The sequence below is a fragment of the Equus caballus genome, chromosome 14, assembly GCF_041296265.1.
Source record: "Equus caballus isolate H_3958 breed thoroughbred chromosome 14, TB-T2T, whole genome shotgun sequence".
NCBI lineage: Eukaryota > Metazoa > Chordata > Mammalia > Perissodactyla > Equidae > Equus > Equus caballus.
This window is the reverse complement of record NC_091697.1, coordinates 16,309,947-16,382,035: the sequence shown is the minus strand read 5'-3', so window position 1 is coordinate 16,382,035 and position 72,089 is coordinate 16,309,947.

The following is a 72,089-nucleotide window of genomic DNA, read 5'->3' as shown; positions in this document are numbered from 1 at the left end:
CATGAGGAGGTCTAGTCTGAGTAGATCAAGGCAACAAGAATAGGAAAGGCATAGAGAGAATTAAAGTAGCAAAAAGAACTAACACATCTGAGAGAATCAAATCTCCTTTAAAGAGCTGAATAGCATTTGAACTCATGTATCAGAGACAAAAGAGCTATGACTGTTTCAGAATATTATCTTCAGGTTCATGCATTGACTAATGACTAAGCTAAACGACTACTTTCAGCATTGAGTATATATGGAGCTGGGGGTAGTGCTCCCATCAACTATGACTGTTATTTCAGATTCTTTATCTCAATCCGTCCAAAGGAAATTAAGCATAGAAAATAATTCATTAACCAGAGTAATCAACTTGAATACTAAAATTCCCAAGTTGGTTTCTTATGGTCTGTCTCACATGGATATCAATGAATAATTTAAGGATGCACGTATTGTCATATATACATCTAAGCAAATGTATTAACTACTTAATTTTAAAGTCCAAGGGTACAAGTATCGTTCTCAAAAGTATAGGACTCTAGTCTGTTATCTAGCAGCTAATAAAATTCAACAAAATATGTGTCATCAGAAAACATGCAAAAATACACCAACAAGCATTTTTCTTCCTTCTCCCTTCTGATGTTTAGAAAATTTGCAAATTGATTTAAGCCAAAAGTGCTAAAGGAATGAAATTATTCCTTCAGGCTTAGAGGATTCTGGGCCAAGTTTCATTTCTGGCTGCATACTTTTAACCAAGTTCAAGATCCCTGAAAAGAAATACAAAAAAGAGAAAATGTCCCTTTAACCTCAGCGGAGCAACATTACTAGAGGCTGCTATGGGAAGAGAAGGGTTTCTCTGCCCTGAGATCTGTGTGCTCCTGGCGTTTGGTTTCCACTGGGAGGATGTCTGCTCCCTCAATGAGTCCGAAGTCGCTACCATGGTGAGGTAATGGCTCTGCCAGTTTCACTGGGTCATGCTCTCTCAGCACATTCTTTCTCCTTCTCCTGCATGAGCAGGTGCTGTAAACAAGTCATCCTGAGAGAGCTGCCACAGAGAATTAACACTCCTAAAATCGAACTTCCTGAGAACACTAGCTAGGCTTTTGGTAGTTTAGACATAACTAGAAGCTTAAAGCAGCACAGACAGCCAGAAAGAAACAGGTTATTTGACAAGGGGGGAGGGTGGGACTGGGGATAAGAGAGGAGAACAACAAAGAAAATGAATATTAATGTAATCAAAACCAGTTTTTTAAAAACGAAGCTCAATTTTTAAATTGCTTAGATCTTCAGATGTATGTTAAACAATTTTCTACTTGGGGTAAAATAAAAAAAAACTTTCATAAATTATTATAGCAAACTGTGAAATACTACAAATTAAAATTAAACAAATTATGAACAGATAAACAGCATGTACTGCTGATCCTAAAGGCACAAGAGCTCTGATAAGATGCGAATCATGAATACGGATATAAACCTATGCTAACCAGATAAAATTACCAGGAAACCGATGTTAAAATACACACACACACAAATATAATGTTCTTTATTGAAGGAAAAAAAATGCCTTTGACCATTTCTTGGGGAGAGGATGCTGTTGTGTATGAAGAGGGCGTGATGGAAACACCTATGATTTACAAACACATATAGATTTCTACCAAAATACATAGACACCTATTTACTGGTTAAACAGGTATTTTGTGCCACATTCAGGTGAAAGGCTGTAATCTTCCTGTTGGGCATTATACAGAGCTTTTATTTATTTAATCTATTTCCATTGCCAAAAGAATTCTAATTGCCCACAGTGAAATGACAGGATGACACAGCTATGCTTTATTCTGGGCTGGTACCTGCAGCTCAAGCATGGGACATTTTGCATAATGTGGCTCCCGTAAAAGGCTTTGTTCTCCATCGCATCACTGTGGCTGCAAAGCTCCGGTTCAGTTTGGAGTCATTTCTTCTCTCACACTGATCATTTCTAAATAAATTAAACCTTTAACATTTTAGTTCCTTACCAACATTCATCAATCCCTGTGCCTCGCATTCAAACTTACAGACCACGCAACAATATTCTTTTTGTTTTGCGCTATCAACTTCATTCACACCATAATCCCCTAACCCTCGAAGATAAATTTTAAAAAATTTGTCTTTTGAGTATCCACTCCCTCTTATAATATTATGTATATGGGGTATCATATATGTGTACATGTATAGGTGTGTATGTGGTGTGCACAAGTGCACACGTGCGCATGAGTGTGTATGTGCATGTGTTTATACAAAAACCCTTCACACTGAGTCAGTTTTAAAGGGTCTATGTCCTGGAAGCACTATGCTAAGGGCTTACAGCAGATGGCACACAGCAATTGTTACAAACCGCCTTGTTGCTAATGAAAGCTTTTATTTTCTGACAAAACCCCGCAGCCCTGATGCCAGACAGTATAACGTCAATTTCCAGTTTTCAAGGATGGTTTTCTCTGATCCATCCACTACTACCTCCCCCCCGCCCCCGCCCCCACACACACCCAAACACAGACTTCCCCACTCCTGGCTCCTCTCACACACTCCTTCCTTAAATTTCCATCCTTAGACAAAAGAAGAGGTTGGGGAAGGAAGGCACCTGGCACTTGCAGCCCCAAAAACCCTTTTAAAAAGAAAAGGACTAGACGGACCGTAGATGCATCTTTCCACCCTCATCATTTAAGAGGAAAGATATGTGGACGCTCCAGCTCATCCGGGCTCATTTTTTTCGTGTACTGCTCTCCAACACGACCAGACACACTGATATTTCATTTTCCTAAAATTATAAATGTCTATCAATCTTCCCCTTCCAGCTATTTCTGGAAGAATTACAGGGGAAATGATTTCAAACTGACAAGGCTTCCCTAACACTCATTTGTCAGTGTGCAGGTCTCCGCAGGTGGGCTGGACAAAAAAAATCCTCTCCCTCGGATTCCTTTTTTTCCATTATCTTTGCCTAATTCACTCCTCGTCTTTGTACAGCTCTCTATACAGACATCCAAACCCGGCCTAAGTTTCTGGGCTTTTCACAGTGGTACCTAACAAGGTCACACACTCTTCTACCAACCCAAAGCCCAGGGAGCAGCGCCCTGTCCCCTGCTTTGTAGTGACACATGGAGAGGCCGGGCCTGAGGATCCGCCAGGTGGGTGACAGGACCGCACGGACAGCCTGTGCCTGCTTCCCCAGCAGAGACGAGACAACTCCCACCTTCATATGCCTTTCCAGGCTGAGGCTCTGTCTACGAGGTGAACAGGCAGAGAAAGGAGAGGCCTCTACAGAGAACCAGAGGTGGGAACGGCTCTCTTGCCTGCGCGCAGAAAATGGATGTGCCCGTGGTCGCCGCTGCCACCGCTCACGACCTGAAGACTAACGCCCTCCAGAGAGGGGGGACATGGGGAGACGGGGCCGGGGAAAAAGGAGAAAAGGAAGGAGGAAGAGGGAAAAGCTGGAGGGAGGAAAAGAGACGAGGAATAGGAGGATGCTGCCGCCACGGCCACCGAGAGCCCGCGCAGCCGGAGCTCCAGCCGGTCTGAGCACCGCCCCAGCGCCGGCTCCGGCCCCGCAGGCCCCGCCCCAGGTCCCGCTCCGCAGGCCCCGCCCGTCCCGCAGGCCCCGCCCCAGCCCCGCAGGCCCCGCCCCAGGCCCCGCCCTGCCCCGCAGGCCCCGCCCCAGGCCCCGCCCCGCGCTGGCCCTCCTGCAGTGTCCGGGAGGGGGAGCGCGCCTGCCCTGTCTCCGCCGCGGCCAGCCCGCCGCCTGGCGGGGACGACAAGGGTGGCAGCCTCAGGCAGCCTGCCAAACTAGGGCCACTTGGCGGGCTGGGGGTGCGGGGCCCTCTCCAGAGGAGTCCCCCCTCCACCACCACTACCACAGATTGGAGACCAGCGCCCTCCGGACAGAGACACCCAGCAGACCTTCTTCGCTGACGTCCTTGGGGAGGTCGGGGGTCAGCTGTATTCTTTCCGGAGGAGTCCCCCGTAGACGCCCTTTCTTTCCTTCCTCTGTCACTGTTGGGCGGGGTGCCCGTTATCCCTCATCGGGGAAGGCTTCCTGGCCTTGCCCCTGTGAAGCTAACAGTTGCGTCCAGAAACGACAAAGGAAAAACGGCCAAAGGTTGAGAGAATTCTAGACCCAGCTTTAGAATCTGTCGCTAATCAGATTCATTCTTTCAAGAAATGTTTATTGAAATCTTCTATGTGTGAAGCACTGATCTAGGCACTGTGGGAACACCAGTGAATAAAACAGACTCCCCTGCCCTTGCCCCCTCAAATCCCTGCCTTCATGGACGTTACGCTCTAGAAGCCAGATGTGGGATCCAAAGACAGCTCATTTAATCCAAATCTCAGAGTATGAATGTGTCAAATGAGGGTTAAAAATGTCAGCCCCATCCTTCTGGCATGTTTAATATGAGGATATATTTACATAATAAATAAGAAGAGTCTGTGAAGACTAGGGAGAATGATGCAAGTAGAATTAGAGAGCAGAGAAAATGCCGACCTTGAAATGTCACCATTGAAAAAAAGCACCTCTGAAATGCTTTTGAAAGTTAAAGGCCAACTAAGAATGCGGATGATTCTTTGCCTCAGAATCTTCAGAATCAGAGAACGGCATTTCATTGTAAGTAAGAGAGGAAAAGATGCAACTTAGAATGACTTCCATCTTCTCTATCTAAGTGCTGGCAAGGTGTTTTTATGGTCAGCCAAGGTGGTGAGGTGTGGCTTGTATAGTTCAACAGTGCTGATGAAACAGCTGTTATAATTTGGTCTTGGCACTTCAATTAGCCATAAAATCATAGAACCTTAGACTATTGGAGTTGATTTCTTAGGCATTTGGTCCACTTCCCTCAATTTTCAGATGGAAAAGGAGACCCAGTCGTGGGAGGTTGCGAAGATCAGAAACCGTAATAGAGCAAGATCTGAAATCTTGGCCTCCAGAGTCACAGCCCATATATTGCTTCCCTTTGCCCAGCTTCATCCCATGTCCTGGTGACACTGGCCGAGAGGTTGGAAGTATCAGGGCACACTCAAGGAGCAAGGAGTTTGGAGGAGTTAGGGCTCCTCCTCAGGATATGGCTTGCTTGAGAAGAAGGTCTTAAGAGACTGTGAAATGATATATAGCATATGGATAGAAGGAAGGAGTGAGAATCCCACCAGGGTGTGAGTAGTTGATGTTCATGACCTGGCACGCAGCTGCAGATGCTCGCTGAGAGTTTCTCTTCAATGCTGTACGGTCCAATTACTGAGCGTCTCTCAGTTTGTGTCAGGTCTGTGCTATCTGACGCAAGAATCACATTCCAACAAGGAAGGTGTTCCTTCTGCCTTCTTTCGCTTCAGGCAGAATTACCCTGGGTCTGCATCAACTCTGAGCTTAAAGTAAACAGATGCAACTTCTGACATTGAACACAATCCTGTCCATCCTCACTGTCTGCAAAACTAAATATTGTTTTGATGATTCCAGCTTTAGTCAGTCTTGAAATCAGATATTGCAAGCAGTATAGTCTTATTCTTCTTTTTTCAAAATTATTTTGAATCATCTAGTCCTTTGCATTTACATATAAATTTTGGTGACAAGTTCTTGAAACTCGTCAATTTGTGCAAAAATAATGCTTTTTTTTAAATTGGAATTGTGTTGAATTTATTGTTCAGTTTTGGCAGAATTACCGTCTTAATATTCAGTCTCCCAATCTGTGAACATGATATAGGTCTCTGTTTAGGTCTTCTTCAGTTTTTTAAAAAAATTATTAAAAGGTTTTATTTCTCAAAGCAGTTTTACTTTTACAGAAAAATTGAACAGAAAGTACAGAGAGTTCCCAATATACTCCTTTCCCCTGCCTACAGTTGCCTCTATTATCAACACTTGCACGGATGTGGTGCATCTGTTAAAGCTGATGAACCAGTAGTTTTGCACCAGAATACTGCTGCACAGTTAATGGGACAGAACACAAATACAGCAACAACCAAGGTAAACCTCAAAGACATTTTGCTAAGTTAAAGAAGCCAGACAAAAAGACTACTTATTGCATAATTTCATTCTCAGGAAATTTTAGAAAACGCAAAACAACAAAAACAGAAAGTAGATCATTCACCTTATGCCTAAGGTGAAGAACAGAAGCGACAATTGACTACAATGAAGGCTGTCTCTGTGATGTTTCTAGTGTTCTAGTGGACTGTTATGGGTGCACAACTGTGTAAACTACTAAACCCATCGGACTGTGCACTCACAATGAGTGAATTTCATAGTATGAAAAGCGTATCTCAGTAAATCTATTAGGAAATAATGCGTATATTGCTGTTGTTAAGTGGAGTGTCTTATAAATGTCCATTATGTCATTTTGCTTAATATTGTGTTTATGTAAATATCCTTGTAGATTTTCTCTTTATTTGATCTGTAAGTGGAGACAAGGGTGTTGAAATTTCCCGCTTTGATTATTGATTTGTCTAGTTCTTCTTTCAGTTTTCCTGGTAACATTGTTTTCCAAAGTCCACTTTGTCTGACGTTAATATAATCACTCCAGACTTCTTTTGGTTAGGATTTGCATAGTGTATCTTTCCTTGCTTTACTTGTAAAATTGAGGTATAATTCAGATATCACGAAATTCACCCTTCCAAAAAGTACAGTTCAGTGGGCTTTAGTATGTTCACAAAGTTATGTAACCGTCAACACTAACTAATTTCAGAACATTTTCATCATCGTACAAAGAGACCCCACACCCACAGCAATTTGTTCCCCCTCCCATCCTGCCCTCAGCCTCTGAGAAATGCCACTTTACTTTCTGCCCCTATGGGTTTGTCTATTTTGGACACGTAATATCAATAGAATCTCACACTATGTAGGCTTTCGTGCTTCACTTCTTTCGCTTAGCATAATATTTTACGGCTCATCTATGTTGTAGCATGTAATAGTACTTCATTCCTTTTGATGACTCAATATTCCTTGTGTGGATATACCACATTTTGTCCACTGATAAACACAGTTGATGCACATTTGGGTTTTTTCCACTTCTTTGCTATTGTGAATTGTGTTATGTACAATTGTTTACAAGTTTTTGTATGGATATATGTTTTCAGTTCTCTTGTTTTTATGACTAGCAGCGGAACTGGATTATATTTTAACTATATTTTTAACAATTTGAGTAGCTGCTAAACTTTTTCCCAAAGGAGCTGCGCCATTTTACATTCTCACCAGCAATATATGAAGGTTTCAATTTCACCACCTCTTCACCAAAACTTGGTATTGCTTGTCTTTTTTGATTATAGCCATTCTAGCGGGTGTGAAGTGGTATCTCACTGTGGTTTTGAGTTACACATCCCTAATGACTAATGAGATTCAGCATCTTTTTATGTGCTTATTTGTATGTCTTGTTTGGAAAATTGTTCAAATCCTTTACCCATTTTGAATATTGAGTTAAATGTCTTTTTATTATTGAGCTGAAAATGTTCTTTACATTTTACATTTTGGATATTAATCTTTTATCATATATATGATTTGCAAATATTTTCTCCAATTCTGTGAGTTGTCCTTTCACTTTCTTGATACTGTTCATTGAAACACAAAAATTTTTAATTTTGATGAAGTCTGATATATCCATTTTTTTCTTTGGTTGCTTGTACTTTTGGTGTCATATCAAAGAAATCATTATCCATTCCAGGACCATAGGGATTTATACTTTTTTTTTTCCTAAGAGTGTTATACTTTTAGTGCCTGCATTTAAGTCTCTGATTCATTTTGAGATAATTTTTTATATGGTGTGAGCTACAGGTCCCACTTCATTGTTTTGCATGTTGATAACCACTTGTCCCAGTACCATTTCCTGAAAACCATTCTTCCCAACATTTAATTGTCTTGGCATATTCTTTGAAAATCAACTGACCAAAAATGTGCGAGTTTCTTTCTAGAATCTCATTTCTCTTCCATTGATCTATGTATCCATCCTTATGCCACACTGCACTGTCCTGATTAGTTTACTTTGTAGTAACTTTCAAAATTGGGAACTCCTAGTGTCAGTGGTGGAGAGTGCATTGAGCCTACAGATCAGTTTGACAGTACTGCTGTTGTAACAATGTTAAGTCTTCTAATCCATGAGCACAGAAGGTGGTTAAATTTATTTAGGTTTTTAATAATTTCTTTCAATGTTATTTTTAGTGTACAAGTCACACTTCTTTTATTAAATTTATTTCTAAATATTTTATTCTTTCTCATGTTATTATCAATAGAACTGCTTTCTTAATTAGATTTTTGGATTGTGTGTTGACAGTTATAGATGTATGATCTTATTTTCTGAAATCTTGTTGAACTCATTTATTAGCTCTAATAGTTTTCTTTTTTTTTTTTTTTTGGGGATGTTCTACATTCAAAACCATGTCATTTGCGAATAGATAGACTTCTTCCTTTTTAATCTGGATGTCATTATATTTTTTTCTTGCCAGTTTCCCTGGCTAGAATCTTCAGTACAATGCTGAACAGAAGCAGTGAGAATCTGCATCCTTTTCTGTTGTTGTTTTTTTTTTTGAAGAAGAAGATTAGCAGTGAGCTAACATCTGCCACCAACCTTCCTCTTTTTGCTGAGCAAGAGTGGCCCTGAGCTAACATATGTGCCCATCGGCCTCTACTTTTTATGTGGGATGCCTGCCACAGCATGGCTTGCTTAGTGGTGTGTAGTTCTGCACCCGGGATCCGAAACAGCGAATTGGAGCGCGAAAACTTAACTGCTACACCACTGGGCCGTCCTCCCTCTACATCCTTTCCTTCTCCCTGATTTTAGAGGTATATATTTCAGTCTTTCACTAGTAAGTATGATGCTACCTGTGGATTTTTCATGGATGTCCTTTACCAGGTTGAAGAAGTTCCCTTCTATTCTTAGTCTGTTGCGTGTTTTTATTATGAAAGGATGTTGGATTTTGTCAAATGCTTTTTCTGTATCAGCTGAGATGATCATGTCATTTTTGTCCTTTTTTGTATTAAAATGGTTTATTCTATTGATTGAGTGTGTTGAAACAATCTTGCATTCCTGATCACACTTGGTCATGGTATGTAATCCTTTTTATATGTTGGATTTGAATTGTTAGTGTTTGTTGAGCATTTTATTTATATATTTATATTTTAAACTTTTTGTGTATTTGAATATAAAATGCCTCTCTTATAGACAGCATATATTTGAAAAAAGTTTTTTAAATCCATTTTGCCAATATTTTGCAATTTTTTCCATCCATTTACATTTAATATCATTACTGACAAGGTAGGATTGACATCTGCCATGATGCTACCTGTTTTCTCCGTGTCTTATGTCTTTTTTATTCCCCTATTGTTTTATTACTGACTTCTTTTTGATAGATACTTTATATTGTATCATTTTTCATTCTCATTCCTTTCATTATGTTTTTCCTTTATTTTCTGATAGATGCCCTTGGGATTATAATCAACATCTCAGCTTATAGGCTTAGTTCAGATCAATACCAACTTAATTTCAACAATATGTAAAAGCTGTGTTTCTGCACAGCACCGTTTCCTTCCCTCTTGTTTGTCCTACTAGCACCATGGAATTACATCTTTTCACATTGTGTGCCCATCAACATGAACTTATTTTTATCGCTTTTGAAGTTCTTTTAAAACAGAAAGGAGAACTAAAGAGTTACAAACAAAAAATACATTTGTACTGTCTTTTATACTTACCTACGTGGTCACCTATTCAAGTATTCTTGTAGTCCAGGTCAGCAGGTGACAAATTTTCTCAGATTTTTATTGTCTTTAAATTTCTTATTTTGCCTTTCTTTTTAAATGGCATTTTCACTGGTAATGCAATTTTAAGTTGATAATTATCTTTCTTTCAGTACTTTAAGTGACATATTTCCATTGTCCTCTGACTTGAATATTTTTTGATGAGAAAACTATAGTCATTTTTCCCCTCAATGTGTAATTTTTTATGGCTGCTTTTATCATTTTCCTTTATCACTTTAATTATGATGTTCCTTAGTATGTCGTTTGTGTGTTGTATGATGTTTATCCTCCTTTGTGCTTTATGAGATTCTTTAGTCTTTGAGTTTATAATTTTCAAAAATTCCTGTCCAATATTTCTTTAACATCTTATTAGTATTTACGTGGTATGTAAAATACTAAAATATATGGATATTTAAGTGCTCTTATTTCATATGTCAGGGAGATTCTGTTAATTTTTTTCAGCCTTTTCCCTCTGTGTTTATGATTGGAAAGAATCTATTCTTGTGACTTTAGATTCACTAATTTTTTTCTCTGCATCATGTAATCTGCAGTTAATCTCAGACAGTTAAATTTCCATTTCAGATACATCTGGAAGTTCCATTGTTTCTGATTCTTCCATTTTTTTCTTCACTGTGTTCATGTTTTACTTTAAATACTTGAACATTAACATTTTTGCCTTTTTAAGATCCTTTCATTCCTAGTTCCATCATCTCTCTTATTTCTGCTTCTTTTACTTTTGAGTGATGTTTCTCTCGGTTGTAAATCATCTTTTCTTGCTTCTTAGCTATCTACTAATTTTTTATTGGATGCTGGACATTTATTTCTAATATAAGCAATTAAGTTGAAATCCTCTCTAAGTACAGTTTTAGTTGCAGCCCACCAATTTTATGTTGTATTTTTGTTATCTTTAAGTTCAAAATATTTTTTTAATTTCTCATTTTTATAATTGTGTCATTTAAGTTTGAAGTATTATGCTGTTTAATATCCTAGCTTTCTTATTTTTATTGATTTTTAATTTATTTCCTTCTGTGGTCAGACAGCATACTCTGAATGAAATTTTTCAGCCTAGCTGTCCCCTAGACAAGGTCATAAGTCGTTTTTCTATGTTAATTTCAAGAAGCTTTTTGATTAGATTTTACATTTAGATGTACTGTGTACCTGAAATTAATGTTTACCGGTATGATACAAAAGTCAAGGTTCTTTTTTTACCCATGAATTTCCTATTCGCCCAGCACTATTTACTGAAAATACTCTCCCTTTTCCAATGATCTGTGTCATTTTCATCCTAATTCAAGTATCTAATATGTATGATTCTGTTTCTGTTATTTCTATGTTGTTCTGTTCATCTACTTGTCTATTCTTGTGACAATAGCAAACTATCTTAATTACTATAGCTTTATTGTAAGTTTTGCTGATTAGTAGAGTACATTCTCAAAATGGTTCTTCTCTAATATTGTATTCTCTACCTTGAACCTATACATATTCATATAAAATTTGGAATTAGTATACCTAATTATATATTAAATTGAGTCTATAGGTCATTTTTGGAAAAACCAACAACTTGAAATATGTCTTATTTAATACATCTCAATAATTTTATTTAGTTTTGTATGTAGAGGTATTGCATATCTTGCATGAAATAATTTGTATTGACATTTTCCTCTTAGAAATGGTATCATTTTAAAAATTTTGTTTCTAACTATTTTTGCTTATATAGAAAAATGTAATTAACTTTTATATTGTCTTTGCATCCTGTGACATGAATAATATAAAAACTTTCAATTTTTAATTCTAAAATTTTCCTGAGATTTTTTTTTTAGAATTTTGCATTCACAATCATTTTATGCTTTAGTCTTTCTTTCCAATCTTTATAAATTTTACTTCTTTTTCTTGGTTTTTGTTATTGGCTAAGACCTCCAGAACACTGTTGGATATAAGTTATGATATTGCACACCTTTGTCTCCTTCCTTAAGAATGCTTTCAATATTTTACCATTAAGTATGATGCTTATATAGGGTTTTTTGGTAGACCACTTATATTATTGTTTTGCAAATAGGTTTTAAAACTATGGATGGTTATTGAAATGTATCAAATGCTTTTTATATATTTGTATTAGTTTTCTATTGCTACCATAAAAAATTTCCACAAATTTAGTAGCTTAAAACAACATAGATTTAGTGTCTTACAGTTATGTAGGTGAGAAGTCTGGTATGAGTTTTATAAGGTTGAAATGAAAGTCTCAGCAGACCTACCTTCATTACTGAAGGTTGTAAGGGAGAATCCATTTCCTTGCTCATTCCACTTGTTGGCGGAATCCAGTTATTTGTGATTGTATGACCAATGTCCCCATTTTCTTGCTGGTTGTAAACTGAGGGCTGCTTCTAGCTTACAGATGCTATTGCACTTTTCAGCTTCCTTCCTCAATCTTTAAAGCCGGTACGGGTGGAGCAAGGTGGGAGTCGGGGAGCAGGGCGGGGCCGGAGTGAGGATGTTCCAGTCTTTCTCACATTGCATCTCACTGACCTTAATCCCATCTGTAAGGTGTTTTACCATGTAAGGTAACATATTCACAGGTTTTGAAGATTGGATGTGGACATCCTTGGGGGAGGAGAACATTATTCTATCTGCACCTCTCTTGAGATAATAGTATAATTTTTCTTTTTTATTATGTTAATATGGTGAAGAGATTTATTGAGTTTTGAATATTATACCAGTCTTGAATTCCTGGAATCAATTCAGTTGGATTGCAATGTGTATCACCTTTGTTATATCTTGTGGGACTTGGTTTGCTGATGCTTTGTTTACATGCATGTTTCATGTTTGTTGTTCTACATCTGTGTTTATGACAGGAATTGATTGATAACTTTCCCTTATTGTAATATCTTACCAGGTATTAGTGCCAAGTTTATTTGGCTGTATAAAATCAGTTTGGAAGTTTTCCTTCTTTTCTCTCTCTGGATGAATTTGCATAGGTTTGGTATTCTTTCTTTTGTAAATGATTGGAAGACTTGCCAGTGAAGCCACCTAGCCCTGGTGTTTTCTTTGTGGCAAGATGTTCAATTAGAAATTAAATTTATTTAATAAATCAGATTTTTATTTCTACTAAAGTGTCTTTCAATATGTTGTTTTATTCTAGATTGCTGTCTTGCTCTTCTAAATTTCCAGATGTGCTGACTTGAAGTTGTTTATGATATCCTTATTTTAAGTGTAATTCTCATTCAAAATATTGGTAATCTGAACTTTTTATATTTCTTTTTCATCATCTTTGCAAAGGGTCTATCATTTTTTAAGTCATTTTGAAAAATCAACTTTTGTCTTTGTTGAAATAGAAAATTGTTTTTTGTCACATTGATTTTTTTCTATCTTTCTTTTTTACTTTCTTTGAGTTTCTTTCCCTGGCTTCTGATATCAAAAGTGGGATCTTTTCTAATAAACGCATTTAAGGCAATAGCTTTCTCTCCAACCATGGCTTTAGCTGCACCTCATAAATATGATATGTCATATATTAATTCTTATTGAGTTAAACTTATTTTCTATTTTTCATTGTGATTTCCTTCCTGACCCATAGGTTATTTAGTAGAGTATTGTTTCATTTCCAAACATTTCAGTATTTTTTACATTATCAATTTGTTATCGATTTCTAGCTTTTTGAAAAAATAATTGTCTACTGTGGTCAGAGACTATACTCTTTTATGACCTACCATATGGTTAATTTTGCTAAACAGCCCATTGCACTGAAAAATAATGTGTAATCTGCAGTTGTTCAAGTCATTGTTTTATATATACATTTATTAGATCAAGTTTTCATTTGTGTTTTTAAATCTCCTTTCTCACTGATTTTTTTGTTAACTTGTTCTAGTTTCTAAGGATTGTGTGTTGAAATCTCCCATTGCACTCATCTAATCTTTTAATTCTACCAGTTTTTGCTCTACGTATTTGAGGCTAATCTAAACATGTTCAGAATGTCATATATTTTTGGTTCATTTGCTATTTTATAATTATGAAATATTCCTTTTAAAGCCTATTTTCTCCCATATGGGTACACCTCCACCAACGTTCTTTTAGCTAGTGTTCACATAGCATGTCCTTTTCTATTCTCTTTCCTTTTAGTCTTTTTATGTTCTGTTAAGTCATGAGTAACTTGTATGCAACACTGAGTTGAGTTTTGTTCTTTTCCCAGTCTGACAATTTTGATCTCTTTTGTTGGTTTCCATTTACTATAATTCATTTACTTTGAGGTTTAAATCTACTATCTTATTATTTGTTTTATGTTTGTCCAAATTATTTTATATTCCTTTTTCTTTTCTTTCTTCCCTTTACCTGGATTAACCAACTATTTTTATTTCATATTATCTGTGTTAGATTGTTAGTTGTACATTCTTTTATTGGCCTTTTGTTTTTATGCTGGTGATTACAACTGCATGCATCCTTTTACCACTTCCTGGAAATGCAAGAACTAAGAACACTTTAATTCCACTTATATCCCCTCTTGACTCATGCGCAACTTTCATATATTTTATTTCTCTGGATATTTTAAACTCCCAAAGATCTTATTATTGTTGTTGTTTTATATCATCAATATTCATTTGGAGTTACTTTCATACAGATGTATGTTTATAGTCTGCCAAGCTCTTCTCATTTTTCTTGGAGGGAGATCAGTCTACAATAAACTGTTCTACAATTACTCAAAGCTGAAATCCCTAACGTTCTCTTTTCATTATCCAATCTTGAGTTTCCTTATGAAAAAAACATCACTTCTGTCCAGATTATCTTGCAGTAAACACAGACCACTCAAAATATGTAGGCAGAAAAGGATTTAATACAGTAAATAAAATACGAACACAGTTTTAGAATAGAATAGAATAACTCACTTAGAATGGGCTATGGGGCACAGGCCTGGCTTCACACGAGAATGAGGAGATCTCTTCTGGCTCAGACAGTCAGGAGAGCCCTTACCTCATCACAACCAGACAGCTGCACATGGTGAAGCTGTGATTGTAACTAACGAGTTTAGGAACAGTACCCTACGTGAGGTCCAATTATCAGGAAACCACTTCTGCTCACACAACTGCCTCTTGACAATCATGCAGCCAAGTGACAGATGCAGAAAAATACAGTGTCTCCTCAACTACACGTCAGCAGCAATAGCCAAATCACCAGCCTTATTTCTTCTTTCTAAATGGCAGGAAGTAGGGAGTGCAGTTTCCAGAACCCTATCTACGACAGCATGTGGGCATGTGCACATTTTGGTTCTCTAGCCTCAGTGGTGTGCAACAGCAGGATGAGGTTGCAATAAACCGTGTGCCAATTCATCATATCCAAATTGATTAAATTGTGATGTGTAAGCAAGTTGTTCTCCCAATGTGAGTCATTATGATTTTGTCCTTCTCAGCGCTCCGTACAACTCAGCACTTCAGAAAAGCCATTTAATAATGAGAGATTGCAAAAGAGAATTAATAAGCCTTCTCTGTTCAAAACACAGAGCTTTTTTCTGGTCTATCTGAATGATACTCTCTCATTGACCAAGGATATTTTGGCTGTACCTCCAACTTAGCAGGGCAATGTGCTAGCCAACATCAAATGAGAACAGCTATTCTTGTGAGGTGACAATGTAATGAAGATGTGTAGGATGAACACTATAGCACAGGATTCCATAAACTCTAGCTCCCAAGAGAAGCCAGCTTGCCCCTCCACGTCTTGTCAGCTGCTCAGAAGCCAACTGTAATAACGCTTATCAGCAGCAGCACGGAGCTGCTCTTACCATTGGAAAGGGGGTCAGAAATCTCAGTACAATTGTGCTGGAAAAGGCACAGGGTTGAACTGCTCCTGACACAGAAGCCAGTTTGCCCCAAGGCCGAAAGGGATAATTCAGAGGTTTTGTATTTTTCCATCAACAAACAACAGTACTTTTGTGCTGCATTTAACCGTCCCTGAGTTATAGTGATTGCTACTGAGCATGCTCAGGCTTTGGACAGTGTTTGTGAAGTTTCAACCCACCTCCTGTTCTGCAGAAAGACTCAAGCCCTGCGGCAGCTGCCTGTTTGTTTTCCTTATACGAAAGGAACACTGGGAATACTGGAAAGTAAAAGAGATGATCACTACAAGTACAATTTTTCTAACACATTACAGATCATCTGTACTCTCTTCTTAACTTCTCAGACTTTCATTTTTGCAGGCCCATCTAACCACACACGCACACTTCTTGCAGCACCAGTTCTCGTTTAGGTGATGACCTCATACTCAAAGTAGCCAAATCTTTAAGACAAGCATTCCCGGTTTGAGTGTCATTTTTCAAAAATCCTAATACTTGACAAGGTCATAAGATGAGGTCTTCACATATCTAGAGGCCAATCCTTTTGCAGTGATTGCTGTGGCACTCTGAGCGAGTCTTTGTGTTTAATTAATAGGTTTGAGAAATGCAGAGATAAATGTAGTTTGACATAAACCAAAGAATACCAGAAACCTCCTAGTGACAAGTGCTACCCCCACCAGTCTGTTGCCATTTTATTGTGAAATTACTAAAGAAAAAGAGAAGAAACAATTGGGTAGTTTTGTTACTTCCTGAAATAGACTGTACATTTAAACATATATTATTTCTCACATCAAAGCAGTAACATATAACACAACACTAGTGCCTTGAATAGTGAACCAAAATATTTGTATATCATTTGTTTTAATTCAGCTCTTTTCACATGAAGAATTTAGAATAACTGCTAGCTTGGGAACTCAAGGAATTAATTTTTATTTTAAACAGAATACACTCATATTTTACCATGACATATTTCTTATTATTTAGATCAAATTAAAATCTATGCCAACACTTGAAATCTTGACCAAGCTACATTAAAAAATTTATATTATGTGCTTCATGTCATTATTTATTACATAGTTCTTCAAAATTTATCCTTAAAGAAAGATATTCTCAGAAAATCAAATTATATTCCCGATAGCGCTCTAAGTTGAGCTAATGAGATGGGTGGATGATGCCTTTTAATGATCAGTTCCATTGAAATATGCTTTTTCAAGGTGAAGCTCGTTGATTCCATGAGTGAGAGGAATTTGAAAATTAATCTCCAAAACAAGGCCACCAAAAGGGAGAAATGCGTTACATGCAATAGCAGCTTCTTCTGCTAATAGATCCGATAAAAATCAGTTACTAAGATTTATCTTGATTGACACATACTTTAACCCAAGTTTGTCCATATTAAGAAGCAAAGTGAACCTTGCATCTGCTATTTAAGAATAAAGGATGGAGGAAATAAAGAAGCGTCATCATTATTATAATGAATTAAATGGGGCTATTTTTGTGAGGAATGCTTTTTTGCTTGTGAAGATCTTAAAGACAGAAGGGCTTGAACTTTTCATGAGGCATTTTGAGTACCAAGTTTAAAAAAGAATACCACGGCAGTTCCTAAAGATGGAAATAAACCAGCTATAATAAATACTACTTTCAGGGCGAGAATGTAAGTAACAATGGTATTTGGGGAAGAAGTGTGAAGTGTGAACTGTCAAAGTGTGAATTGGATATTCTCAATACTCTTCTTTCCCTTTAAACACACTGATATCTTTACTTAATATAATTCTCATTTTTGATCAATTGAATTTCCACTGATTCCCTTAAAAGTTGGTTTCTTTTGGAGTACAGGGTGCTCTATATGTGCGCCCACTCCCTTCTATGTAGGCATGTAAAATTCTTCTACATTTACCAAGTAATACAGTCAAATTGAACAAAAGGCAGTTATTTCTTATGTTGACACAGTTGGTGAGATGTTAGTTGTGTGTAGAAGATGATGCCATCAAAAATATTCTGGAACTATACCAAGTAAAGTTTCATCACATTTTCAAGGAACTTTTGAGCTGTGTAGAGGTCTAAAGCTTCTCATTATCTGAAGAATAAGAAAGAGGAATGGCTAAACTTTGCTCCATTAAAAATTGAGTTTTATCAACAAAATAAATATTTTAAAAATTAAGAAAATATAAACAGTGGCAAATAAGTCATATATGAAAAGAAAAACCCATTGTTCCTCACAATTTTTATTTAAATCTTGCTCTAAAAGTGCCTTCACTTTACCATTCATAATGATTAGTGAGTAGTTAGTATTAATGCTTTGTTAACGGAGTTCAAAAAGTAATTAGTGTATACAAGGCATTGTGCTGGCCGCCATGTAATATGCAAAGATAAACCAAATGAATAGTTAGGTCTTTACAGAAAAATGCATTTCTTTGTTCTGTGTGCTTTGCTCATGCCCTCTCTTAACTATAATGACAGTAATCCTAGTGACTGAGTCTTGCTTTATAAATGCAATGTAAGCCGTCACCTGATGGCTGACAGTGCAGAATGTATTAAATAATAGGTAGAGATAAATTGATTCTGCAAATCTAGTCTTGTGAATCAGAAAGTAAATTGCCTGGGACTTAGAATAATTTCGTTATGAGCAAGTTAGCACAAAAGGTGTTTTTTGGGCTGCTGATGCTCAGTGACACTGGCAAAGTCCCTCTGTATTCTCCACTAGACAATTATCCTCCAATGCCCTTTAGTGCAAATGCATTTACTGTTCTCTGGTATTTCTTCCTTTACACAGACAGTTCTTCAACCCTGGCATTCTTAAATCAATTGCTATTTTTTTCTCCAGCTCTTCTTTGTTACCAGACATTCAAAAACCCAATGTTCTAGTCTGTCTCATTTCCCCATATGCTGCTTTAGTGTCTGATGGTCCTCACCTCTCTCTCAAAGCCGTTTTCTCTGTTATGAATATTTCTCCTACCTAGGTCATCCACAGCGTGGTTTGTGTCTCCTTGGCAACCACATGGTCTTAACATTTCTCAGTATTCTTTTTTTCACTCCCACTCACCACATTTCACTTTTTCTTTCTGATCATTAATCCTTGAATTGTCTTCACCTAGACTTTACATTTGTTTTTATGTCCTCCAGGTTAATTGTCCATGTTCTCATATGTATTCTCCATCCCAGTCTTTCAGTGGCCCTAATTAATTTTTTTGTGAGGGCAGGGATCAGCTCTATTTAAGCTACAGATAAATCTCTCCTACAATTCGTTTTGCTGGGTTATTAGGCTTTACAATTTCCAGTTGAACTGACAGTTTAGTAAATGAGGGTGATGCCTAATGTTCCTATATCAAGGTTAAATAACCTATTTTGATCCCAGGTACAAATCTGAAATTTAGGAATGCAGCCAGGTTTTGTGAGCCTGTCCTACTCTGGAGGTGAGCAGCTGTCTCTAGTCAAAAGTTAGATAGTAGAGTGTTTAAAATAACAGACTTTGAAATCACAGAGAATTTCTACGTTTGAATCCTGGCTCTGCCTGTGACCAGCTGTGTGATGTTGGACAAGATACACAAACTCTCCTACCTAAAGTAGGAAAACAATCTTCTCCCCATTGAGTGGTTGGAAGGATTAACTGAAATGATGTGATATACAGCAAACAGTTAAGAGCTTAATAGATAGCAGCATTTAATGCATAAGGCCTCCAATTAAAAAACCAAGGGAGTACTTTGATCTATTTTCTTCCCCCTTCACTGGTTCAATAAACCTTAAAATATATATGTCTTTCATTACCCTTTTTGTAGCTCTAGAAAACAGCTTTACTAAATAGTTACTATTTCAACATCCTTTATCTAAAGATAGACAAAGAAAAAACTATATCTGAGAATAAAGATGTAGAATACATTCTTCATTGTAGTGGTTTTTCATTAGTTTATCTTCGTTTTTAGTTTCTCTTGTGTTGACAATTTTGGAATTTTCACACAGTCATAGAACAAAGGGAATCATGCATCCTGCTGCAAGCTTTGCGTAGATCATTTCATGCACTGTTGTGCTTTATGTAGTAAGAACTTTTCTATAGTTATAATTCTTTCCTTCTCTGGGCCTTGGAACTTTCCATGACAACATTACAGGTACAGGGCAGACACATCCTAGCACAGAGGAGTATGTGTGAATCCAGAGGACATAGCCTTGGTCCTCTGAGTCCTGTCTGCTACTGACTGCCCACACTTCTTGACTGAGCCTCTAATTTCTCTCTTCTCTTGCTGAGTCAAACACAGCTGACACACTATTAGATTTCACTTTGTATTGTCTTTATGTACAACTTTCTTCAGAAGCAAATTGATCCCTTGTTTCTGAAGTATCAGTCCGCTGAAAGAATACATCATAATCTGTGTTATTTTTTTCTTCTAGTTAGTTACACATGACTCTATAACATTGTGCTCTATGTGTAGATTTAACAGAATTCTGCACACTCATCTACTTTGGTACTGACATCTTTTATATTTCTATTTTCTCCTCTCTTCCTTGGATAATGCCTGTCGGTGTTCTCTTGAAAGAACTAGTGCGAGGGTCAATTATTTCAGTCTTCTATCCCAAGGGTGGAATGTTGTAAAATGCTTAGCCTTTGACCTACTATGCACGGTTTTATTCCAGTCACCTACAGGTGATCAACATTGTTTGTTTTAACCAAAGTTGCATAATGTTGTGACTTCACTTTTTTTTTCCCTACTGCCTATCCTCAGTGTGAATTTAAATTTTAGCAGGCATATATCTTCCTGCAATTGAGGCTCCTTTATTTTTTTAATATTATTTTTTCTTTCCTGAGCCAAATATAAATGACTAAAAAGCTCTACAAATGGATATATCTTTTGACCAGCAATTCCATCCACACCTAGGAGTACAGAAAAAAGAAAAATGATGAAGATTTTGTGATGAAAATGTTCATCGCAGCATTGATAATAATGACAAAATTTGGAAGGAACCTAAGTGACCACATGTGATGATTGGTTAAATAAACTTGAGTATAACGTTGTAATGAGCTAAGAGGCAGCCGTGAGAATGATAAAGACAATTTAATGAGCACTTACAATATGCTAGGCTTTGTGCTAAGGACTTTATGCATAATCCCATTTAGTTTGTACCTCAGTGCTGTGGAGTGGGTACTTTCATTATCTCCATTATATTTATAAGGCAATTAAATCTTAGAGAAGCTGAGTAAGCAAAAGCACACAAATAGTAAGTAGCAGAATTTAGTTCCAGAATTCCTGACTTCAGAGCCCAGGGTCTTGATCTGTAGTCTGTCTTGAATTTGTAATTGAGGAACAAATATTCATGATATTTATTTATAAGATTTATGATATGCAATGAAAAGCAATAGCATGGGGTTTTTATTTATTTTAAGTTTACTTATTTATATTCTCTATGCCCCACATATTATATAAATTTCTGTATAATAAAATAATACATGCTGAAATAAAAGTATGAAAAAGTACATAAAAGATATTGTTTAATGCAAATTCATATACAAACATATATACAAAATACTTTCCCTATTTTTCCTTACACTCACAGTGTTTTAAAGTTCTTTTCAAAACAGATATTCTTTGTAATATGGTCAAATGGCTCATTGTCGTGAATGCAGTTTTCCACTCCATTTCTGTTCAATAATATAAATATTCATCATTCTTATTGACTATATCTCCCACTTTATAACAACCAATCAGACACCTCTTTGGAGGTCCATCAAGTACACCTTCTACTTTAAAGCAAAGTAAGATGTGTCCTCCGGTGTTATTTTCTCTCAACCATAACTGGACTCAATAACCACTCTTTCTCAAAATCCACTGTAATTATCCTTTAGGTACATTTTGTAGGTTAACTTTAACCAATTTTTAAGGGCTAGTGATGTTTTTACTAAACATTCCTGTATATACTTGTTTAATTGAGATCTTTTGTATAAAAGTGAATAGAAATAACTTAGAACAGTATTATGTTTCTTCCTTCAATATAGTTAAATGCTTTATTCACTCAAATAACTTTAGTGGTCTCTCTTCCCTTAATTCTTGCCACTCAGAATTTTTGTCTCTGTCTCTCTCTATGTAACTATATCTCTATATATTTCTATATCCATATCTATATATATCTCCATAACCTCTATTCTAAAGAAACTAACAAACATTTCTAACAAGGGAGGAGGATGAGGAAATTAATGAATAAATGTCTTATTAATATATCTCCTGCTAAAGATAGTCATAAATTAACTCAAAGCTCTCTCATAGGTAAAAGTCTCTTGTGGTAGTGGTGAAAATGGAGATGAAGGCATGGATTCCAGTGTGGTTGGGGGCTAACACATGATAAGTTTGTAATAAATAATTCTTGAATGGACAGATGAGTAAATGAATGTAAAAATTACTAAAATCAAAGCTTTGCCTTTAGGTAGTACATAATCTAACTATAGAGATACATATAAACAAACAATTATAATTGGAATAATTTTTAATATCGTTTTAATTGCGTGAATCTTGGACTGAGGGTTTCACTCAATACATTAATCCCCATGTTCTTGTGGAAAGATTAATAAATCTTTTTCTTAAATGTTAAAGAAAGTCAAGATTAATATGAAGATTCTAGATTCTACAAAGGAGCTACAATAGCTATCCATAATGCCCGAGAGTAAACTGAATAGTAAGCACGTCTTAACAATACTGCAATATAATTTGATATATATTTTAACTTCAGTTGTTTTACTATTACTGACTGTCTTTTTTTAAAATAGTAATAGGTCAAATTATCATGAGGAGAGATATAAAACTTAATAAAATATAAAAGGATGTAGAATCATGCTCTTTAGATTTACAAAAATAATAATAACGTCTATTTCACTATTACTGTGTCAGACCCTGGGCAAAGCACTTAATATACATTATATCATTAGATAATAATATTTAGCAAATAAGTAAGTGACACGTCATTTCATAAACATTGACTAGTAATTTGAACGATTTCAAATACATAATTTGAATTCTAAGAAAAAATGTTTAACAAATGCTATTTTTTAATCAGTAAACTTGTCCAAGTATATATTGATACATATTAATGAAGAGTTTCGTTCCAGGATAATAAAGGTTTTGAATCATCATGCAAACAAACAAGTACGACTAAACAGTTGCTGAAACTTTGCTCCACTCATTTATTTTTAGAGCATTAAAGTATTCAAGTTTCTTTACAAGTGCTAACAAAGGTGCTGAAACAAAAAATTCAAAACAATTATTGTCTACGTAGAATAGTACTACTCTTCCCTTCCGAAGTTTCTTAATACTGGTGGAGTAAACGAGTGATTAGATTTAAGAGATGATCTATTTCGGCCATGAGCAAGACGCCTGGGGAGTAACTTACTGCAGCGAGAAGAGCTGCTGTGTTTCCGCAGGATTCAGGCGCCCTGCAGCTGAACCACCTAGGGACACATTACAGTATCTCCGGGAAGTCGGAAAGCTTGGACTCAGACGTAGTTAGAGCATGAAGCTGGCCCTTCACCACAGTGTGAGGAGCGTCTGGAAAAGTCCCTTCTACCCCACAACTCTAAGACAGTTTTCCCCCTTGTCCTGCCACAGTCCCTGAAAACTCCCAGTGATGCATCCTCTGCAGTTAATTTAGAGGCGTTACGGGACAACGTGGAAAAATGAAGATTGTGGGAAAGAGCAGCAGATTTGGAGTTAGCTGGTTTGCCTTGAACAAGCTACTCACCTCTCTGACTCTCCCATTGCAAAATGGGGAAAAGAATATCTTCCTCAAAAAGTCGTGCTGTGAGAGTGAAATGTAATTAGCTAAGCATTGGTGTACCAGAGAGGCCTATAGGTCCGGTGATGCGCATTCGCTCGCTGCCTCCCACAGTGGACAGCACAGGCTTTGGCGGATGAGAGCACCAGTCGCCCGGTAAGGATGCGGGTAATTTTATGAGTAACACTACACCGCAGAGAAAGGCAAGCAAGAGACATTTGATACCTTCAGTATTTTGCGGGAGGCTGGCTCTCAATGAACACATTGAAAGTTTGATAATCATGTGATAAGATGGAACTATATTAAATGATCTGGAAATTCTGGCCTGTCCTTCAGATTTCACAAGTTACTCATCCTGTTTCTAAAAACTTCAGAGAAAGAAGCTTTTGCTTTAGGTAAAGCCCCTCAGGGTTTGCCAGCGACGACAACGTGGAAATCCTTCCGAGTGTGTCCCTGCGCTCCTGCTGCGCGCCCTGATGGCGCCCTGAGTTGGACGAAAACGCACAGGGGCCCTCGCTTCAAGGAAACTATCTTATACGTTAGAAGAAAGGATCTCGCTGACGATTTGCTTTGCAAAAACTTTTACATAGAAAATTTATTGTTAAATAAAACACTGCCTTTAATCTATTTGTAAAATAATCAGCTATCAAAAGTAAGCAGCTAATATAAATGATTAAATAGAAATGCAAATGTTGTGGTCAGTGGTTTCACAGACAGTTCTTTGTATTCCTAACACTCGTAGTTACCGAAGGTCTAGAGAGCTGAAGTCCCTTCTGAACAATTTTCATTAGCCTGAGTAACTGGAGAATTTGGAAAGTGGGAACCACAAGGAAGAAAGGAAGGAGAGGAAGACCGGAGAAAGGAAAGGGACCAGAACGTCTTGTAAAATGGAAATTCACTTACAAACTGAAAAATGGAAAAAATCTTGTGTCTGAATTATCCTGAGATATACAGAGAGGCTAACCGACTTTGGATAGACTAAACAACAGGTTTGTTTAAAGAAAACGTTAAGAAAATCTTTTTGTATTTTACTACTTTTTAAATATTAAGCAACAAATGTTAACAGTAGTTTGCCAATATTTTCAAAGAATTGAATTTAATAAACTTCTTACATTGATTATATACATTCATTTCTTCTGATAATTTCTAAAATGATAAGAATAATGCTTCATAATATAATTTTGCTATTATTCCAGCAGATTAAAATATGCTGGAGTGCATTAGGTAATTAAGGAAGCAATGAACTGCTTACTTTGGAGGCAAAGAAAACATTTGGGCAACTAGACTATTATCAAGGCAATGCACACTTTAGTACACTGAATGGCACCCTAGGGAATGCTTCCGAAATGATAAAGTGATAATAGCTAATATTTATGGAGTGCTTATGATATGTCAGGCACTGTTACATGCTTTACAAGTATTAGCTTGTTTATTTCTCACAACTCTACCATTTTTATTCCTATTTTACATATGTGGAAGCTGAAGTCAGAGAGGTTGTGGAAGTTGCCCAAAGTCAAAGAGCCTGGAAAGGACAGATCCAGGACTGGAAACTAGGTTGTCACGCCCAAAGGCTTATCCTCTGATCCACCGGGAAACACTTCTCAGTCAGCGATGCGATGGAGAGCAAAGGGGCGGAGCCGTTACCATTTAATGTCATTCCTGCTGTGTAAAATCAGAGTGGGCACCATTGCACCCTAACTCCCTTACATTTGCCAGAGGAGATCATGAACATACAGAGATTAGCACTGAAAAGAGTATGTTTGCACCGTGATGAATTACAAAAGCCCATCCTCCGAAATCCCTGCAGAGGGTCTGTGCAGGATAGAAACATATCTTTTAGTTTGTTTCAAAATGAAACTATTAGATTATACAAAAAAGGGAAAAAACAGGGTGCAGTGCTGACCAGGTTCCAAGGATTTCAACTTTGCTCTTATTATTGATCATTTTCTGAGGGAGGAATCAGTTTAAGTGGAAGTCTTATATGACCGATAGTGCATGGCATCATCTTTTTCGGTTGATAACTTGAAGATCCTTTGAGGTAATCCAGTTCAATCCTGTCATTTTAAAGAGGAAGAATTCAAAACTCAAGGATTAATGTCAAGCAGTCAGGAGGAGTGATTGGAACCCAGGCCTGATGAATCGTTGTGTTGACCATTTCCAGATAGCTCACACAGATAAAACCACCGAAGGCAGAACGGATCCATCCTCAACCCCCATGTCCTCCTGCTTTGTTCCCTCAATACCCTCTTAGCTCCAAGAAAGAAAAATGAAGAGAAAAGCTTTGAGATGGAATTTTATTCCTCTCAAGAGGAGTCAGAACGTCATGAAATCTGGGGGAGGATTACCCCGTTCTGACAGCAAGGGGTCATTTTTGCCATCGTGGGTATGGGGGTCTGACATGACTACTGGCTCCCTGAGGCTGTTTGATAGCTTTTAAATAAAGAGTCTTCGGAATACCTCGCCCAGGATGGGTTGCCATGGAAACAGTGGAGTCAGCGGCTGCTGTTCTTTCGTAAAAGATTTCATCTGTTTGTGTTCCTTCCAAAACATGGTTGGTGCAGATTCTTAAAACAGTAGCTTTGCTCCTGAAGCATTTGACATTGACCACTAACTCTGATTCAGGAAGTTACCTTTTAAATGTCTTTCTGCAATCAATGATGCTAAAGCAGTCTGGAAAAAAACACCGTAAGGATTGCCAAGCTGACGGTAGTCTCACCACAGAGCTTGAAGTAGCGATGCCTGTGTTAAAAAACCTGCAAAGCATCTGGAGCTCCCCTATCCTACCCCCACTATCCACCCTAGAAAATCTAGCCATCGGGTATATCCGTTTCCATGGTAGTGACGGAGTGTAGAGAAGAAAGTACAAAAGGGAGGATGGGAAAGAGGGAGGGACACAAGGAAGGAGAGCCAGAAATGAGGGATGGTTCCAGGATGACCTGCAAAATTGAAGTGCGCAGTATCAGATGCAAGCAAGAAAGAACTGGTGTAAATTCTTAGGCGCTGCTGATGGTAACTTTTTTGGAAAAAAAATTAGTATTCCTAGTGGATTTGAAAATATACATAATCTATGACTCAGCAATTGTCTCAAGACACCCTTGCACGTGTGCCACAGAATACGTGGTCAAGAATGTTCCTGGTGTCCCTGGGTATAATAGCAGAAATACTGGAGATTTTACAGAATGCTGTACACACATCAGCATGGATAATTCTCACGACCTAATGTGGAGTGAAGAAGTGAGTCATGAAAGGATAACAGCAGTAAGAAAGTAAAATATTCAAAACTAAACAATATATCATTTAAGGAAGCATACACAAATGATACAATTATGAAGAAGAAGAGAATTATTAACACAAAGTGCAATATTGCATTTACATCTGGAGAAGAGAGCGAAACATATTGAGTGGGGAAAATATCATGGGTATTGGCAATGTTCTGTTCTTTTTTTTAATTTTTAAATTATACATATCTTTATAGACACTTTTGATATTACTGTTAAAATAAATTGAAAAATGGAAATTCATATGCAATCTTATATAATGCTAGTTATTGTTTTTATCTTTCTTAACAAAGCTTTATAGATGGGCATTGTTATTATCAAACAAGTCCAAAGTGACTGGGCAGGAAAGGACATGCTGCCTTTAGTGCAAGGAACTTCAAATACATGGCAAAGAGGGTGGACATAAGGAGGAGTGAAAAATCAGGATCAATAATGCATCCAGTGCACAGCATACACAGGAAGACTTCTAGAAATCAAAGTATGACTCTTGCTTTCTTGCCTTCCCTTCTGTGGGCACTTCCCCAATCACACTTCCCCTCTCTCACTCTGCCTCTTCTCCAACCTGCACCTACCCTAGGCTTTTTATTTATTCCTAACCCAAAACTATTTCCTACAGAAATATGTCCTTTTGTTCAGCACTGTGCAGTTTAATGGCTGAATTTGTCATTAAAATGTCTCAAGACCCAAGATAATGGATTGTTAACAGGCTTATGTAGGTGATGGGAAGATTTGAGGAATCCAATAATCTTGCCCAAAACTCCTTGAAGTCCTCACCAGGTCCCAGGAATATACTTTATGAATAGTAGGACTGAGCCACCAACGTTCCCTTACCAGTGTCTCACAGGGCAACTCTTATTTTATCACTAATTCTAAATTACTCCTTAAAAGTAAAGAATAGAATCCTTTTCCACCTTTCTATACATCCCTTTTTATTCAAAGGGATAAAGAGAAACTGAGGGAAAAAAGAATAACTAATGCATCTTTCTTTCAAATTATAATCTGTATTTAGTCTCTACCCCAAATATATTTTATTTGGGTAAAGAAAATGTCTCATAGCTTTTTTAGGGGCCAGCATAAATATATGTAAATCATTTTGTAGCATTCATAAAGCCTTTTAGTATCTTCTGTATGAATAGCATAGTGTTTATAGAATTGAAAATGAGGTTAATTATAGAATTTTGATGAAAATTTTGAAGGTAAAGAAAGTGGAAATAATTTTACTCTATATTTATCCTCACTCAGTCAATTCACTTTTGTTAGCAAAAGATTTTACTTATTGGAAAAAATTGTAAGTCTGTAGACTATTTTCTTAATGTCACATTTTGGGGGTGTTGTCAACGAAAATAATCCATAACCAATCTATAAATGAAAATTTGGGTGAGTTTATTCTGAGCTGAAATCTGAGGACCATGGCCCGGGGCCTTTCTTCCCAAAGGAAGAAAGGGCACCAAAGAGGTGGGGTGCGCAGAGTCGTTATATACCCCCAGAGAGGATGTTTCACATAGGATTGAAATGTCCCTTTTGCAATAGTCGCGAGACTGCTCTGTCGGCACAGCGATTGATGGAAACAGCAGGTAGGTCTTCTGTCTCAGTGAACACAGCAGGGTGGCAGTCTGTTGTCTCCAGCTGGGTGGTCACAGGTGAGCTGGGTGGTCAAAGGTGAGTGCAGCAATCAGTTCCTAGCCTAAGGAAAGATGCTTATCCCTAAGGAAATGCCAATGTGGGGGGAAGTTGCACCTTTATCTCAAGGGCCTTTGTTCTTGCCATAGGAAATGTCTAAGCAGGTATACAATGCGTGCTCAAGAGCCACAGTCAGGCTCTTTTGGAAAAAACAGTCAGGCCGAATTAGGTTTATACCAAATGTCTTCCTCATATACTCCAATATATCTTATTGCTTGCCATTTTTATTTGTCAGTGTAAAGCAAGTTTTATTTGTTTCTGTTTAACAATCAATAGAAAAACAAAGAAATAATGATTTGATGTAAAACCTTATCTTGACATCACATAGTGAGAAATGCGTGAATATAGCGTGAGTGTGACCCAGTTTATTTTGGTTATTCCTTCATAGTGTCTGTGTTGGTTTAAGCAAGCCTACAAGTTCTTCAGTTCTTTTCCCACTGAGGCCAGTTCGTGGAGGCTGCAGACTCCTTAAGGAAGTTCTGTTTCTGAAGTGTGATCAGAATTAGTATAATGATTTTACCTTGGGATATTTGCCACTTAAGAAAGGATAAGTAATTTTTTTAAATATATATTTTTATTTTGATTGTGAAACTTAAACTACATGGAAGTATTACGTGCAACTCTTGATCAATAGCCTCTTCTAAAGATAAGAGCCAGCTCACCTGGTTTTGTGGGTTCCAATTAGTGTTGAAACTCTGAGTCCTAATTACGTGTTACTTTCTCATATCTAGGCCACCATTCCTAACAACTGAGTAGGCTCTTGTTCACTGTGGACATTTGAGGATTAAGGGCAAAGAAGGCTATGGCTCTATTGCTAATATTTTACTTTTGTAGTGTTGAGGTCTCCAACATTAGTTTCATGACTTTTAGTTATGTATTTATTTGAGCCTACAGAAGTTGAGTTAAGCTATTCATGTCACATCTCTTACATCCATAATTATGTTTATTAGAAAAAAAATAATCAGAGCTATAAGCTTCTAGTTCCCTATCATTGAGCTCAGAGTTGTGTTTGACTCTTGAGACAATAATGACAAGACCTTGAAGAAAAAACAAACAAAAAATACAACCCCTTCAAAAGGGTAGCTTTCCTCCTCTTCAGATCATTTGCTAGGGAACTCTGCTATTTTCCTCATCCCAAAGCAAGAGGTTGGCTAATCTTAGAAAAATTCCCTTATGGCATAGAACTCTCTGACTCAGTGGCTATGACTCAGCATGCTTGACAGCCAGGTCTAGCCTTGAAACATCAGGCACAGTTTCCTGGAAGCTGTTGTCAAATCTGTTTACAAAGTCAAGCAGAAAGAGTTTCATCAGAAACTCAGTCGTACAGCTGTCTTGGGGATCTATGGAAGCTCCCTTGCTTGCTGCGAGGCTGGAGAAATTACATGGAAGAGGTGAGCTGTGAAGCGTTTACCTGCCGCAATAAACTGGAATAGGGAACAATGAGTTTACTTGCTCTGTCACTCCTCTACTCTCAACACATGAAAATACAAAACAAATCACAAAATACATGCATGCCCACACACCACACACACAGAGGGAAGGAGTCTAGGAAAGGAGGAATGCCATTCCCTTGATTACCTTTTCAATGGAGACCTGACTGGGTATCAGAATAAAGCCTTTGGGGAAGAGATTATAAGAACGGGAAGAACTGGTTTGTCTCTCCACTCTGAGTTGGAGCAAGAGGGTGAGAGTGAGAGGAGCATTAGAGAGATGAGACTTGGAGAAAGGTGAGTGAGACGTGTGTTGCACCTCTGCAGTTCACCCTCCTCATTATGGGAGTTGGTGGTACTTGACTCATCTTCCCGTGCAACTGGATGCTCCAAAGGGACCTGCCCTTGAAATTTTGGGGTGAGTCTTTAATTAAAGAACTGGTGATTGCTTTTTGACTGAAGTCAGTGGAGCAGCAGAATTTGGGGGCATAAAAGGAAGGTGGCTGGAATGGCATTTCTAAGTTTCTCATATAGGCTGAGGACAGGCCAGAGAAATTAATTTGAATCATGATCCATATCACCAGTCCCCTCAAGAAATTTCTCAGTAATGTAAGAATACCCTTTCAACAGCTTGTGACATAGATGGTCATAATTAGACATCCAAAGATCATCAAGTGATCCACAATCTGGTACTTCAGCCTCCATGCCTCTTCAACTACAGCTGTCAACAGCTAGTCTTCCTGAACACCTGGCAGAAAAGAAATCTGGGCTGAGAGAATGTGGGGGTGTACCCAACCCAGTTCTCACAAGCCCAACATTTGCCAACTCACTGTATCAGACTCCTTTATCCCTCTACTGGGAATCAAGCACTTGTGACTTCTGAGAAATTAATGGTGAGACCAGAAGGGAAGAGAATAGTAAAGAAGAAAGAAGAAAGCTTGAAAAGATGTATGTGCCAACGCGAATAATCCATAACCAATCTATAAATGAAAATTTGGGGTGAGTTTATTCTGAGCCAAATATGAGGACCATATAACCCGAGGCCTTCCTTCTCCAAGGAAGGAAGGCACCAAAGAAGTGGGGTGTGCAGAGTGATTATATACCCTCTAAGAGAATGTTTCACATAGGATTGAAACGTCCCTCTTACAATAGTCACAAGACTGCCCTTTCGGCACAGAGATTGATGGACACAGCAGGTGGATCTGCTGTCTTGGTGGACACAGCAGGGTGGCAGATCTGTTTTCTCAAGCTGGGTGGTCACAGGTGAGCAGAGCAATCATTTCCTAGCCTAGGGAGAGATGCTTATCCTTAAGGAAATGTCAATGTAGGGGAAGTTGCACTTTTATCTTAAGACCATTTGTTCTTGTCTTTGGGACACAGCACATGCTTAAAGTAGAGAGACAATGCACACTCAATGGCCACGTCAGGCCCTTTTGGAAAAACAAAGTCAGGCTGAATTAGGTTTACATCGAATGGCTTTTTCATGTACTCCAAAATATCCTATTGCTTGCCATTTTTATTTATTATATTTAATAACAACCTTAGTGTTTGACTGAATGATATCCTCCAAAAAAGATAAGTTTTTAACAATCAAGCAGGAAAGGAGTCTCCTAATCTGTTTGACTTGTGAATAGAACTCAGTTTTGTGCACACAACTGATAGTGACTGGTTAGACGGTCAACGCCATCTCTTCCACTCTTCAGTATGTTTGCCTCCACTGGTGAAAACCATGAGTGCATCAATCCCACACCTAATTTCCTGGTCAAAGATTTCATTTTTGTTTAGACACATCCAATTTCTTTAAACTTCAGAGGTAGAGGGAAAGTCTGTTGATTGGCCCTGAACTTACAACAGTTTTTATAATAGTCAGAGTAGCAGTAAACTACGCTATAGTAACAAATAAGCCTTCAGATCTCAGTGGCTTGCTTAATGCAACAGAAGATTATTTCTTGCTTCGGCAGTTTTATGTAGATGCAGTAGGCTTCTTTCATCCAGTAGCAAGGCCTTCTAGAACTTTGCTATTTGACAGAGTAGCCACTAGCCACATGAGGCTATCGAACACTTGAAATGTGTCTAGTCTGAATTGAAATGTTCTGTAAGCATAAAATAGACATTGGATTTATCAGACTTAGTAAGAAAAAAATGTAAAATACCTCAATAATTATTTGCGTGTAGATTAGAAGTTGAAAGGATATCATGGGGCCAGCCTGGTGGTGCAGCGGTTAAGTTGTCATGTTCCACTTTGGCGGCCCAGGGTTTGCCGGTTTGGATCCCGGGTGTGGACATGGCACCGTGTGGCAAGCCATACTGTGGTAGGTGTCCCACATATAAAGTAGAGGAAGATGGGCATGGATGTTAGCTCAGGGCTAATCTTCCTCAAAAAAAAAATGAAAGGATATCATGGATGTATTGGATTCAGTAAAATGTATTATTGAATTAATTTCATCTATTTATTTTAATGGGGCTATTAGAAATTTTAAAGTTATGTATGTGGCTTGCATAATATTTATTGCACATCACTAATCTAGCAACATGTGGCTATTAAGAAATGGAATGAATACAACAGCTGTTAACTGCCTAGCCTATAAATGAACATATCACTTTTATTCATATTTAATTGCCCAAAACTAGTCATGTGGCTCAAACCTAACATCAAGGGATTCTGGGAAATTGATGTTTTCTGAATCCCCAAGGTTTCTGCTGCTCAGTTCTTTTTCCCTGCTCTACAATTGCTCATTACTCTTTTGCAACTATCTTTTCTCATTCACTTTTTTTTTAATATTGACTTTATTTTTTTAGAGTAGTTTTAGGTTCATAGCAAAGTTGAGGGGAAAGCACAGAGATTTCCCATATACTCCCTGCCACCACACATGCACAGCCTCCCCAACTATCCACATCCTGCAACAGAGTGGTATGTTTGTTACAATTGATGAGCCTACATTGAAGTTGTTATCACCGAAAGGCCATAGTTCACACTATGGTTCACTTTTGATGTTATAAATTATATGGGTTTGGACAGATGTTTAATGACAAATACCTAACGTTATGGTTTTATACAGAGTAGTTTCACTGCCCTAAAAATTCTTTGTGCTTCATCTATTCATTCTTGCCCCCCAATCCCAATTGCTGGCTACCACTGATCTTTTTAGTTTTTCCATAGCTTTGCCTTTTCCAGAATGTCAAATAGTTGGAATCATGCAGTATATGTAGCCTTTTCAGATTTGCTTCTTTTACTTAGTAATATGCATTTAAGGTTCCTCCATATCTTGTCATGACTTGATAGAGCATTTCTTTTTAGTGCTGAATAATATTCCATTGTCTGGATGTGCTGCATTTATCCATTTACCTACTGGAGGACATCCTGGTTGCTTCCAAGTTTTAGAAATTATGAACAAAGCTGCTATAAACATCCATGTGCAGGTTTTCGTGTGGACATATGTTTTCAGTTCCTTTGGGTAAATATCAAGGGGTGTGATTGTTGGATCACATGGTAAGAGTATGTTTAGTTTTGCAAGAAAATTCCTATCTCCCAAAGTGGCTGTTCCATTTTGTATTCCCACGAATGATATATGAGAGTTTCTGTTGCTTCGCATCCTTGTCAGCATTTGATGTCATCAGTGTTCCAGATTTTGGCCATTCTAATAAGTGTCTAGTGGTATCTCATTGTTTTAATTTGCGTTTCCTTATGACATATGATGTGGAATATCTTTTCATGTGCTTATTTGCCATCTATATATCTTCATGGTGAGGTATCTGTTAAGGTCTTTGGCCCATTTTTTAGTCAGATTGTTTGCTTTTATAATATCTATTGCATTCCTTAGTCTTTCTCCTCTTTATCTTTATCTGTCTTTTAACTGTACTTTGACTTCCCTCATTTCCTTATTGTATATTACTAAATTTGTAATTTTATTATTTAAAAATACACAGAAATGAATTAAATCTTCAGAGAAAGTGTTGGGGAGCAAATTAAGTGAGTTTATCCACATTAATGTTAAAGGATAAAAAAGTGTACATGTGCCCTTTTTTGAGGAGAAAAATCTCATTAAGTCAGATCGTAAGCAGAGTTCAGCAATGTAAGAAGAGTTATTTTTGTCTCTATCCTCTACCTCCCCTACTCTGCATCTTGAAGATCCTTTCCTTCCCCTCATTCAATCCTTAGGAAAGTGTAGAAGTGCATTTTCTCTTATATAGGCCAGTGGGAAAAAACCCCGAGTTTCTATTAGTATGATCCAACTCTGACATAAGCTCATATTCTGTGTTTTTCCTGTTGCTCTAATTTTAAGTGAAGATTCTTGCCCTCCAAAAAGCTGATTGAACTCGGCCTTGGCCTGACCTCTCTTCCGTGGCCGGAGGCCATTCAAAGTCCTCCAAACACTTTTTGAAAATTCCTCTTTGCGTCTTCATAGTTCTTCTGGTGCGCTTTCCTCTCTGCTATCTCAGCTCCACTCTACATCAGTTTTCAAAACAAAAAGAAGTCCAAAATTTGGAAACTTTACTGAAGATCTGAGAGTCACAGAAGGTATGATCGAGTTCCTCTGTGTCTTGCTAGCTCCTGTGTGAGTGGATTTCTTTTGAAGCATAGTTGAGGCATGGGGGTTCCTATTTCCCAATACAAATATTCTCAGTGTCTGTGAGTCTTCTCTCTGTGCCCAGCCTCCTGGGATGAGTAGCTCCATCTGTCCCACTCTTCTACCAGACACCATGTAGAAGCATTGTAGAAAACAGTGTTCAGTATATTACTGAATATGCTTCTATTAGTCAGCTGGGGCTACTGTCACAAAATACCAAAGGCTGGGTGACTTAAACAACGTAAATTTTTTTCCCCACAGTTCTGGGCACTGGAAGTCTTAGATCAAGGTGCCAACATGGTCAAGTCCTGGTGAGGGCCCCTTCCTGGCTTGCAGATGGCCGCCTTCTCACTGTGTGCTCACATGGCCTTTCCTTTGTGTGTATGCTGGAAAGAGAGAGATCTCTCTCTTCTTATAAGGCCTGCAATCCTATCAGATTAGGACCGCACCCTTATGACCTCATTTAACCTTAATTAGCTCCCAAAAGCTCTATCTCAAGATACAGTCATATTGAGGATTAAGGCTTCAACATATAAATTGGTGGGGGCCGTAATTCAGTCCACAGCAATGCTATTCTCCATCCAATTACAATAACATTTGGGTCTTAAGAGGTGCATGCTGAACTTTTCATAGTTAATCAATTTGAGTTTATGGGGCAGGTGTTCAAAGCATACAACCTTAAGATTCCTCATATGCTTATTAGGTTTAAAAGAGGTGGATACCATTAGAAACTGTTAAAGAGTTACAATAATCAAAAATATTGGTACCAGTAACAAAAGGAATAAAATACCTAGGGATAAATTTAACCAAAGAGGGGAAAGATCTGTACACTGAAATCTATAAAACATTGTTGAAAGAAATTGAAACAGACACAAAAAAATGGAAAGATATTCTGTGCTCATGGATTGGAAGAATTAACATAGTTAAAATCTCCATACTTCCTAAGGCAATCTACAGATTCAACACAATCCCTATCAAAGTTCCAACAACATTTTTCACAGAAATAGAACAAAGAATCCTAAAATTATATGGAACAACAAAAGACCCTGAATAGCCAAAGGAATCCTGAGAAAAAAGAACAAGGCTGGAGGTATCATACTCCCTGATTTCAAAATATACTACAAAGCTATAGTAACTAAACAGCATGGTATTGGCAAAAAAAGAGACATAAAGTTCAATGGAACAGAATCAAAAGCCCAGAAATAAACCCACACATCTATGGACAACTAATTTTCAACAAGGGAGCCAAGAATATACAGTGGAGAAAAGAAAGTCTCTTCAATAAATGGTGTTGGGAAAACTGGGCAGCCACATGCAAAAGAATGAAAGTAGACCATTACCTTACATGATACACAAAAATTAACACAAAATGGATTAAAGACTTGAGTGTAAGACCCGAAACCATGAAACTTCTAGAATAAAACATAGGCAGTATACTCTTTGACATCAGTCTTAGCAGCATATTTTCAAGTACCACGTCTGACTGGGCAAGAGAAACAATAGAAAAAATAAACAAATGGGACTACATCAAACTAAAAAGCTTCTGCACAGCAAAGGAAACCATCAACAAAATGAAAAGACAACCTAACAATTGGGAAAAGATATTTGAAAACCATATATTTGATAAAGAATTAATATCCCAAATATAGGAAGACCTAATGCATCTCAACAACAAAAACCTAACAACCCAATTAAGAAACGGGCAAAAGATCTGAACAGACATCTCTCTAAAGAAGATATACAGATGGCCACCAGGCACATGAAAGAATGTTTAACATCATTAACTATCAGGGAAACGCAAATCAAAACTACAATGAGATATCACCTCACTCTTGTCAGAATGGCTATAATGAACAAGACAAGAAACAATAAGTGTTGGAGAGGATGGGAACCCTTGTGGAGAAAAGGGAACACTTGTACATTGCTGGTGGGAATGCAAACTGGTGCGGCCACTACGGAAAACAGTATGGAGATTCCTCAAAAAATTAAGAACTACTGTACAATCTAGCTATTGCACTGCTGGGTATTTATCCAAAGAACATCAGAACACAAATGCATAACGATACATGCACCCCTATGTTCATTGCAGCATTATTCACATGGCAAAGACTTGGAAGCAACCAGGTGCCCATCAAGGGACGAATGGATAAAGAATATGTGGTGTATATACACAATGGAATACTACTCAGCCATAAGAAATGATGAAATCTGGCCATTTGTGACAACATGGATGGACCTTGAGGGTATTATACTAAGTGAAATAAGTCAGAGGGAGAAAGTCAAATACCATGTGATCTCACTCATAAGTAGAAGATAAAAACAGCAACAAACAATCACACAGAGACAGAGATTGGATTGGTGGTTACCAGAGGGGAAGGGAGGGAGGGAGGAGGGAATTGAAATGCAAAGATGTGCACCTGAAATTTATATAATGTTATAAACCAATGTTACCTCAATAAAAAAAGAATGGCAATTTTGGAAACTAGTGAATTACCCTATGTTGTCTTCTAAGTTCCTTATTATTTTCTCAATAAATGTTCACTATGTGGCAAGCAACATTTAAAAAAAAGTAAAGATAAAAAAATAAAAGAGATGGATACCCTTAGAAACTGTTGAAGAATTACAGTAATCAAATGAACTGGTAGAATGAAAGAGGGAAGGCAATAATCCTGCTAATATCACCCTAAGGAACACATATCTTAGAAATCCAAATTTAGGATGAGATGTCAGCAGCAGAGGCGACTAAATCTTGTATGGTGAGTCTTATTTTCATTCATTCTGCTCCCTCCTTTTAAAACCTCAAAGTTGTAATTCTTGTATGTCTCATTTTAGCAAGAAGACCTCAATTTTTCTTTTGTATAAGAAACTTGAAAAGGAGAAGTGATTCAGAAAAGGAAGCAAGGAGGGTTCTGGATACCACACAGGCATCAGATTACAGATTCAGCTGGCCTATTATAAATATTAGGAGCCAGGGTAGCTGCTCCAGTACAGCTCCTAGGTTTTCTTTTGCAACATCTTGCCTCAATTTTCCACTGTGTAAGTTCCTGTTGCAGAGCCACACACCTTATTGACTCATTACTGGGGTGAGTCAGATGTGGAATGGTTAGGAATTGCTATGACATCACATTATGTTGCCATTCTGCCCCATTATCCAAGCTGCCCTAGGGAAGTGTGCTTGATATAATGCTGTTCTGTAGTGCAGGAAGAGACAGCTTAATTCACAGACCTTCAACAGCTCACAGAGAGAATATTCTAGAAATCAAGCCACATGTACAAATAAATGAAGAGGTCTCAGCTGCTACACACTGGCTATCTCCAAACACTAAGGCACAGTTCCAGGGTTCAGTTCAAGGTGAGAGAGTGGTCAAGAGACTTTTGTGGTCACAGTGAGCACTTTGAAGGACAGTTGTCATTGAGACTGACCTGTGGATTTCATTCCACCAATAGGCTCAGGAGGAGAAGCCTCTTGGTTCTTGGTCAGAGCTGTCAGGGACCTGACACTAGACCTCTTAATTCCCTGGGGGATTGAGCCAGGCCACATGGAAGGGTCCATAGTCCTCTTATTCTTGACTCAACCTCTCAGGCTGCTTTCCTGGCATCTAGTTTACTTTCATGGTAACTATACACTCAACTCTTGTCATCCTTCAATGCAGGGTCTTAAGATGCACTGGAAGTCTTGGGAGCTGTGAAAATCCAGGGGAAAGCCGGCAGGCAGTTCCCTTGGAATATAGGGGTGTAGAGCATTACAGTCATGCATCGCATGATGACATTTCAGCCAACTACTGGCTGCATATAAGATGCTGGTCCCATAAGATTATAACCATAACCTCAGTGTGGATGAGAATGACATTGAGGTGCTCCTAGACACGGTTCCTGAGGAAGTGACTAATGAGGAGTTAATGTAACTGGAACAGGAACATGTAGTTGAAGAAAAGGCAAGAAAAAAGGAAACTGCAGAAGAAAAAGAAGAAGAACCCCCAAGAAAATTCACAGTGAAAGGTTTAGCAGAAGCTGTCACAGACCTCAAGAAGCTCCTTAAAAAAATTGAAAACATGGACCCCTAACACCAAAAGGTTTTCATGAGTAGAGAGGACTGTTCATGGCGCATTATCTGCTTACAAGCAAGTCTATGATGAAAAAAGAAACAAACCAAGCAAAGCACCATGGACATGTTTCTGAAAAGAGTGACACCTCAAGAAGAGCCTCAGGCAGGTCCTTCAGGAGGTGATCCAGAAGAAGGCATTGTTATCATGGGAATGACAGCTCCATACACGTGATGGCCTCTGAAGACCTTCTGGTAGGATAAAGTGTAAAGGTGGAAGACAGTGACATTGATGATCCTGACCCTGTGTGGCCTAGGCTAATGTGTGTTTGTCTTAGTTTTCAACAAAAAAGTTTAAAAAGTAAAAAAAAAAAAAAAAAAAAATAGAAAAATTTAAAAATGGAAAAAAGCTTATAGAAGATATAAAGAAAGAAAATGTTTTTCACAGCTGTACAATGTGCTTGTGTCCTAAGTATTGTTACAGAAGAGTCAAAAAGGTAAAAAAAAAATTGAAATTTTATAAAGTAAAAAGGTAACGGTAAACCAGGGTTACTTTATTATTCAAGAAAGAAAAATATTTTTTTCTAAACTTCATGTAGCCTAAGTGTACAGTGCTCATATTGTCTACAATAGTGACAGTGCTGTCCTATCCTAGGCCTTCACATTCAGTCACCACTCACTGACTCCCCCAGAGCAACTTCCAGTCCTGCAATCTCCATTCATGGTAAGTGCCCTATACCAGGTGCACCAATTTTATCTCTTACACTGTATTCTTACTGTACCTTTTCTATATTAAGATATTTAGATACACAAATACCTACAGAATTCAGTACAGTAACATGCTGTACAGGTTTGTAGCCCAGGAGCAATAGGCTATATCATCTGCCTAGGTGTGTAGTAGGCTTTACCCTCTAGGTTTGTGTAAGTTCACACTATGATGTTTGCATAATGACAAAATCATCTAACAATGTGTTTCTCCGAATGTGTCCCTATCGTTAAGTGACACATGCCTATAATTGAGGTTAGATGTTTTTACATTAAAAATAATACTACCACTCTGAAAAAAAATTGCAGCTTGTTTTATACATAGAGGATATTATAATAAATAACCTTTAAGTTCCTTTTAGCACTACTCACACTTGTAACAAAACGCTTGTTTGGGAATTTGTTTTGTGACTCTCTCCCCCACAGGCGGTTAGTCCTTGAGGGAAAGGATCTAGTCTCTCCTGAGTGTCGTGTCTAGACTTGTGAGCTGGGGTTGGGCCCATCAGGAAGTGGCATACTCATGTTTCATAGAGCCCTTTTAGATACTGAAATAATTGTGACATCAGAGGAAGCCACGACCATAGAAGGAAGATCGCTAGACCGGACGCCAAAGACGTCTCATGTTGCTAATCTATCTTAGGATGGTAGCTCACCTCTTGAACCTGTTTCCTCAATGAAAAGAAATGGGATGAAAATGCCTATTGTACTTAGGGATTTTTGAATCTGGAATGGGAAAACAGCCGTGGGTATGCCTGGCATATAGTACAAATTCAATTCATGTTGAATCTGATCCCTATAAAAATAAGTGGTTGTCAGATACAGTTCAGATATGTGAGATAATAAGTGGGGCTCTCCAAACCTGAGCCTGGCAGCATGTTTTCTGGCCTCCCAGTGGGGCCACCCATTGCTTAGCTCACCCACACACTACACAAGTGCATGCTCATAACATTTCTGCCCTTAGACAATTGTTGCTGCTTGTAACATTGAGAACACGTAAGTCATTATGCAGAAGTCTTAGGAGAAAGTGCAAAATGTGAATTCTGCAATATGTGGGTGCTAGGAATTGTGTGGTCTTAGGATAGGAAGAACTTTAGAATCCCCTTGTTTTCTGCTCAGACTATTTCTTGACCCAGAAAACTCAGAGAAATCACCCCAAGAGATTTACCAGGTCATGGTATGTGAACTCGGTCAAGGAAAACTGGGCACCTGTCTTCCTCAGGCTCCCCTTGGTGCAGCCAGAGAGTAACCATGGCAGAATCCTGAAGGATACGGTTATGGAAATCACAGGAAACAACCATGACATCTTTAAAAAATATCAGCCTTTCAAACATCATTAAGACACAATATCTTATCTTCCTCAATTATAAAATAACATATGAGGGAGATTCTGGAATTCTAATTTGACCACTGTCTCTTCTGTAATTCCTAAGAATTTACTTGTTTTCACATCTTGAAATACTAAACATAATAAAAGGACAGTGTCAGGTGGACTCACATGGTATCTTTTAAGTGAATTAGTCTTATTTTGATTGTACAAAGTATGGCAATATCCCTCCAAATTTGTTCATACCACTAGGATGCAAGTGTTGTTAGAAGCATTTTCTCTTTCATGAAATAGTGCCATAGGCTAATAAATTTTCAGGGATTTTTCAACACGGAATGTGCACCCCACATTCATTTTCAGCAGATGCCCTGTTGATTAAGCTCTACCAATGTAATGCCTTCATTTGAAGTCCTTCATGAATTGCCTTATTTTTCTTCACTGTTCTTCCTGCTAACTGCTATTTGGCCTTCATTAAGGAGATTGAAGGCCTGCCCACCACCTTCTTCTACTGCATCTGGCTTTATGGCTGTTCTTTAAATAATAGTAATTAGTATCTGTGCAGAATAACTCCTATTCACAGAGTTCTGAGGTATTAATTAGTGTCATAACACCCCTAAGAGGTAAGTAATTATAATTCTCACACTTTTTACACAGGAGAAATGGAGATACAGCTGGGTTAAGTCGTATGCCTAAGCTCACACATCAGAAGGTGAAGAACTGACCAAGACCTGAGGTACACAATAGCTTCTCTGTGCCTGATACCAGTGAGCAGTCTTCCTGCCGCTGTGCTTGTAGCATCCACTCCAGGGATTTCCGGACATCTAAAAACTCTTATTTTTATTTTTATAGTGGTGACCTTGAATCTCATAAGGAGGAAAATTTTGAGAAGTCAAACTAAGAAATAAACATCTGTTTTCCCCAAGGAGAACTCTAGGGGAAATATGAAGTCCTTCTATGAAGAGATATAAAGTGCATTGAAAGCACGTATAAGGCCAGTGAACCACCCCTCTTCCTCATCATTGCACTCATGTCTTGGCGAGCATTACTCTCGCCCAAGACTTCTACCTTAGCCTGACTGTAGGACTAAGGAGAAGAAAGTCACTGTTATACATTTCTATATCAAACCTCATCCATAATGGATTTTAATACACATAGTATTAAAATAGAATATTTCAAAATTATTTGGCCTTTAATTTATGAGTTAATGGCTTCCCATATGGTGCATAAGATTTGGGCACAATCCCGTTAGTAACAGTGGGTATCTCTTTGGTCAAGCCTAATTTTTAAGCTGATTTCTCTTGACAAGACTTAAAAGGCTGCCATTTTATGTGTGCACATGCTTATTTGTCTGTTCAATTATCAGAGATGTGACTGGTTAAAAGCATTCCATTTTTAAAATTACCTTGGACCTCTTTTTCAACGTTCTGATATTTTACATTATAAGATAAAATACAAATTATACATTGGTCTCTAAATTTTTGCCCCCAAAGCAGTAATTGTTCATTTCAAACAAAAATGGAAAAGTTTTCAGAAAGACCTGGAGTAATTTGCTGGCCTCTGTAGCTGCTTTTATGGAACCACAAGGTTAGAAGCAATTAAATGCTCTTCCTGACTCTCCAGGACCTTCTCTCTTCTGAACTCAGGAGAAGTGAAGACCCACATGCTGCACCTGGGCTGTTCCCTCTGCAGGTTCTCTGGTCCATCTGTCATGTTCTGGGCCTAATCTGGGAGAGAAGTAGATATTGATGGTGTAAATTTCATTTAACCCTAGACTCCACTCACAAAGGAAAGTCATCAATTATGTTTAAAGGCACTGAGTGTTGTTAATTCTACCAAAATAAAAACTGGAACTGTCATCATCTCCTCATTCTCAGTGCAACAGCTTAATCCTGGTCTTTCTTCTCTTCAATTTATTCTCTTTGTCATTCAGATTAATGAACTGAGCCAAACTTACAAAGAAAATCTTCTAGAATGCAGTGGGTCATGTCATTCACTCCCCCATATAAATTCAGTAGCTCTTGGCAGCCCAAAATAGATTTAAAATTCCCATGGGTGGAATACAAACTATTCACCTAGTGATTTCTGTATGTTCTACAATTTCCAATGGAAACCTTGGGGACCATTCTGTACTGTTATGATTTTATTTGGCTCAAAAAAGCATTTTGCACCTTGATACATCATGATGCTCTCATAAGAACATCCTTCTCCTCTTTGTCTGCTAAATGAAATCTTACTCTTCAAGATACTCTGAGTTATTTTAGCAACACATTTCCTGCCACCCTCCACCAACAACAGTCAGTTGTTCTTGCCCCTGCACTTTGTGCTTTAAAAAAGTCTCTCTTCACACACATCACATTGTACTATAATCATATTAAGGGCAGAGACAATTTCTTTTTCTTCCTCATCTGCAATGCACATAATCTGTGCCAAATAATTCTTTATTGAACTACCATTTCATCTTTCCTATGTCATTTTCTCTCTGTAAATAATAGTGTTGAAATAAATTTCATTAGTGCCTGTGTTGTAAGATAATTTAACCAAGTCTAAGTTGCATCATCTGAAAAAACTTGTGAAAATTCTGATTATTCACTTCACAAGGATGTTATACAGCAAAGCATTTGGAAAATGTGGGACAGATTGTTTAGGTGTTAAGTTCTATTGCCTAAGATCAGCAATAAGTCTTTTTAAGGGTCAGGAATAAGTTTTAAGAACCTGCTACCACAGAAAATCCCTAAGAAGGTGCAAGCTAGGTGTGAAGTTTCTTTTTAAGTAATTTTGTTTCTGAAACTTCACATCGTTGGCTTGAAATTGAGTTTATAGGAATAGGATTATGGCAAGAGTGGAGTGTTCAGTGTTCTGTGGATGTATGTGTGACTGTGTATTTATACACGTATAGGCATTGATATGTATATCATGTGTGCACAAGTATATACGGTGTAGATGTACAAAATCATCTATACTGAGGTTGTCGGGGAGGGAGTTAGTTATTACTGGTATAGCCACTGAGGTTAAGGAAGGCTCATTGGGTCACACTTTCAATTGATGAGCACTGAAATTTTGTGTCATCTCCTTTCAAGCCACAATAGGTATCTTCACGGCTTCAGACTCAACTAGACATCAGTCAGTTCATTGCTTCTCACTGTATTCTTCATCGACTGGCCTTGTGAATTATTGGTACAACAGATATAGGTGCACGTAAGTTAGATTTCTATTAGGCTTGAAGACCTGTAAAATCCTTTCATACATATTTGAGATAAAGCCCTGTTTTCTGATGTTCTCAGGTCCAATGATTGTTTGGTTAGTTGGAAAAAAGTGAGGATGTTTTCACTGAGGAAGCTTAAAAATAATACATGCTTAACTTTATTTTCGTTTAAGTGGTTTATAAAATCCACATTAATTTGGCAACATTTTGATATTGTGCTAAGGTCTTTTCCTTTATACTGGATTCCCTGGTTTGAATTCCTAATGCACATCTAAAATTCATCATACACAATTTCCAGATTTAGTTTTCTTCAAGAGGAGCAAGAATTTAAAGATATTTGTGAAGCCAGTAGAGTACAAATTTCTTTGATATATTTTATGATTTTCCCCCCAAATTTTTAGTTTTCTTCATACACCTGAATTGATAAAGAATTTCAATAGATTTACATTTATGGAGTCTTTCCAAAGCATTCAACTTAGTTTTCATAGAAATTACTCTCTTTGTGTGCATATTTTCATTAATTTATATAATGATTGATTTACATACATAGTTACAGCACCTAAGCCATAAGCACTAAGTCCATATTCCATGAGTTCTTGTCCAGAACTTTTCATTCACTGAATAAACACATTTTTCTTAAATGCTTACTAGTGCCAGACACTGTGCACTACTTAGGTTTCCATGACAATATGTGTTCTTATTTTTCATGTGACATTTGCTACTAAAATCAATTCCATGTTGGTGCTGTCATCACACATTTCAGGGGCTGGGCCATGGAGGACTCCAAGACCCTCTCCTACTCTCTGGGTTATGGACTTACGAACCTGACAAAGCAGTGGAGCAGATACAACACTGTCAGGTGGTGGAACTGAATACGTGGCTGCTAAGGTAAGGATGCTAGTTCATGTGTGTGAGCATGGGAGAGAGAGTCCCAGTCAATGAGTACCGGTGACAGGACTTCAACCTCTGGAGCATCTGCCTGGACTCGCTTGGCTCTCACTTCCTCTGGATGAAGGGCATCTCCACCCATTCCACCCTTGAGCGCACTGGCAGCTTGACAAATACTACTATCAACAATTTGAGAAAGACCATGAATGTTTCCACAGTAGTGCAATCTGCCAGATAACTGATTTTAGTTCATAATTCATAGTGCATTTATCATTACTATACAGCATTTTATTACTAGTCAGATCAATTAGAAGTTAACTAGATTCAAATAGTATTACATTTTTTACCATCTCCATGATGTAGTAAAGGAAAAAGGAATAGAAAGTAGTGACGTGTCTTGCCCAGACTTTCAAACAAACAAGGGAAAAGGGATGGTGTTGGATTATGTGTGAGATGCTGTTAGGTTGTTCATGGCTGCACTTGTTACACAATTGTGGCCAGAGATGGAAGGAGGGTCACTGGTCTCCTCTGCCACATGCTTGTACGTCTTTGCAGCATGACTGCCTTCCTTCCTAAGGGCAGTTGGACTGGTCTGTAGATTTTGTTTTACTCTGTGGTTTCTTTGTTTTCACGATAGACTAAGATAATTGATGTTTCACTTTTGAAAAAAAGCACATTCTACTGTGGTTGTAGCAACTTGTCTGGAATACTCAGCCACAATGTTTTTAATGTAATTTTGTTCTCATAGACTTGGCTAGAGGAATTTCAGAGATGCATGCTTTAAATATGGGTTGTTGCTCTGATTCAAGAAAGAAATGTCTCAGCAATTTAAATACAAGGAAAGGTTCTAGCCACGACTTGTGATTAACATGAAGCCATACGTCTGGTTCACAAGTTTACAATGCCATTGCTGTCACTAAGACTCTTGTTTCATGCCTACTGTTGGTTTCCTTCCAGTGCCATGAGCTGAGGTGGCATTACCTTCGCGGCAGGTGTAAGAAGTGGGAATTCCTAAGGAAGCTCCAATCAGATAAGGAGCAATCAAAACAGCTAGTGATGCCAGGTCGCTCTGAGAGGGAACAGAGAATGCTGCAGTTGTCTGGGAGTAAAGCCACTTTATTATGATTAATACGTGAAACCATTTGAATCTTTGAAAGTTACTCTATACATCAAGGAAAACAAACATTTTTATTATTAAATGCTTGCAGTGCAGTTTCAAAAACATAGCTGGTCTTATCTTGGCAAATGATGTTTTACATACTTTCTTGTAGGTATGCAAGATCCAGAAGCTACATGAAGCTTTATTAAATAGTTAAAGCCACAGACTACCGAGATATGGAAAGCACTAGCCCTAAGCAAAACTGCAAAGGAGTGAAGCTCATATTCGGGCGTTACCACCTTTTTTTCTGCAGTCCTTACTTGCAGCCCTCTCTTGGTGCCCCGTAAATCAGTGGTGTGGCAGAAAGATCACTGAGCTTGGAGTTAGGAGAGTCAGCTTTGCATCTTGCCACTCAAAATAACAATTAGGCCTACCCTCACAGAGCATATATAACAAAAAGTAAATCCTTACAAAGTCCGTCAAACAGTGGTTTTTTTTTTTTATTAATGTTATGATAGATTACAACCTTGTGAGATTTCAGTTGTACATTTTTGTTAGTCATGTTGTGGGTACACCACTTCCCCCTTTGTGCCCTCCCCCCACCCCCCCTTTTCCCTGGTAACCACTGATCAGATCTCCTTGTCAATATACTAACTTCCACCTATGAGTGGAGTCATATAGAGTTCATCTTTCTCTGGCTTATTTCTCTTAACATAATACTCTGGAGGTCCATCCACGTTGCTGCGAATGGGCCAATTTTGTCTTTTTTATGGCTGAGTAGTATTCCATTGTGTATATATACCACATCTTCTTTATCCAATCATCAGTTTCTGGGCATGTAGGTTGGTTCCACGTCTTGGCTATTGTAAATAATGCTGCGATGAACATATGGGTGCAAGGGACTCTTGGGATTTCTGATTTCAGGTTCTTAGGATAGATACCTAGTAATGGGATGGCTGGGTCATAGGGTATTTCAATTTTTAACTTTTTGAGAAATCTCCGTACTGTTTTCCATAGTGGCTGTACCAGTTTGCATTCCCACCAACAGTGTATGAGGGTTCCTTTTTCTCGACAACCTCTCCAACATTTGTCGCTCTTGGTTTTGGATGTTTTTGCCAATCTAACGGGTGTAAGGTGATATCTTAGTGTAGTTTTGATTTGCATTTCCCTGATGATTAGCGATGATGAACATCTTTTCATGTGTCTATTGGCCATATTCATATCTTCTTTTGAGAAATGTCTGTTCATGTCCTCTGCCCATTTTTTGATCGGGTTGTTTGTTTTTTTGTTGTTGAGCCGTGTGAGTTCTTTGTATATTATGGAGATTAACCCTTTGTCGGATAAGTGGCTTGTAAATATTTTTTCCCAATTAGTGGGCTGTTTTCTTGTTTCAATCCTGTTTTCCCTTGCCTTGAAGAAGCTCTTTAGTCTGATGAAGTCCCATTTGTTTATTCTTTCTATTGTTTCCCTCAACTGAGGAGTTATAGTGTCTGAAAAGATTCTTTTGAAACTGATGTCAAAGAGTGTACTGCCTATATTCTCTTCCAGAAGACTTATTGTTTCAGGCCTAATCTTTAGGTCTTTGATCCATTTTGAGTTTATTTTGGTGTGTGGTGAAAAAGAATGGTCAATTTTCAATCTTTTACATGTGGCTGTCCAGTTTTCCCAGCACCATTTGTTGAAGAGACTTTCTTTTCTCCATTGTAGGCCCTCTGCTCCTTTGTCGAAGATTAGCTATCCATAGATGTGTGGTTTTATCTCTGGGCTTTCAATTCTGTTACATTGATCTGTGGACCTGTTTTTGTACCATTACCATGCTGTTTTGATCACTGTAGCTTTGTAGTATGTTTTGAAATCGGGGATTGTGATTCCGCCAGCTTTGTTTTTCTTGCTCAGGATTGCTTTAGCAATTCGCGGTCTTTTGTTGCCCCATATGAATTTTAGGATTCTTTGTTCAATTTCTGTGAAGAATGTTGTTGGACTTCTGATTGGGATAGCATTGAATCTGTAGATTGCTTTAGGTAGTATGGACATTTTAACTATGTTTATTCTTCCAATCCATGTGCATGGAATGTCTTTCCATCTCTTTATGTCGTCGTCAATTTCTTCCAAGAAAGTCTTGTAGTTTTCATTGTATAGATCCTTCACTTCCTTGGTTAAGTTTATCCCAAGGTATTTTATTCTTTTCGTTGTGATTGTGAATGCGATTGAGTTCTTGAGTTCTTTTTCTGTTAGTTCATTGTTAGTGTATAGAAATGCTACTGATTTATGTATGTTGATTTTATACCCTGCTACTTTGCTGTAGTTGTTGATTATTTCTAATAGTTTTTCTATGGATTCTTTGGGGTTCTCTATATATAAGATCATGTCATTTGCAAACAGCGAGAGTTTTGCTTCTTCATTACCTATTTGGATTCCTTTTATTTCTTTTTCCTGCCGAATTGCTCTGGCCAACACCTCCAGTACTATGTTGAATAGGAGTGGTGAAAGTGGGCACCCTTGTCTTGTTCCTGTCCTCAGAGGGATGGCTTTCAATTTTTGTCCATTGAGTATGATGTTGGCTGTGGGTCTGTCATATATGGCCTTTATTATGTTGAGGTACTTTCCTTCTATACCCATTTTATTGAGGGTTTTTATCATAAATGGTGTTGGATCTTGTCAAATGCTTTCTCTGCATCTATTGAGATGATCATGTGGTTTTTGTTTTTCATTTTGTTGATGTAGTGTATCACGTTGATTGACTTGCGGATGTTGAACCATCCCTGTGTCCCTGGTATAAATCCCACTTGATCATGGTGTATAATCTTTTTGATGTATTGCTGTATTCAGTTTGCCAAAATTTTGTTGATAATTTTTTCATCTATGTTCATCAGTGATATCGGCCTGTAGTTCTCCTTCTTTGTGTTGTCCTTGTCAGGTCTGGGGATCAGAGTGATGTTGGCTTCATAGAATGTGTTAGGGAGTACTCCATCTTTCTCAATTTTCTGGAACAGTTTGAGAAGAATAGGTATTAAGTCTTCTTTGAATGTTTGGTAGAATTCTCCAGAGAAGTCATCTGGTCCTGGACTCTTATTTTTCGAGAGGTTTTTGATTACAGTTTCTATTTCCTTACTTGTGATTGGCCTATTCAGATTCTTCATTTCTTCCTGATTCAGTTTGGGGAGATTGTAGGAGTCTAGGAATTTGTCCATTTCTTCCAGGTTGTTCAGTTTGTTGGCATATAGTTTGTCATAGTATTCTCTTATGATCCCTTGTATTTCATTGGTATCTGTTGTGATTTCTCCTCTCTCATTCCTAATTTTATTTATTTGCGATTTCTCTTTTCTTTTCTTGGTGAGTCTGGGTAAAGGTTTGTCGATTTTGCTAATTTTTTCGAAGAACCAACTCTTTGTTTCATTGATCCTTTCTATTCTCTTTTTTGTTTCAATATCGTTTATTTCTGCTCTTATTTTTATTATTTCCCTCCTTCTACTGACTCTGGGCTTTGTTTGTTCTTCTTTTTCTAGTTCTGTTAGGTGTCGTTTGAGGTTGCTTATGTGAGCTTTTTCTTGTTTAGTGAGGTGAGCCTGTATTGCGATGAATTTCCCTCTTAGGACTGCTTTTGCTGCATCCCAAATGATTTGGTATGTCGTGTTCTCATTTTCATTAGTCTCCAGATAAGATTTGATTTCTTCTTTAATTTCTTCAATGATCCATTGTTTGTTGAGAAGCGTGTTGTTTAGTCTCCACATTTTTGCATCCTTCTCTGCTTTTTCCTGTAGTTGATTTCTAGTTTAATAGCATTATGATCAGAAAAGATGCTTGATATTATTTCAACTCTCTTGTATTTATTGATGTTTGCTTTGTTTCCCAAAATATGGTCAATCCTTGAGAATGTTCCATGTGCACTTGAGAAGAATGTGTAACCTCCTGTTTTTGGATGAAGTGTTCTATATATATCTATTAAGTCCATCTGGTCTAATTTTTCATTTAATTCTATTATTTCCTTGTTGATTTTCTGTCTGGATGTTCTGTCCATTGGTGTTAATGGTGTGTTGAGGTCCCCTACTATTATCGTATTGTTCTTGATGTCTTCTTTTAGTTCTATTAAGAGTTGCTTTACAAATTTTGGTGCTCCTGTGTTGGGTGCGTATACATTTATAAGTGGTATGTCTTCTTGGTGGAGAGTCCCTTTTATCATTATATACTGTCCCTCTTTGTTTTTCTTTATCTATTTTGCTTTGAAGTCTACCTTGTCTGATATTAGTATAGCGACACCTGCTTTCTTTTGTTCATTATTAGCTTGGAGTATTGTTCTCCATCCCTTCACTCTGAGTCTGTGTTTGTCTTTGGGGCTGAGGTGTGTTTCCTGGAGGCAGCATATTGTTGGGTCTTGTTCTTTGATCCATCCTACCACTCTGTGTCTTTTGATTGGGGAGTTCAATCCATTTACATTTAGAGTGATTATTGAGATGTGGGGGCCTACCACTACCATTTTATGTCTTGTTATCTAGTTTTCTTCAATTTCCTTTGTTTCTCGTCCCATGGTTTAATCTGTTCTGATGTAGAGCTGCTACTCTCTGTTGTTGTCCTTCTACTTATCTCCTCTGCTCTTGGTTTTGTAGCCCCTTTCCTTTTTTGGATTTTTCAGGAATGAGGGTTTTCCTGAGGATTTCCTGAAGAGGAGGTTTTGTGGCAATGAACTCCCTTAATTTTTGTTTATCTGGGAAAGTTTTTATTTCTCCATCGTATTTGAAGGATATTTTTGCTGGGTAGAGAATTCTCGGCTGTAGGTTTTGGTCCTTCAGATTTTTGAATATATCATTCCACTCTCTTCTAGCCTGTAAAGTTTCTGCTGAGAAATCTGCTGATAGCCTGATGGGGGTTCCTTTGTAGGTTAGTTTCTTTTGCCTGGCTGTCCTTAGTATTTTCTCCTTGTCATTGACTTTTGCTAGCTTCACTACTATATGCCATGGGGTTGGTCTTCTTGCATTGATAAAGTTTGGAGATCCATTGGCTTCTGTCACCTGAAGATCTATCTCTCTCACCAGATTTGGGAAGTTCTCAGCCATTATTTCTTTGAATAGGCTTTCTGCCCCTTTCTCCTTCTCTTCTCCCTCTGGTATACCTATAATCCTTATGTTGCATCTCCTAATTGTGTCTGATAATTCTTGGAGAGTTTCTTCATTTCTTTTTAGTCTTACTTCTCCCTCCTCCTCTGCCTGCAGCAATTCTATATTGCCATCTTCCAAATTGCTAATTCTTTCCTCCATATTATCGGCCCTACTGTTCAGTGCATCTAGATTTTTCTTAATCTCCTGTATTGTGTTCTTCATTTCCAGTATTTCTATTTGCTTCTTCTTTATTGTATCAAACTCTTTTGTGACATAGCTCCTGAACTCGTTGAGTTGTCTATCTGAATTCTCTCTTAATTCATTGAGTAATTTAATGATAGCTGTTTTGAAGTCATCATCATTTAGGTTATATATCTCATTTTCTTTGGGATTATTTTCTGTGTATTTGTTATTTTCCTTCTGTTCTGGAGATTTAATGTATTTTTTCATATTGCTTGATGTTGTAGATTTGTGCCTCTGCATAGAGATAGAGTTTAGTTGCTCCTTCCACTTGTTTCTGCTGCTGTGGTGGGTGAGCAGCTGTTTATACTGCACCAACCAGGAACTCTATCCGCAGTTGCTAACCAGGCCTGGGCCCCTCCTTGTAGTCACAGTGGTCCTTTGGATTCCCTCTTCTGCCATGGGGGCCGTCACGGGGGGGCTTCATTCTGCTGGTGCCTACTGTTGCAGCCCACCTAGACGTGCTCCCTCCTTGGGGTCTGCAATGGTGTTATGGGCTTTTCCAGCGGCCAGGGGTAGGATCACTTATATTTGCCGCTCTGTCACTGTTGGCACCCACAAAATCTCACTTGTCCACTTGGGTCGCAGCAGAGCTATTGGCATCTGCTACAGTCTGTGGTTAGCTCACCTAGCTATGCTACTTTTGTCCCGGGGTCTTCCAGCCTTGTGGCTGCTGGTTGGGTGCTCTCTACTAGTGCTGTGCAGAGGCTTTCACTGAGGCTGCTGTGAGCCTGTAGAGTTTCCCCCTAGGCTATGGAGCTGGGTCGCTGTAACTCCACCCAGCCCCAGTCCTGTTCCCCAGGAACTCGGGGAGCCCTTTGCCCTGTCTGGAGAATAGCTGGACATCCCGATTTCAGTGGTAGCTGGTCAGCTGCTGCCCTGCCTGATAATCTCCTCTCCAGGACCCTCCCGGTGTTGTGGATGCTGGGTGTGGCCCCTCCGCTAATAGCAGACAGAGAGTTTTGTCTGCTGCCTGGGAAGAACTCTGGAGCTTCCCCTCCGGGCCGCAGGGCCAGCCTCTGGAGCTCCCACCAGCCCCAGTCCTCTCCGAGATCTCCGGCAATCCCTAGCCCCATGGGGCGGGCAACAGCAGCTGGGGGTCACCTCGCCCTCCGGGACTCTCCCAGAGCTGTGAATGCTGGGTGTGGCCCCTCCACCAATGGCAGACAGAGAACTTTGCTGCCCGGGTGGAGCTCTGGAGCTTCCCCTCCGGGGCGCGGAGCCAGCCTCTGCAGCTTCACCCAGCCCCAGTCCTCTTCGAGATCTCCGGCAATCCCTAGCCCCACGGGGCGGGCAACGGCAGCTGGGGGTCACCTCGCCCTCCGGGATTCTCTCCGGGACTCTCCCAGAGTTGTGAATGCTGGGCTTTGCCCCTCTGCCAATGGCAGACAGAGAGTTTTGTCTGCTGCCCGGGCGGAACTCTGGAGCTTCCCCTCCAGGGCGCGGAGCTGGCCTCTGCAGCTTCACCCAGCCCCAGTCCTCTCTGAGATCTCTGGCAATCCCTTTCCCCACCGTGCAGGTAGTGGCAGCCAGGGGGCCTCTGTACCCTCAGTGATTCTCTCTGGGACCCTCCGGGCACCGTGAACACCAGGCAGGATCTCCCAGCCAATGGCGGGGAGAGACTCTCCCCGCGGGCTCAGGTGTGCAACTCCAGAGTTTCCCCCTGCATTTAGGAGCAATTGCGGGGGGTTTAGGTAGGGTTCTGGTCACCTGTTTCCACCGTTGCTCCTCTGTTGTGTGCTCACTCCTGCCCTAGGTGTGCGTTGATCCTCTGGGGGCGTCCATTGGAAGAAAGCCGCTTGCAGGTACTAGACTGTTCAGTCGGGGTCAGAGAGTTTTCACCTATCTCCACAACCTCCCGGAGGGAAGTCTGTCTGCCTTCTGATGTATAGTCATGTGGGTCTCTCTGACATCCAGAGATGCTGTCTGGATATCCTTTGTTAAGTGATGAGTGTCCAAATAATTGTAGACTCGAAGGGGGAGAGCCAAAGAGGACTACTCACGGCACCATCTTGGATCTTCCTCTCAAACAGTGTTTTAAGTGAGTTCATGCATTAACTCATTTAATCCTTAAAACCGCTCATGATGTAGATACTGTTGTTATCCCCATTTTACAGATGGAGATGCTGAGACACAGAGTGGATAAATAACTCGCCTGCGTTTACACAGCTCGTCACAGCTGGAGCTGGGATACGGGTTCAGGCAGTCTTGCTCTAGAGCCATGACTCGCAGCACAGTGCTCTTTGGGTTCAATGAAACAAAACACATTAAAATACTGAGCACATGATGACCACTGTGGCAGAGACCCTGAAGTGCCTACCTAACACTCGCTCAACTTCTCTTCCTTAGAACGACTTCTCATCTCATTTGGGGATTTAAAGTGCCCAATTAAAAGACCACATTTGCCAGCCACCGAGAATAAAGAAATGTTAGTAGAAACTGTGAGGTGGGAAGTCCTGGAAAACCTCTTGGGGGAGGGGCAGACGGAGGGCATGTGTCATTTATGCAGGTCACGCCTTCCTTTCTGCTTCCTTCCTGGATAAATTGTTGGACCTCTGGCTGCTGCCTGGCCCCACAAAGAAGCCATGAGGATGTAAGCCACCTGCTGTGGCTGGGAAACAGAGAGGCAGGACGCGGGACCTCGACGACAAATAGAGCTGCCGCCCTACTACAGGTGCTTGACCTTGATGATCTTTGTTAAATGCACAGAAATGAATTTCTACCTTATTGAGGCTACTTGTTTCTGGTCTCTCACCAGCAGCTGACATCAGTAGCTGATTAAGAACTCAATCCAGTTTTTAAAATTTTAGATCAATAGAAAGAGATTTGTTTCCATGTACTCAGGGCTAACCACTGTGAGGAGGGTGGGCGAGAACTCCCACGGAATATTATACATGGTTCTGCTGCTCAAGGAGTTTACGCTTCGCTGTGGAGGTAAGTACATGAAGCAACACTGAAATGCTTGCCAGTGTTCTGTAGATTTGCTATAATCTCAAAACTTGGAAAAGACAGCAACCCACAATGGCTGGAGCACCCCGGGAGGATGCCTGTAGATGGTGGGACTCAAGTCAGTCCTGGAGGATGGGAGAGTCTGACCAAGAAGGTCAGGAGGACAGGTAAGCCATTCCAGAAGAGGTGAGAGATACTGGCATATTGTAAGGATGTCTTCACGGGGCTGTGGAGAGAGTGGTGTGATGAGAACAGAATGCTGAACAAAATAATATGTGTGTTAATTTTCCCCTTTAGGTCTTTTAATAGTTGCTTTATATATTTTGGTACTCCTATGTTAAGTGTATATATATTCATAAGTATTATGTCCTCTTGGTGGAAAGTCCCCTTTATCATTATATATTGCCCCTCTTAGTCTCTCATTGTCTTCTTTATCCTGAAGTCGGCTTTGTGTGATACTAGTATGGCAACACCTCCTTTCTTTTGCTTGCCATTTTCTTGGAGTATTGTCTTCCATCCCTTCATGCTGTGCCTATGTTTACCTTTATAGCTGAGATGCGTTTCCTGGAGGCAGCATATTGTTATATCTTGTTTTTTAATTCATCCAGCTACTCTGTGTCTTTTTTTTGAGAAAGATTAGCACTGAGCTAACTACTGCCAATCCTCCTCTTTTTGCTGAGGAAGACTGGTCCTGAGCTAACATCCATGCCCATCTTCCTCTGCTTTATATGTGGGACGCCTACCACAGCATGGCTTTCGCCAAGCAGTGCCATGTCCGCACCCGGGATCTGAACCAGGACACCCAGGGCCGCCGAGAAGTGGAACATGTGAACTTAATCACTGCACCACCAGGCTGGCCCCTACTCTGTGTCTTTTGATTGGAGAATTCAGTCCGTTTACATTTAGAATGGTTATTTATATACGAGGGCTTAATACTGCCATTTATCTTTTTTTTCTGGTTGTTCTATATTTCCATTATTTCTCTTCCCTTGTATTTCTGACTTCCATTTCATTTGTAGGTTTTATGTGGTGGTTTTCTCAGTTTTCTCTTTTTTTATGAATTGTGGCTCTGCTCTGATTTTTTGTTCAGTGGTTACTATGAGGTTTGTAGAAAAGATCTCCATAGATGAGATAGTCCATTTTCTGACAGCGTCTTATCTCCACTAGCTGAAGCAGGTTCCATCCCTATCCCCTTCTCCCTCTGAGTTATTGTTGTCACAAATTATTCTATTTTGTGTTGTCAGTTTGTGAGTAATTTGAAGTGCTTATAGTTACTTTTGATGCTTTCCTCCCCTTTATCTTTCCTGTTATAATTAAGTATTTGCTATCATGTTCTGAAAGAGAGCTGCAATTTTCTGACCTTGTCTGTTTATTTATCTCCATGCTCAAATCTTTATCGACTTTTGCCTTTCTGTTTCAGGTATGAAGGCATCCTTGACGATTTCTTTTAGGGGAGGACTAGTGGGAGTGAATTGCCCCAACTTTTGTTTATATGGAAAAGCTTCTATTTCTCCATCATATTTGAAGGATAGTTTCACTGGATAGAGTATTCTTTGCTGAAAATTTTTGTCTTTCAGTATTTTGAATATATGATTTCTTTCTCTTCTGGCCTGTAAAGGTTCTGCCAAGAAATCTGCTGATAGCCTGATCCTATCTGGGTTCCTTTCTAGGTTATTTTCTTCTGCCTTGCTGCCCTTAATATTTTTTCTCTGTCATTTACTTTTATCAGTTTTACTGTTATGTGCCTTGGACAAGGTCTTTTAGTATTAACGTAATTAGGAGTTCTATTGGCTTCATGTATTTGTAAGTCTGGTTCTTTCCCCAGGTTTGGGAAGGTCTAGCTATTATTTCTTTGAAGAAGCTCTCTGCTCCTTTCTCCCCCTCTTCTCCCTCTGGAATGCCTTTAATCCTTATGTTGCTTTTCCTAATTGAGCTGTATATTTCTGAAAGAGTTCCTTCATTTAAAAAAACACTTACTTATTTCTCCTTCTCCACCTGACACATTTTTATATTTTTAGCCTACAAGTCACTAATTCTTTACTTCATAATGTTACTTTTTTAAGTATTCTAGATTACTTTTTAACCCATTAATTGTGTTCTTCATATCTAGACTTTCTGCTTTGATTTTTTTAAAGTTTCAATCTCTTTGGTGAAGTATTTCTTCTTCTGATTATTTTTAGTCCTAAGCTCATTGAACTGTCCTTCTGAGTTTTCTTGCAACCTGTTGAGTTTCTTTATGATAGCTATTTTGAATTCTCTGTCATTTAGATTGTAAATTTCTGGGACGTCAGGGTTGGATTCTGGAGACTTTTTATTATCCTTCTGCTCTGAATTGTTCCTGTAGTTTCTCATGGTGTTTGGTGAACAAATCCTTTGCCAGCATAGTTGTGGTAGTATCAGGTTGCAGATTCCACCTGCTACTGCTGAGGAGAAGCAGGAGCTGTGTTTCTGATCCTACAACATCTGCTGGATGTTGTGGGGATTCGGTGGGCAGTCCCTCAACTGGGAAAGTGTTTGCACTGAGGCTCAGGGCTACTGCTGCCTCTTCTTACAATCACGCTGAGATGTGTTCCCACTTGTGGTGCTGCAGTGGCACTATGGGCAATCCCACTGGCCAAGAGAGAGTTTGTATGAATGTAGATCTGCTGCCTCCTCTTATTACAGTCATGCTGGCCAATGTGTTTGGTGGACAGGGCTTCTTCATGACATCCAAGCCTGGGGAACCTGTTGGGACCATAGTGGCATGGAGAGTTCTCCTGTTGGCTGGGAAATTGTTTGCACGTGGTCTCAGGGATACTGGTACTTCTTCTCACAGTTGCATTGAGGTGCACTCCCACTTGTCATTCCACAGCAGTACCATGGGTGCTCCCAGCTGAGATGGGGTTCACAGCATTTTCACGGAGCTTCAAGGAAGAGTTAGAGAGTGCTCACCTATCTCCACTACTTCCCAGAGGCCCAGTCCATCCCCCTTCAGATGTATAGCTTCGTGGGTCTCTCAAGCATCCTGTTGTGTTGTGTGGGTATCTTCAGCTGATTAATGAATGTCTTACTTGTAGTTCAAAGGGAGAGAGATCAAGAGAACATCTCACTCTGCCATGTTGCTGATGTCACTGCTCTAAGTTAACCATTTCTTAGTGTTAAGTTCTTGGACAAAAATTTTGTCACACTGAAAAATTTTAAAGTATGTTCTCTCTGAAGTGTTATAGCCTTTGTATTTTGACATTTTCCTTGCACCTAATATATATTTTTGTCTTTCTTTTATTTATAGATCAGTTTTTCTAGTTGCTCCTATGGTTAAGATTTTCCAGAACCATATTTTAATGTCTTGATTCCATCTACTGTTTTCTATTTTATTAACTTTTCTTTTTACATGCATTTTATCCTTCCTTCTAAATACTTTGTTTAGTTTTTATTTATATTTAAGTGCTTCATAAATCCGTTTTTCTTTTAAAAATGTGAATGATAAAGCATTGTACTTTGAATTTCAAATCACTTAGTTTTTCTGTTTAAGCATTTTCATTGTAGATTTTAAATACATTGTCATCAGAAAGTCATTGTATGCTATCAATTATTTCAAAACTTTTGAAATGTTCTTATTAGCTATTTAGTACTTCTACAAGTTTTGGATATTTGAATTTTTAACATAAAATAATTTAAATGTACTCTGCTTATTCATTTTATATATTTTTGCTAACATTGTTACTTCACCATGCACTTCTAAAATATGTTTACTATTTTGTGTCCACCTGCCCTGTCAAATTTTCCATCCATGTGAATTTTTTAATTATATATGTAAAAACTTTTTGCAGAGGAATATTCACCCTAAGCTAACCTATGTTCCAGTCTTCCTCTGGAAGGAATATTTTGTATATGGGTCACTGCAACAGCATGTTCAATTAGCTGTGTAGGTCTGTGCCCAGGATCTCAACCTGTGAACCCAGGCTGCCAAAATTGAACATGCCAAACTGTAAGCACTACACCATGAGGCCAGCCCTAATTATATTTTTTAATTATTGAGAATTTTTAAAATAAAACTTTGAAGGTTACTGTGGATATACATAAATTCTTGATTTTCATGTCTTCTTGAATACTACCTGGATTTATTTTTAATTGCATTTTGTTGGCGGGGGGGGGGTGGCATGGAAGATTAGCCCTGAGCTAACATCTGGTCTCACTTTTCCTCATTTTTTTCTTTCTCCCTACAGCCCATATATGTATGTAAAGATATGTAAAGTACATATCCGTATTCCTAGTCGTAGATCATTCTACTTGTTTTATGTGAGATCCTGCAACAGCATTGCCTGATGAGCAGTGCTAGGTCTGTGCCCAGGATCTGAACCAGTGAGCCCTGGGCCGCCAAAGCAGAGCATGTGACCTTAACCAGTCTGCTATGGGGCTGGCCCCATTAGTTGTCTATTTTATACCTTTTTCTCAAATTAATTTCATACAACAGTTACTTTTCATAAAATACATGTAATGTGCATATCTTTTATAATTAAATAGTTTTATGTGTTTGTGTTTTGAAACACAACTCTTGTGAACAACATATTGTTAGATTGGAGTGTTTTAAAAATCTGTACGTTTGTTAACAATGTTTGAATTTGCTTACATGCAAGATGATTAATAATATTTTAGGAAAATTTCTTCCACCATGGTTTGTTTCTATTAATACCCTTTTGCAACAATTTTGTTTTTATACACTTTTTCTGTGTTCAAATATTTTCATATATTATAAATTTTATATAATTTTAATTTTATAGCGTATGGACTCTACTTCTGCAATTTTGACTTGTTTTAGAATCCTGCTATAAGGTATTACAATATTTATCTTTCTTTATCTTAATTATTCCACTTAGGAGAATGTCCTCCAGGTTTTTCCATTTTGTTCCAAATGACAATATTCTATTGTTTGTTATGACTGAATAATATTCCACTGTGTATTTGTATACCCCATTTTCTTGACATAATCATCCACTGATGGATGCTTAAGTTCTTTCCATATTTTGGCTATAGTGAATAATGTTGCAGTGAATATGGTTCTACAGATATCTCTTTGAAATCTTGATTTCTTTCCTTTTGATATATACCAAGAAGTGGAATTGCTGGGCCATGAGAGCACCCTAGTTTTAATTTTGTGAGGAACCTCCATACTGTTTTCCATAATGACTGTACCACTTTACATTCCCACCAACAGGATACAAGAATATTCTTTTCTCCACATCATTTTTAACACAAGTCTTGGGGGTTTTTTGATAATAGCCATCCTAACAGGAGTAAGATAAAAATCTCATTGTTTTCATTTCTATTTCTCTGATTATTAGTGATATTGGGCAGCTGTTTTTTTTTTTTTAAAGATTGGCATCAGAGCTAACATTTGTTGCCAATCATTTCTTTTCTTTCTTTCTCCTCACCAAAGCCCCCCAGGACATAGTCATATATTCTCGTTGTAGGTCATTCTGGTTTTGCTATGTGAGAGGCCACCTCAGCATGGTTTGATGAGTGGTCCTATGTCTGCCCAGTATCTGAATCAGTGAAACCTTGGGCCGCTGAAATGAAGCATGTGAACTTAAACATTTGGCCATGGGGTTGGCCTTGAACAACTTTCTCATGCCTGGGGGATATATATGTGTCTTATTTTGAAAAATGTCTATTCAGACACTTTGACAATTTTTTAATTGGGTTTTTTGATTTTTTCTATTGAGTTGTAGGAGTTCCTTATATATTTTGGATATTAACCCCTTATCAAAGCTATATGTTTTGCAAATATTTTCTTCTCTCCCATAGGTTGCCTGCTCATGTTTTTGATTGTATATTATGCAGAAGCTTTTGAGGTTGATGTACTCCCACTTGTTGATTTCTGCTTTTGTTACCTTTGCTTTTAGTTCCCTCTACATAAAACAATTGCCAAGAACAGTGTCATGGAGATTTTCCCCATATTTTCTCCTAGGGGTTTTGTGGTTTCAGGTCTTTCATTTAATACTTTAATCTGCTTTGAATTAATTTTTTTGGTATAGTATAAGTATCCGATTTCATTCCTTTACATATGGATAACCAGTTTTCCCTGTACCACTTATTGAAGAGACTGTCTGTTCCCCATTTGGTATTCTTGATATCCTCGTCAAAGATTAGTTGACCTTATATGCCTGGCTTTATTTTTGGCTCTCTATTCTGTTCCATTGGAATATGTGTCTGTTTTCATAGCAGTATCGTCATGTTATGATTTCTATAACTTTGTAATATAGCTTGAAATTAAAGAATAGTTCTTCTTTCTCAGGATTGCTCTGGCTATTTGAGGTATTTTCTAAGTTTCACAAAAATTTTAGTATTTTTTCTCTTGTTGAGAAAAAGTCCATTAGAATTTTGGTAGCGATCGCATTGAACCTGTAAATTCCTTTGAGTGGTATGGACATTTTAGCAATATTAATTCTTCCGATCCATGAACATGGAAAAACTTTCCATTTCTTTGTGTCTTTTTCAATTTCTTTAATCAATATCTTATAGTTTTGGTGTACAGAAATTTCACATCCAAGGATGTATTTACTCCTAAGGATTTTATTTTCACTATGGTACTCTAAATGGGATTATTTTCTTAATTTCTTTTCAGAGAGTTTATTATTGGTGTATAAAAATGCCACTGATTTTTCCATATTGATATTGTATTCTGCAACTTTGTTGATTTTATCAGCTCCAATGGATTATTTTTTGGCATATTTAGGGTTTTCTATATATAAAAATGTCATCTGCAAACAAAAGCAGATTGTTTCTTCCTATGTGATTTGGATGCTTTTTTTTCTTGTTTAATCTGTTAGGTATAGTTGGTTTATAGTGTTGTTCCAGGCTTCTATTTTCTTTTGACCTTCTGCCTTGTTGTTATATTCACCTTTGAATTAAGATCATTGGGTCTCCAATCGTTTTTGTTTGAATTGTCTTTTTAAATTAATTAGTATATATTTTTGCTTCATATATTTGGGTTCTATTATGTAAGGTTAGATGCATATATGTTTATAACTTTTTATATATTTCTCATGGATATACCCTCTTATAACTATCCAATATACCTTTTATATCTAGTCATTTCTTTTCTGTTTTTAAATTTTTTTTAAAGATTGCCACCTGAGCTAACATCTGTTGCCAATCTGCCTTTCTTCCTCTTCTTCCTCTTCCTCTTCCTTTTCTTCTTCTTCTTGTCCCCAAAGCCCCCCACCACAGTACATACTTGTATACTCTACTTGCAGGTCCTTCTAGTTGTGCTATGTGGGACACCACCTCAGCATGGCCTGATGAGTGATGCTGAGTCCATGCTGAGGATCCAAAATGGCAAAACCCTGGGCAGCTGAAGTGGAGAGTGTGAACTTAACCACTCTGCCACAGGGCTGGCCCCTGTTTTATGTTTTAAAGACTTTTTAGGGAGCCTGCCCAGTGGCATAGTGGTTAAGTTCATGCACTCTGTTCCTGCAGCCCTGGGTTCATAGGTTCACATCCCAGGTGTGAACCAAGCACTGCTTGTCCAGCCATGCTGTGGTGGCATTCCACACAAAGTAGAGGAAGATTGGCACAAATGTTAGCTCAGCAACAGTCTTCCTCAGCGAAAAGAGGAGGGTTGGCAACAGATGTTAGCTCAGGGCCAATCTTCCTCACAAAACAAAGAAATAAAAATAAAATCTATTTTGTCTCACATTAGTACATCTGCTTCAACTTTCTTGTGGTTGCTGTGATAAATTATTTTCCATCATTTGAAGTAAAACATAGGTGTATCTCAAATTTAAAGTGTGTCTGTAGTATACAGAGTAAATTTGGATTTCCTTTTAAAATCCCAGCTGAGATTCTCTGCCTTATGATTGGATTCCTCAATAAATTCACATTTACTGCTATTAATGCATATAAATGGGTTTATGTTTGCAGCTTTCAGGGTTTTTTTCTATATTGCCCATGTACCACTATTTTTCATTTACTCCTGTCTTTTGCATTAAGTGAATATATTCTAAAGTAGCTTTCTAGTTCCTTTAATCTTTACTTTTACAAAATAGCTTCAGATTTATACTAACTTAATTCCAGTGTGGTGTAGAAATATTATTCCTTTATTCTCTCTTCTTCTTTTTGGTGGAATTATTTTCACATATAGTACATCTTGACTATTAAAGACCCAGGAATACATAGTTATAATTATTATTTCACATAGATTTATGTATTTTAAAGAAGTTAAGATAAGAACGGAGAACAAGCATATATTTAAAGCTTTTTTATATTAATTTTCTAGTTTCTCATTTTTTCTTTGTTCCTGTCTATTGTGGTTAGCATCTAGAGTCATTTGTTTTGTCCATCCAGCTTTGTTACCTGTTACCTCCGCTGCACTGGTGGTGTCAAATATATTACATTTAAATATGATATTTGCCCAATAATAGTTTATATATACATATTGTATTATAAAATTCATTTTTATATCAGCTAAGAGGAGAAAAGACAAGTTGGGTATTCACACTGTCTTTTATAATTAAATACTTTCATTTACCACTGTTTTTTACCAGTTCTCTCGGGGATTCAAAATATGTAGTCACTTGCTTTTATCTCAAAACTTCCTTTACTTTTTCACTTAAAACACATCTCCTAGGAACAACCTCTCTTAATTTATTTTTTTAACCCAAGAATGTCTTCATTTCACCTTCTTTTTGAAAAGTAATTTTGCTGGATATAGGATTCTTGGTTGATATTCTTCTTTGCGCACTTTGAATATGTTATCCTATAGCTTTTTGGTCTCCATTACTTCTGTTGAGACCTCAGCTGTTAATCATATTGAGGTTCACTTGTAAATGACAGGCCATTTTCCTCCTGTTGCTTTTAACCTTTTTGCCTTCTCTTTTGTTTTTAGCATTTTTACCATGACTTTTCTACAGGTTAGCTTATACCTGCAAGAATTCTATCACTATCATTCCAATTGCCATTCATCATAACTTTCATTGTTCTTGAGAGTCCCCTTATGTTTGAACATCTCCAGATTCTGCTACAAGTGCTGTCAGTTCCTTCAGGGAGGGGTTTGAAACTCTCTGTTCTATTTTCTGCTCCTTTGTCTGGGAAAAATCTCTGAAAAAATCCTCTGGAGTTGGTGTGGGGACAATGGTACACTTCTCTATGACGTCATTACTTTAGAAACTGAGCATTCTTTTGATGGTGGAAACAGCAGTTCTGCTCATTTTGCCTCTCTCAGTGTGAAACCTCTGCTTAATGAGCTTGGACAAGGAAAATTGGGACCTGAGTATTTTCAGCAGAGTCTCCTTCCCATGCTTGGGTGTGGGGTGAAAAAAGAGAGTCTCTAACCCCTTTTACACTTTTCTTGAGGGGTGGGATGAGGGTTTCTGACTTCCTCCTTCTCCCAGGAAGATATCTCTCTGACAAAGAGCTGGAGAGAGAGGAAGTCCCACGTTTTTAGCTGTGCCTGTCTGCAGCAGAGATTCTGTCTCACTAAACTGGAAGTGGGACAAGAGGATACACATCTTGGTTAAATACCACAGACTTTCACACTTTTTATCGAGTTTTAGTAAATTTCCTACTAAATATTTCTTTATTTGCTGTATTCCTTCAGAGCCATTTCCAGAAACTGACTGTTTTGTCATTTTTGATAATATTCACCAGGTTCAATGGGGAGCAGGTCTGTGAATTTCCTCACACAGTCATGCCAAAACTGAAAATTCCAGTGGTTTCATCTTACATAAACATAGCACCATATCAAAACCAGAAAATTAACAGTATTACTGTGTGTGTGTGTTCTATAGTTCAAAATAATTTTATTACATGTGCAGATTTCTAGAACAGCTACTGCAGTCAAAATACACAATTATTACATCATTACAAAGATCTTCCTCATGCTGTTCCTTTATATTTACACCAACCAATAAGAAACTGAGCCTTAACCATTGATTTGTGGCTTACACATTACATTTTAAATCTTTCTGTATACTGATCTCTCTCTAAATTCTTTACTAGTTCCACTACTCAAGTTGACTGATTTCACCTATATATCACTTCCTCAATTTGTTTACAAATATGTGTTAGAAAATCTTAATATCTACTATTTCTTTACACTCTACCCTTCATTTATTTTTATAGTCATCATTTTTTACTATATAAATTTTGCACAAAGTTAAAACAAGTTTCCCAAAGATTCTGAATCTACATTTTAATGTTTTTCATTAAATTTATGTACTAATTTGTGTTAGAATTGATATCTTTACCAAGCGTAAGCAGTATCTCTCCATATTTTATGATTTCGTTAATATTCCACCTTCTATTAAAAAAAAAGGTTTACCTTAACTTATAGTTTTTAAGTTATTTTGTTTGTTTTTGCTCTTGAGAATATTATCTTCTTTTGAATGTTTTTCATGGTCATTTGTTGATGAAAGTAAACCTTTGTAAGTAGATCCAATAATCTTCCTGAACTCCTTCACTAACTTGAATAATTTTCGTGATTTCAGTTGTTTTTTAATAAATAAATAATTATGGCAACCACAACTAAGTGAACATTATTTTCTTTATTCTTCTAATCTTTAAAATCATTTCAGTTACTTTCCTGAAAGCATTGAACATTCTATCCAGTATATTAAATATAGTGGGAATAATAAACATCTTTTATGTGTTCTAATTTATAGTATAACCAACTAATTTGTTAGGGATAATACCTGCAATTAATTTTAATACATAACATTGTTCAAACTAAGAAATCTTCATTCTTCTTTTTGGAAGTTGATGACATTTTACTTAGAGAAATATATTATAATAAAGAAACTATCAACAAGAGTCAAGTAAATAGCAAATACATTTTAGTAACAAAGTATGAGGTCAAGCAAATACATTTTAAATAGCATAGTAAAAATTTATAACATATTTCAGTTTTATAAAGTGATTTCTTAGATCGACATTCATTTTTGTAGTCAGAAGTTTGTATTTCACAGAGTCCATAAAGTATAATTAAGAAATGTTTTTATCACTTATTCATGTAGAAAATATAAGAAAATATTTGATGTAATACAGAAAAAATCTATTCAATGTTTCTGATTATACATGTATACATAGAAAGTGCTTTTGTTATATAAACCTTGGAAGTTATTTTTCTGGTAAGTGGTTTGCATTCACCCATCCAAAATATGCCCAGTTTTGCCTCTTCAGTGATTATGCTATAAATTAACATTAACAACAATAGTAAAATAAAATTTAGCTCATTCATCCTCACTCAGGAAAATTCTTGATGGAGAAAATGGGCAAAGTATAATATTTGACTATTTTTTGTGTTCAAGTAATCAATAAAAATTTCCTAAAGTTCTTAGCTAAATAGTTATAAAGTAATTTATCTGTAGCTGCTATTAGTCCTAAATTTCTTAATCCTAAATCACATCTAAAATCATGGATTTTCATGAACCTACAATATACTAAATAAAACATTTAGAAATAGTCTTCAATAACTTTTCATCTGAATGTGTAAAGCAAATAGCTAACTGGCATAAAAGAAATCCAATGCTCCTTGTTTAAACTTTTAGTATGTAAATCAAGTAATAATTTGTTAACTCGCCATTAAAAAACTACTGGATTTCAAATTTATCCCTATTTTTGCCATGTATCCAGTGCTTTGGGCATATTTACTAGTCTGTTTCTGAAATCTGTCAGTTTACATAATATATCCATTGCTTTGCAAATGCCATCTCTTCTCTAAGAAAGCACTTTATCTTCTGCTCTGTCTAATAAGATTTCCCTATTCTTCAAATCTCAGATTAAATGACATATTTCCGTGGAAACTTTTTACATAGTGTCCTCGGTCCCCCACCCTGATAGAAGAATTCATTTATTCTTCTGATTTGGGGGAAGTTCTTTGTTTATAAATTGGTATTTATCATACTGATCGAGGGACATCCTTCTTTATTTTATCATTGTTATTATATTCATCATCAAAACTCCCACCATAGAGCTCCAATCTTGATATACATTAAGTGCTAGGCACTGGGCTAAGAGTGTGATAAAAAAAAAAATCTCATTTAATACTCACATAAAGCTGTATATATTTTCACACTTTCCTCTGAATCTTTCCTTTACTTTAAAAAATAATAGCGGCCAGCCCGGTGGTGCAGCAGTTAAGAGTGCACATTCCGCTTTGGCAGCCCGGGGTTCGCTGGTTCAGGTCCCGGGGGTGGACATGGCACTGCTTGGCAAAAGCCATGCTGTGGTAGGCGTCCCACATATAAAGTAGAGGAAGATGGGTATGGATGTTAGCTCAGGGCCAGTCTTCCTCAGCAAAAAGAGGAGGATTGGCAGCAGTTAGCTCAGGGATAATTTTCCTAAAAAAAAAAAGTAAATTAATAGATTTTATTTTTAGGGAAGTTATAGGTTTACAGAAAAATCAATTGGAAAGCACAAAGAGTTACCATGAACAACTTCTGCTCCCACACACAGTTTGTCCTCTTATTTACGTCTTATAATATTGTGGTTATTTATTACAATTACTGAACACATATTGATATGTTATTATTAACTAAAGTCCATAGTTTACATTAGAGTTCACTGTTTGTGTTGTACCTTCTATGGGCTTTGAAAAATGTGAAATAGTATGTGTCTGTCATCACCGTGTCATAAAAAATATTATCACTACCCTACAAATCTCCCGTGCTGAACCTTCTCACCCCTCCATATCTCCCCCTAGTCCTTGCCAACCACTCACCTGTTTACTGTCTCCATAGTTTTATTTTCTCCAGAATGTCATATACTCCATTAGTTTATATAGTTATATATAGTTTATAGCTTATTAGTATAGTTTGTTTAGCTATAAAATTGAAATACTACTACTACTACTAATAAAACCAGAAATACAGCTTCAAGTGTCTATATAGACAGACCGTACACGCTTCACAAAAACTACCTTAAAATGGATCACACATCTAAATGTAAAACACAAAACTACAAAAAACTTAGAAGATAACATAGGATAAAATCTAGGTGATCTCGGATACAATCTTGATCTGCTAATCACATTTTTGATACAACATCAAGAGCTCAATTCATGAAAAAATAGACAAATTGAACATTAAAATTAAGAACTTCTGCTATGCAAATGATAATGCTAAGAGAATGAAAAGACAAACTACAGGATGAGAGAAAATCTTTCCAAAACATATATCTTACAATGGACTGGAATTCAAAATATACAAAGAACGCTTAAAACTCAACAATAAGAAAAAAAAATACAATTAAAAATGGGCACATGATCTGAACACACACCTTACCAAAAAAGATATACAGATGACAAGTAACCATATGAAAAGATGTTCAACACGATGTCTTTAAAGAATTTCAAATTAGGGGCTGGTCCAGTGGCACAGCGGTTAAGTGTGCATGTTCCGCTTTGACGGCCCGGGGTTCACCAGTTTGGATCGCGGGTGCGGACATGGCACCACTTGGCAAGTCATGTTGTGGTAGGCATCCCACATATACAGTAGAAGAAGATAGGCAAGGATGTTATCTCAGGGCCAGTCTTCCTCAGCAAAAAGAGGAGGATTGGCTGCAGATGTTAGCTCAGGGATAAACTTCCTCAAAAAAAAAAACAAAAAGAATTTCAAATTAAAACAACAATGAGATTTCACTATACACATATCAGAATGGTTAGTATTCAAAATACAACAAATGCTGGTGAGGATGTGTAGCAACAGGAACTCTCATTCATTCTTGGAGAAAATGCAACATGGTACAACCACTTTGGAAGACAGTTTGTCAGTTCCTTACCAAACTAAACATATTCTTATCACATGATCAAGCAATCACATTCCTTTGTATTTATTCAAATGAAGTGAAATATTATGCCTACACAAAAACCTGAATACACATATATATGGCATTTTTTTATATTTACCAAAACTTGGAAGCAGCCAAGATATCCTTCAAGAAAGGAATGGATAAATTAACTGTGGTATATCTATACAATGGAATATTATTCAGTGATAAAAATAAATGAGCTATTAAGGCTTGGAAAGATGTGGATAAAACGTAAATAATATTGGTAAGTGAAAGAAACCAACATAAAAATTCTATATCCTGTATGATTCCAATTGTATGACATTCTGGAAAACATATATTTATCCAATGGCAACAGTGAATTCATGAACAAAGTCTGACTATATTTTATAAAATCAAAGTGAAGTAACATACACACATGAAGATTTTGTTTCTGCCTAAAAATCAAGGAACAAAGAAAAAGACATCCCTTATGTAGGAGAAGTAGAATCCCAACTGAGAACAGCATTTCCTAGACTGGTTTACTAAAGTCCAGTATCACTTCCTAGTCTTACAAGAGAAAGATTAAAAACGTGGGTGAGCCCTCCCTTTGATGCAGATTTCATGCTTCCTTGCTCCTTACTGTCCAGTGCACTTCTACCAAATTGGGGGAAAACTCCAAGGTTATTCCCCTAGCCATTATGCCACAAGTGGCTGCTATTCCGGCTTCCTTTTTACCTCCATGCAGAGCTGCTCTCCTTTGGCATGCTCCTGTCTTGCCACACTGGCTTCTGGAGTTTCCTCAAAAGTACAAAATTATGTCTCAAGGAACTTCTATTTGTTCTCTTATCTACCTGAAATACTCTCAGTGGTGTGTGTTATTTCCTCACTTACTAAGTCTCTATTCAAATGTCACCTCCTCACAGAGAAACTGATTTACTTTCTGAACATTAGCAGTAAGAAATTACTTCTTTCAGCCCTTAGGGATTCCATCTGATGTTAAAATACATACTGAGTTCTGATTATGTAGTTCTAAAAAGTGAAAATAAATTGAATAATTTTTGCAATTTCCACAAAACCATGCTATTTTTTTCTTGTTTTATTTTATTGCAGAAACATTGGATTATAACATCGTATATCTTTCAGATGTACATCATAATATATTTCGAATTCTGTGTAGATTTAATCTTGTTCATCACCCAAAAACTGATTATAGTGCATCACCTCATATGTGAGCCTAATCACACCTTTTGCCCTCCCCCCCTTCCCCTATGGTAACCACCAATCCAGTCTCCATTGCTATGTGTTTGTCCTTCTAATTATCTTCTACTTAGGAGTGAGATGATACAGTATTTGACTTCCTCCCTCTGACTTATTTCACTTCCCATGATACCCTCAAGGTCCATCTATGTTGTCACAAATGGCCAGAGTTCATCACTGTTCATGGCAGAGTAGTATTCCATTGTGCATAAATACCACTTCTTCTTTAGCCATTAGGTCCCTTGATGGGCACCTGGGTGCTTCCAAGTTTTGGCTGTTGTGAATAATGTTGCAATGAACATAGGGGTGCAAGTATGTTTTTGTCTATGTATTTTCAAGTTCTTTGGATAAATATCCAGCAGTGGGATAGCTGGATCATATGGTAGATCTATTCTTAATTTTCTGAGGATACTGCTTACCACTTTCCCTAGTGGCTGCACCAGTTTGCACTCCCACCAGCAGTGAACAAGTGTTCCCTTCTCTCCACATCCTCTCCAACACTTGTTGTTTCCTGTCTTGTTAATTATAGCCATTCTGACCAGAGGGAGGCGATACCTCATTGTAGTTTTGATTTGCATTTCCCTGACAGCTAAAGATGTTGAGCGTTTTTTCATATACCTGTTGGCCATCCGTATATCTTCTTTGGAGAAATCTCTGTTCAGATCTTTTACCCATTTTTTAATTGTGTTGTTGGATTTTTTTGTTGTTGAGCTGTATGAGTTCTTTGTATATTTTGGATATTAACCCCTTATCTGATATATGGTTTGCAAATATCTTCTTCCAATTGTTAGGCTGTCTTTTCATTTTTGTTTTTTGATGGTTTCCTTTGCTGTGCAGAGACTTTTTAGTTTGATGTAGTCCCATTTGTTCATTTGTTCTTTTGTTTCCCTTGCCTGGTCAGACATGGTACTTGAAAACATGCTGCTAAGACCAATGTCAAAGAGTGTACTGCTGATGCTTTCTTCTAGAAGTTTCATGTTTTTGGGTCTTACACTCAAGTCTTTAATCCATTTTGAGTTGATTTTTGTACAGGGAATGGTCTACTTTCATTCTTTCTCATGTGGCTGTCCAGTTTTCCAACACCATTTATTGAAGAGATTCTCCTTTCTCCATCGTATGCTATTGGCTCCCTTGTCGAATATTCACTGTCCATAAACGTGTGGGTTCATTGCTGGGCTCTCGATTCTGTTCCAATGATCTGTGTGTCTGTTTTTGTTCCAGTACCATGCTGTTTTGGTTACTATGGCTTTGTAGTATATTTTGAAATCAGGCAGTGTGATACCTCCAGCTTTGCTGTTTCTTCTCACAAATCCTTTGGCTATTTGGGGTCTTTTCTTGTTCCATATAAGTTTTAGGATTCTTTGTTCTATTTCTGTGAAAAACGTTGTTGGAACGTTAGTAGGGATTGCATTGACTCTATAGATTGCTTTAGGAAGTATGGACATTTTAACAATGTTAATCCTTCCAATCCAAGAGCATGGGATATCTTTCCATTTATTTGCGTCTTCTTGGATTTCTTTCAACAATGTTTTATAGTTTTCAGTGTACAGATCTTTCACTTCTTTGGTTAAGTTTATTCCTAGGTATTTTATTCTTTTTGTTTCAATTGTAAATGAGATTGTATTCTTAATTTCTCTTTTTATGACTTCGTCGTTAGTGTATAGAAATGCCACCAAGTTTTTTATGTTGATTTTTGTATCCTGTGACTTGCCTGTATTCATTTATTATTTCTAAAACTTTTTTAGTGGATTCTTTAGGGTTTTCTATATATAAAATCATGTCATCTGCAAATAGTGACAGTTTCACTTCTTCTTTTCCAATATGGATCACTTTTATTTCTTTTTCTTGCCTGATTGCTCTGACTAGGACTTCCAATACCACGTTAAATAAGAGTGGTGACAGTGGGCATCCTTGTCTAGTTCCTGTTCTTAGAGGGATAGCTTTCACTTTTTCTCTCCTTAGAATGGCATTTGCTGTGGGTTTGTCATATATGGCCTTTATTATGTTGAGGTGTTTTCCTTCTCTACTCATTTTATTCAAAGTTTTTATCATAAATGTATTTTTGCTGTATCTTGTCAAATGGTTTCTCAGCATCTATTGAGATGATCATGTGATTTTTATTCTTCATTTAGTTAATGTGGTGTATCACATTGATAGATTTGCAGACATTGAGCCATCCCTATATCCCTGGAATGAAACCCACTTGATCATGATGTATGATCTTTTTAATGTCTTGTTGTATTCGATTTGATAGTATTTTGTTGAGGATTTTTGCATTAATGTTTATCAGTGACATTGGCTTGTAACTTCTTTTTTTGTGTTGGCTTTGTCTGGTTTTGGTATCAGGAGAATGTTGGCTTTCTAGAATGAGTTAGGAAGCCTCCCCTCCTCTTCAATTTTTTGGAAGAGTTTGAGAAGGATGGGTATTTAGTCATTGAATGTTTAGTAGAATTCACCAGGGATGCTATCTGGTCCTGGACTTTTATTTTTGGGAGGTTTTTGATGGCTGTTTTGATCTCCTTACTGCTGATTGGTCTATTCAAATTCTCTATTCCTTCATGGTCCAGTTTTGGAAGGTTGTAGGTTCCTAAGAATTTATCCATTTCTTCTATTATCCAATTTGTTGGTGTATAGCTTTTCATAGTATTCTCTTATTATCTTTTGTATTTCTGAGGTGGTGGTTGTAATTTCTCCTCTTTCATTTATGATTGTATTTATTTGAGCCTTCGCTCTTTTTTCCTTGGTGAGTCTAGCTAAGGGTTTGTCAATTTTGTTTATCTTTTCAAAGAACCAGCTCTTGGTTTCCTTAATTTTTTCTATTGTATTTTTACTCTCTATTTTGTTTATTTGTGTGATGATTTGTATTAATTCTTCCTTCTGCTGATTTTGAGATTTGCATATTCTTCTTTTTCCAGTACCCTTAGATAAGCTGTTAGATTGTTTATTTAGGGGTTTTCTCCTTTGTTGCGCTAGGCCTGAATTTCTATAAACTTTCCTCTTAGAATGGCTCTTGCTGAAGCCCATAGATTTTATCATGTTGTATTTTCATTTTCATTTGTTTCCAGGGGTTTTTTTATTTCTCCCTTGATTTCTTCATTGACCCAATCATTGTTCATTAGCATTTTGTTTAATCTCCACATTTTTGTGGCTTTTCTGGTTTTCTCCCGGTAGTTGATTTCTGGTTTAATACCTTTGTGGTCAGAAAAGATGCATGGTATTATTTCTATCTTTTTAAATTTATTGAGACTTGTTTGTGAGCTAATA